Source organism: Dreissena polymorpha, chromosome 14 (assembly GCF_020536995.1).
Source record: "Dreissena polymorpha isolate Duluth1 chromosome 14, UMN_Dpol_1.0, whole genome shotgun sequence".
NCBI classification, from domain to species: Eukaryota; Metazoa; Mollusca; class Bivalvia; order Myida; family Dreissenidae; genus Dreissena; species Dreissena polymorpha.
The window spans coordinates 58,892,876-58,964,964 of NC_068368.1; the positions used below are offsets into that span (position 1 = coordinate 58,892,876).

The 72,089-nt window shown below is 35.3% G+C and overlaps 3 protein-coding genes and 1 long non-coding RNA gene across 9 annotated transcripts; all 4 read right to left on the reverse strand.

The window, feature by feature from the left end:
- Nucleotides 1-3,994: 3,994 nt before the first annotated feature.
- On the reverse strand, nucleotides 3,995-14,494 carry LOC127859023 (uncharacterized). Of its 3 annotated transcripts, none has more exons than XM_052396407.1 (4): nucleotides 14,380-14,494; nucleotides 7,863-8,332; nucleotides 5,727-7,754; nucleotides 3,995-5,246 (listed from the first exon to the last, which is right to left on the reverse strand). In XM_052396407.1, the coding sequence occupies exons 2-4, from the start codon at nucleotides 8,314-8,316 to the stop codon at nucleotides 4,330-4,332; spliced, it is 3,399 nt and encodes a 1,132-aa protein (XP_052252367.1). In that variant the 5' UTR covers nucleotides 8,317-8,332; nucleotides 14,380-14,494; the 3' UTR covers nucleotides 3,995-4,329. The 3 variants fall into 3 exon arrangements, with proteins under 3 accessions (XP_052252367.1, XP_052252366.1, XP_052252368.1); XM_052396406.1 differs by having other exon boundaries at nucleotides 14,315-14,418; XM_052396408.1 differs by lacking the exon at nucleotides 14,380-14,494 and adding an exon at nucleotides 11,335-11,434.
- Nucleotides 14,495-16,951: 2,457 nt separating this feature from the next.
- On the reverse strand, nucleotides 16,952-27,464 carry LOC127859026 (zinc finger protein 761-like). Its single transcript, XM_052396412.1, has 3 exons — nucleotides 27,346-27,464; nucleotides 18,572-19,974; nucleotides 16,952-18,068 (listed from the first exon to the last, which is right to left on the reverse strand). Exons 2-3 carry the CDS (start codon nucleotides 19,941-19,943, stop codon nucleotides 17,761-17,763), a joined length of 1,680 nt encoding a protein of 559 aa, XP_052252372.1. The 5' UTR covers nucleotides 19,944-19,974; nucleotides 27,346-27,464; the 3' UTR covers nucleotides 16,952-17,760.
- A 6,232-nt stretch (nucleotides 27,465-33,696) lies between these two features.
- LOC127859031 (uncharacterized) lies at nucleotides 33,697-40,232 on the reverse strand. Of its 4 annotated transcripts, none has more exons than XR_008039240.1 (4): nucleotides 40,035-40,232; nucleotides 38,428-38,545; nucleotides 37,891-38,007; nucleotides 33,697-33,851 (listed from the first exon to the last, which is right to left on the reverse strand). It is a non-coding gene; the product is annotated as an uncharacterized LOC127859031 (long non-coding RNA). The 4 variants fall into 4 exon arrangements; XR_008039241.1 differs by having other exon boundaries at nucleotides 33,720-33,851; nucleotides 37,832-38,007; XR_008039239.1 differs by lacking the exon at nucleotides 33,697-33,851 and adding an exon at nucleotides 37,297-37,314 and having other exon boundaries at nucleotides 37,448-38,007.
- Nucleotides 40,233-46,824: 6,592 nt separating this feature from the next.
- LOC127857404 (carbohydrate sulfotransferase 15-like) lies at nucleotides 46,825-54,679 on the reverse strand. The gene is made up of 7 exons (XM_052393798.1): nucleotides 54,080-54,679; nucleotides 53,448-53,658; nucleotides 52,507-52,635; nucleotides 51,201-51,360; nucleotides 48,869-49,022; nucleotides 48,179-48,326; nucleotides 46,825-47,054 (listed from the first exon to the last, which is right to left on the reverse strand). The coding sequence occupies exons 1-7, from the start codon at nucleotides 54,677-54,679 to the stop codon at nucleotides 46,825-46,827; spliced, it is 1,632 nt and encodes a 543-aa protein (XP_052249758.1).
- Between the last annotated feature and the right edge of the window lie 17,410 nt (nucleotides 54,680-72,089).

Below are 72,089 nucleotides of genomic sequence, written 5' to 3' on the forward strand. Positions count from 1 at the left end.
TCAGCGAATAACGCTTTAAACGAATAAAACTGTAGTTTTAAATCCAAGCGACTACGTCTAATGAAGATAAATTATAGCGTAAATTCCTTATATATGACAAGAACGTCATGCACTCCGACAATATGTATCTATCTTTCTTTTTCGAAAAGTTCATCGTTCAATAATTTTCACATCGGGACTTGATTAGACGTGTGCATGTTAATATATTTTACAAATTGCATGGAACAGATTTAAATTCATGATTATTTTCCGACATGCGATTGAATACAAATGTCTGAATATTTCGGATAATCATTCATGTGTCCTATGAAGCAAGTCTGACCGAGTATTTCTCTGTTGTATCAGTAAATCAGTGTCTGGAGTATTTTGGTTGTTTTGACCATGCTGCAAATGGCATTAGGGTATGCATACAAAGTGTAGGTTCACATAATTGAGATTGCGTTTTTTTAATTCATTAGTCATTTAATAAATGCTTTAAGCGCTTCGGTATTTAAAGAGAAAGAAAGAAAACTAAAGAAAAAACATGACCGGACCTTACCTGGAATCACAGTCTTTGGATAACAAAAAAGCACCCATCTTCGTTGTTGCATTATGGCACATTTTTTAATGTACACTTGGAGACTTTCCAACGCAAAACTTTTCAAACTTGAATATCCCTGTTATGAGTTAAGATTTTGATTAAAATTTGTATATGTGATCATTTGACTTCATTCTGAGCAAGCTTACCATAAAATTATTCATCCGTGACGATTGTACGCTTCAGCACGTGGGGTATGTATGGTTTCGTCTCTTTAAACGTGGAAATGTTGAAACGCAATATTATTATAAATGTATTTCAATTTCATCATTTAAGGTGGGTTCTTACACCTGGAAAACACAAAATTAACTTTAAAAAGTATGGCTCATATGAATATTCGGATGCGCATTTTGGCAAATTGCATGCTACCCACCCCACGTGATAAAACGGTCGATCGTCACGGATTAATTATTTTATCGTTACCTGCACCAAATGTAGTCAAACGATCGCATCTACATTTTTTAATGCAAATCTTAACTTATAAGAGAAATATTAAAGTTTGAAAAGTGTTGCGTTAGAAAAGTCTCCAGGTGTATGTAAGTTATTTATGTTTTGTTAAAAATAAAACGAGAACAAAAGAAACACTTTACATTAATCAACATTTTCACGTTGGTAATGCTTTAGAAATTTACATATTTCTAAGGATGATTATCCATATACGAACATTTATTTAATTTTCAGTGAGTCCAGGTCATTTGAGTCATTTTGCTCCCTGATGCACAGTTTTCTTTCTATTTATTTCATAAATGTGTTGTAAACAAGTTTGAAATTCGTCATTTCAGCAATCTGTAAACGATTCCCTTTAAAACATTATTGTCCTTTTATTTTGCAAGCAAGTGCTTTAACAGTTGACTATAGACGGCAAATAAATGGCGTTACTTTCCTGCATTCAGCTTTACTCCAGCATGATATCAGTTAACAATGGCGTATATCTCATTGATATATTTTTGATTGTCTGGACTTAAAGCTATATGTTTAAATTGTGTTTGGTAAGTTTAAATGTTGTTAGTGCAAACAACTTAATGAGTACATACGTAAATCTAACAGCTTTTCCTGGTAAATGAAAAACCCATGTAAAAAACATATGTCCCACGGATGTCTATAAAATCGAGTTCAATCAACATATTACATTGCAACAAACACAATACATTTTTAAACACGACATTATTTTGTGTCTTTTGTGGAAAATACTCAAAACGAATACAAAACTAGTTGCAATAATCCAACTCCCAGCTATTGACCCCCCGGGTCGCAACTGGTTACGGCATATTTCATGTAAAGTCTAACACCCGGAATCCAGGCGGCACTTTAATCGGTTAATACTAGCAACACGTCAACACGTCAACGGTTCATGAAAATGTGTAAGTTTTTGCAATAAAAAAAGCCGAGTATTCAGCATTCGAAACGTCGCTACCGATTATCTCCGGAATCCCCCGCGAAAAAGATCTCGTGTCTAATTAACCAATCGTAATACACCGACTTTCTCCGGAACTTCCGTAAGATAAATCAAATCAAATCGTCATTTCAAAACTTCGGTTTGATAACGGCTTTTTATCAACTTGTTGTTTTGAGTATATATCCATAAACAACACGCAAATTGATATCGAAGATAACATATATTGTATTTCTTTCACTGTTTTAGGTTGATTGAATTCGATTATATAGACAACCTGGAGACTTATTCTTTTTATATTGAATTTGGTTTAATCAGGAAGAACTCTAAGCTGTACGTATGTACCCATAAAAGCACTCAAGGAGAACTATTGATCAAACCAAAAGCAGGAAGTTTTAATTGATGATAATAGAAAAGGAGAGGCAAATGGTTACGCTGCACTTATTTTTTTCATCAGTGTCTGCTGATCGGGTCTTATGTGGACAGAATAAAGCATGTAGTGTATAAGTGTTATTTGAATTAGAACACATTCTTTTGACTTTTTTGTTTTGTTTAGGTTTACTGGAACACGGTGTAAGCACACTACACGCAATAAAATGTTGCGCTTTTACCTTTGGGTTAAATAAATTGACATTTTCTTTTTCGAAAAATATCTGGGCGTTTTCAATTGCATTCATGTTAACATTTTGAGGAACAGTTGATTGTGTTTGAAACATGGATATTAATCATCTCATCTTTCAATATATTACACTATATCAAGTTGTTTTATTTGTGCAAAGGATAAATATTTATGTTTGTATTTGTTTATGCCAGTTATGCCTTAAAACATTTCATTCGGCATTTATAGCCAATAAAAGTGCACCTGGCCTCCAGTGGCTAAATTCAGATCGTTTACATGAACAAAAGCCTTTACGTGTTGCAACTCCCAGCAACCAGTAGCACTTGGGAGTTGGATTATTGCAACGTAGGCATTAGATAAACAGCATCAAACAGCATTTATTTCTCAATCATTTTTTTAAGTACATAAGTCGCAAAATCATGCTTAAAGGCTGGTCAAAGTTAAAAGTCTTGGTCACTGACTGTTTTAATGACACTGATTACATCTGAAAAGTCTTATTTCAATAGCCGTTGTAGACATACATCTATGAAGTTGTTGCACACTCATCTTAACATGAATACTATAGCTATACGAAGAGGAATAATTTTGCTAAATTTCATAAAGGCATTGGTAAGTTACCTTGCGTGACAATGCAAAAGACATGTGTTAAGTTTAAATTGAATATTTGTATTAGTTACATAAAAGTTAGCTTTTTGCTAGCAAACTTCAACAATAATTTCAACTTGCTAGCGCAAACCTTAACAGGACTTTCATAGGTACAAATGGGGGCATAACCCTGCTAAAAGCTGGTAAAAGTGATAGATGTTGGTCGGTGAATGTTAATAAAGACCTTGAACCCATATGTAACGTGTTATTTCAATGTCTATAGTGATTCGGAATCTGTTTATTTGTGATATAGGCCTCCGGCCCCTGAAACATATACATGTATCGTTCAATCCATGCAAGACAATAATAAATATGGACAAATGGAGTAACTGCTAGGAGGAATTAACCAGACTTTAATATACACAAAAAATGACATAATTATGCTAAATTTAAGGCCAGAGTTATGTTACTTGGTCAGTGACCCCAAAATATTACTTCAAACAAATGTGAGAAGTTTCTACGAGTTATTAAACATCGTCCTTGACCTAACACAGTGAGTCTAAACGCATGTGCATAGTTTCAATTTAGCACCTGTAGTAGAAACAGCTGTTTCGAGAAATTGCACTTTTACAGTTACCAGCGCATTACAGTTGCGGCGATTTTGATAAATATGGTAGTATTATAGCTAAAACTTTTGTGTGAATAGTAGTGTTGAAAAATGACAAATACAACTTGACATGAAAACAAGTTCAAATAATTGCAATAAGGCATATACATCATAATAATTATAATGGAAAACAATTAAATGAAACAATTCTCACAAAACGAGCAGCTTTATTTTTAATGACACTGACTATGCATGTTACGGCCAGGTGGCAAACAAGCATCTCCCCAGGATATCATGTAAAAATGAAATTTGAAATGAGCGGGTACTGAAATGATTCGTTACTTATTTATTTATGATACAATCAAAAAACATAATAGTATGCCAAAGCAATAGAATAAAGGCTGTAAATAATTGCGTTTATGCAAGTTTATCCTATATAAATTAAATATTTATTTCCTGCATCATTTAGTTTATGTGCTAAAATTACTGTAAAAAATAACAATAATTATGTGAATATTTTAAAACTATGAGCCTCTATTCATAACATTCTAATTTTGATCATGCATAAAGCGCATGTGCCGTTGTAAATTCCCCTCAGACCGAAACACCCGATCACACTTTGAGCATGTGAGCTTTACACATTGCTGAACATTTTTTATTGCCTTGTCATCATCCTCTGAATCTAACTCCACATTATCATCATCACTTTCGCTATTATAATCCTCTTTCCCTATGTCACCAACGTCGTCATCATCAACATCACCACCATTGTCATTATCACTTCCGTCGCATTTATCCCTAACGCCAAGGCGCGCCTGTTGAAATTCGGGCGTTTCCACTCCTGGGTGCAGCATTTCCATGTGGGTAATAAAATATTTCCTCCAAAGGAATTTCTGACCGCACAACAGACAACTCCACGGTTGTCGCCGACATTTCCGCTTGACAACTTTTGCCCTGGCGTCTAATGAATGAATTCTCTTCATATGCTGCTGCAGATTATCTCGACGCGAGAACGTTAGGTCGCAGTGTTGACACTCGATGGTTCGCTGGGGAGCGTGGGAAGCCTCGTGACGCTCTCGATGGTAATTTTCCTTAAAGCCCCGATTGCAGTAACGACATTTGAATTTCTTCACCACATCATCGGGTTTGTGGATTTTTTTGTGCTTGCTAAGATTGTTTGGGTACTTGAAAGTCGCGTCGCACACTTCACACTTGTAAGGTCGATGGTCACCATGGAATCCCATATGGTTCTTTAAGTTATGTTTATATGTAAATGCCTGTCCACATATAGTACATATAAAGTCCTTTTCCTGCGAATGTACCTTCATGTGGCGACTGAGGAACCATCTTTCATGGAATTCTTTCCCGCACATTCCGCAAGCGTACATAGTCTTGTTGCCAGAAGGGTCACCTACGCAGTATGGTAGGTTGTTGTTTGCAATGTTCAGAAACTCTGTTGGAATGTCTGAAATAAACGAAACGATGTAAAAAGTTAAGAATTATCTGATTATTTTTTAAATCATTTAATGTTTACTTAACTTTACAGAATAACCAGGGTTTGTAACATGGGTTACCCATTTATTTCTTTTATGCAAGTTTACAAGTGCTCGGCCATTACTCAATTTTACAAATGAACCGGACTCAAACACCCTACTACGGTCAGACATTTTAATAAAATACACAGATTCGTTTCCAGCATAAATTTAGTCAGTTTGATTCTGAATGCCCGAATGTGTTTAATTTTCCAACTCCCAAATAAAACCGCTTCTTTTCTACAATTTCACGCATTTAATGGTATTGTCCATGTATATATTTCCGAATCAAAATATTTGACAAATCTGTAAGAATTATCTCACGGCAGAAATACTCTTGTCCCCGTTTCATGATAGCTTGCATAATAGTATATATATTTATATTCCATACAAGCAGTTTTTACTGCACTTACCAGCCATTCTGCTGGTGTTATATACCGCTTCAGAGCAGATCTCTAAGTGTTCATCAAATGTGGCTTCATCGGAGAACCTCTCAGAGCACACAGAACATTGGAAACCTTCAACTTCAAACTTCACCTCAACACATTTGTCCCCCTTACAGGACGTGCGGTGAGCCTCTAGCTCCCATTCGGAATCCATGACCATCGAGCAGGTTGTACACACATAGGGCTTGACATCAATGCCAGTTTCCCTATTACCACGATCATAAGAAGCATCAACAGCAGTATGAATATCCTCAATATCAGTATTGCGAAGTATCCGCGGCACAGACTCTAAACGACTGGATACATTATCAATTAATCGACTGTCAGCCTTCTCGGTTTCAAATCTAGCTTCATATCGTGATACAGGCTGTTCATTTAACACAGCATGTCGTTTTTTAACCCTGTTATTTCGATAAATAGGCTGATTCATAATTTTCGCCACAACCTGTTTTTTATGTAACTGAACAACTTTCGCTTTTGACTTCTGCACATGATTAGAAGGTGCAGCTGATGTCGGTTCATATCTTGTTACTGATTGGTTATTTGAAACAGCATTTCGTTCTTGCACGATGTCATTTTGAGAAATAGACTGGTTAATATTTTCGGACACAGGCTGTCTTTTAAATAATCGCACACTTTTAGCTTTTGACTTCTGCAAACGATTAGCAATTGCACCTGATGTCTGAATGCTTATACAAATCGGCTTCTGGTCAGTTTTACCTTTCTGAATCGTTTTGACATGTTCAGTTATGTACCTTTTTATTGACGGGTCCTTTAAAAGGTGTACTACACCACTGTTATTACCAACACTTTTAACGATTATCTGTATTACATTCTTCACTGGCTTATTAGTAACAGTTTGTTTTTCCAATATAGGTACTTCAATTTCTTTGCTTATTATTTCTTGTTTAAGAATTGCAGATTCAGAATTTGTACAAGTAAGGCGCTTTGAAAGGGGAACCAAGTTTTCTCTGGATATGGACATGTCAGTTTTCTGATTTGGATCTTCTTCGGTTGCCATGTGTTTAGGGGATAATATGCCTTTCATGTTATTATTAACACGCCTTTCCTTACTGTTAGACTCTTGATGTGTTTGATTCGGATCGTAGGAAAAAGACACTTCAGGATTACTTTCTGAAACCGGGTATTCGTCAATTATAAGCTGTTTAAGAAAGTCGTCATCTTGCATTTTAGTTTCAGACTTATTCAATTTTGTATTGGCGACATGTTTAACATGATGAGAAATATCTGTCTCCTTTGATGTCAACTTTTCATTTACCTGTTCACCATTGCTGGCTTCGGTATTTTCAGGAAATCTTGATTGAACATCACTTGACATTTGGGGAACCACAACTGATTCATTCAAAGCAGAGGAATTGTTTCGTTGAAAAGATATTAAGCGGTTCACTGACTTTAACATACCCTTTGGTACAATCTTCACGATTGGTACAATCTTCGCGATACGTCCATTGTTTATTCTACAAGTATGTGACGTGAGCTGAGGTTGCCCATTTAAAAAATTATGCGTTACATTATTGATTGTATTACAAGCTGGCCTAGTCAAATCAAACTTCACAATCCTTGTGGGTAATTTCGACGAATTATTTTGACTTACTGTGCCGCTTACAGGATTGACAGGTCTCTGATTATTAAGTCTTAAGACCTGTGGCATGGGTCCCACAGACCTATTTGAAGTTAACGATTGAATGTTATGTACAGGTACGTTTGGTCTAAGAGGAAATATAAACACCTTTGGGAAGCCAGTTATTGGCTTAATACAAGTCAACATTTTCTGAGAGCTTACTGGATTGTTTTCCAAGTCTGAAGAGTTCAGCACAATGTGTTTCTGTATACATCTTTTCGATATTTCAGCGATACAGTTTGCTTGACCTGGGTTTGATAAATGCATTTTACCGACATCAGCTTTTTGAAATTTCTGTTCCAGTGACTTTAATTCTGATCCTGACGGAGCAACATCTAGGCTACTTCCACTAGGTCCTGATGGAGCCACATCTAGGCTACTTTCACTAGGTTCTGATAAAGCCACATCTAGACTACTTCCACTAGGTTCGGATGGAGCAACCTCCAGGCTACTTCCACTAGGTCCTGATGGAGCCACATCTAGGCTACTTCCACTAGGTTCTGATAAAGCCACATCTAGGCTACTTCCACTAGGTCCGGATGGAGCAACCACTAGGCTACTTCCACTAGGTCCGAATGGAGCCACATCTAGGCTACTTCCACTAGGTTCTGATAAAGCCACATCTAGGCTACTTCCACTAGGTCCGGATGGAGCAACATCTAGGCTACTTCCACTAGGTTCACTTTCATTAATAACTAGTCTATCAGACATATCATCGTCACTATCATTATCGAAATATCCAGATTCATAATGAACTCTTTTTTCAAAAGATGATTCACGGCTTTTTTCGGATGAACTTGTGACAATTCTTTTTATACATGCGTGCAACTTGAAACCCTCCTCACTCAAGAAAGCAGCTGAGCACTGTTCACACACTAGAACCTGTACCTCGCTGTCCATTGAACATTCATCCATGATTGATAGTCATCAACTGAAAAAAAAAAAACAACATTAACATTATGACTCTCCTATCCTTCTTATTTGGATCAATTTATTTCCAAATTACAGATGTCTATTATATTTATTTCTTTATTTAGAATATTTCTTACAGAAATTCTTTTAAGCAAACAGCGCAGACCCTAATGAGAAGCAGCATCATGCGGCGTCTCATCTGGGACTAGGCTGTTTGTCAAGGCCTTTTTTCTAGACGCTAGACATAAATGGGTTAAAAGCTGATAATTATTCAAGGATTATTTCATGCAGGGCCTAATAGCTGGATAAGAGATTGCCATACACACATTGAAAGTTTGAAGTCATTCCAAGCTATCGATATGGATTAATTTCCATTCATGCTTATTTATCATCATGTGATTGTTTAAATCATACAAACAACTCCCGCTCAATTATGTATCAAATAATTTAACTGCTAAAGACATGATCTCAGCATGCAATGATTGGTTAAAGCTTATTCAATGTTGTTTTTCTCTATTCCATTACCCATAGGATCCCTTTATGAAACTACCAACTTTCAATGTATTTTTCTTGAATATCCTATATATCAAATGTTACAAGACAAGTATCATTTTAAAGGTAAATACGTCCTCTTTCAATGAATGCAGTAAAAAATATATGGTCTCCTTACTTCAAAGAAAATAACATTTGCAAAAGGCAAGCACCCTCGGAAAACAAAGTTTCGGAAGTTAAATTTCAATAAAAGCCCCGTGAGATGCAGGGAATTATCACAAAAGGCATGGGTGTGATTGCATAAGCGCTTTTAGACCTAAAGAGAAAAGGAACTCTTTAGAAATAGCCATAGGCATTATTTTTAATTTAGTGTAATATAACCTCAAATCAAATGTTGGAAGGGTCAATTTCTTATAAATAACTGTTTAAGTGGCAAAATTAATTTTGTACTTTTGTGTAATTATATAAATTTAATTATGATTGAACAGAAAACATTGTCATGTTAAAGCAAAGATTTTTTTTAAATTCATAAACACATATTTCTGTCTTCCTTAACTTATAATAAAGCTTTATATATTAAAGTAATTGAAAAAAAACCTAGCAGAGGCTATAAAACTTTGACAGTTGATAGTGGCCTAAAAGAAAACTCCATCACAGTGTTTTAAATGCAACACTGTCAAAAATAGGCAGCATTATTTGATAAGAATAAAGATTAATAATTTTTACCCAAATAAACATACTTTTGATGAAAAATTGTCTTAGACACATGTAAATGTAACTGTTTCATTAAAAAAAAGTAATTCCATTGAATTTTAATTTCAGTGATTACTTTTTTGCTTTATATTTTACAGCCTGTGCCTTTTGGATTAGGGAAAAGAGGGGTAAACCATGAATTTGAAACAAATTAAACTTTGTTACTTTTATTATGAATAACAGTATTCCAAATAGCATGTTGAACTGCATTTAATAGTATTTGACAGGCATATTAATCTTGCATTTAATCTAAAGATTATTGTAAAGACAATGAAAATGTAAACTTATTCAATGTTATCAATTTAATACAGTACATTACTTCTTTATTATACATGATTGGGTGAAACATAAACAAACAAGGGCTGTTTGTAAAACATGCATGCCCCCCATATGGGCTGTCCGTTGTAGTGGCAGCCATTGTGTGAATACATTTTTTGTCACTGTGACCTTGACCTTTGACCTAGTGACCTGAAAATCAATAGGGGTCATCTGCGAGTCACGATCAATGTACCTATGAAGTGTCATGATCCTAGGCAAAAGCGTTCTTGAGTTATCATCCGAAAATCATTTTACTATTTCATGTCACCGTGACCTTGACCTTTGACCTGGTGACCACAAAATCAATAGGGGTCATCTGCGAGTCATGATCAATCTACCTTTGAAGTTTCATGATCCTAGGCATATGTGTTCTTGAGTTATCATCCAAAAACCATTTTACTATTTCGGGTCACCGTGACCTTGACCTTTGACTTAGTGACCTCAAAATCAATAGGGGTCATCTGCAATCATGATCAATCTACCCATGAAGTTTCATGATCCTAGGCGTATGCATTCTTGAGTTATCATTCAAAAACCATTTTACTATTTCGGGTCACCATGACCTTGACCTTTGACCTAGTGACCTCAAAATCAATAGAGGTCATCTGCGAGTCATGATCAATGTACCTATGAAGTTTCATGATCCTAGGCCCAAGCGTTCTTGAGTTATCGTCTGACAACCACCTGGTGGACGGACCGAAGACCGACCGACATGAGCAAAGCAATATACCCCCTCTTCTTCGAAGGGGGGCATATTAATAATAAACACACTTAACAGTTCTTGTTATTGATGTATTAAACTAATTTTAAGATTAAGTCATATATTTAATTTGTTGACTTTTGTCCTGCAATACCACATTTTCAAATCTATCATATTTCAGTTATTTTTACATCGCGACAAGCATAATCAAACAAAATATGCATATGAATCTGATACAATTATCCACTAACATTTAAATAATATCAGTTTTGTCTTTTTCCATTTTTGAACTATAATCTTGAAAATTGTTTCCGCTTTGCCTGAGACTGAACTCAAATTTAACAACACTGGTTTCCTTGACATATCTTCACTGTGTAACTTTTTAAATAAATAGTTATTGTTGGTATCTAAAAGATATTCCCTCTCGTTAATTTACACATTTATTTCATAAATCCCTACTGACTATATGATATATGTTGTTAATTAAATTGTCATTTGTTATTTTTACAGGAAATTTTGTTTTCTCCATTGTCTGTCATCTTGAATAATGATAGGTGAGCATTTCAAAATAGCAATGGTACCGTATATATCCCGCTACATTTGTTAACCAATAACTAAGTATGTTGTCGTTGGGCAACAACTTGACACATTCTGTTTGCACCCATGTTACAAATCACACACAAATTGGTGTTGATGGTTACAGGTATTGTGTTTGTTACGATGAATTAGGTTGATTGAACTTGATTTTATAGACATACCAGTGAAAATAATTGTATCCCCTGCCAAAGGCGCAGAGATATAGAATTGGTGTTGTCCGTCTGTCCATCAGACATCTGTCCATCATTCTGTCAGTCACAAAATTTGTCATGGCTATATCTCAGAACCTATATAAGATATCTACATGAAAGCTCATGGGTGTTTAGATATCATTGCGGAGAAGTGGCATGCACATGAGCCATAACCCTACACTTTTTTAAATAAGAGTTATTCTACTTTTTAGGGCTATATCTCATAGTGCTCCAGCTAGGCCTAAATCAAAGGGCGCCGCGCCCTGCCCGCCCGTACCTCCGCCCTGCACCCCCCCCTCAAAAAAAAATATGATAATTTATAAATCTCTTATTACATTGTAATTAGTTTAATCCTCATTGTAGACATTATATTTGAATTGATTAATAATAATGGGAATAATACAATTATTTATAACATATTTTATAATTTATATGATATAAATTAACATGCAATAGGAAGCATTCCAGAAACACCCACGCGCTCGAAAGTCCCCTTTTCACATAATACTGCGCGTCAAAAGTGCCCTTTTGACAAAAAAGCCTACCTGCCCTTTTCAAATCCTAGCTGGAGCACTGTAGACTCAGATACAATACAAAACTCCAAGATTAAACTTCATGGGTATATTGATATCAATTACGAGAAGTGCTGTGCACAAGAACCATAACCCTACACTTTCTTAAATTAAAGTATTTGTCATTTGTTGTCTTTGTAGTGTGTAACTTTTATGGACAATATCTCAGATACGCTAAAAGATTTCAATTATCAATATGAAACTGCATTGGTGTATTATAGATATATACATGTATGAGAACAATTGCAATGCATAAAAAACAATTAAATATTTTTTTAGGATATAACCATATATCGAGGGGTTTGCACCAATCCATAATCAAACTTTATTTGGCGGGGGATATCAATTCAACGAATTTGCTTGTTTTGACATGAAAAAAGCCCTTATCAGGAACAACTTTGAGCTGCAGGTTTGTATCATGCGTATCGGTAATATCATCCCTCTTAACCCTTTACTACTTAGATACATATTTTGGCGCATTTGTAGTCACTTAGAAAGTTAAATTTAATTAAAGACTTGTCTTACTACCTGTAAGTTTTAAAGGCTTAATTTCCAACTCATAAATACTGAGCAGCAAACAGCATAAAACCTGCAAAGACTGCGAGTAACTTACAGGCTGTTCTGGTTTTATGCTGGTTGCAAAAGTCATTTTAATTTTGCTTCTGATTGGGAAAGGTTTAATGAATACATACAAATATTTTAAGTGAAAATATAAAAATAAACTTATTTTGTATATGTCAAACTTTAGCTAAATGAATATTGTTGGACAAAAAATCAATTTTAATCAGTCATATTTTGACAAAATGCTGGCTAGACTTTGTTCACTGTAGTAATCTGTATCATGTACATCTCTTAATATCGGCCATTCTAATTGGTTGCTAAGGTTTGTGACTATGCAAATGTGTTCTATAAAGAGATTCTCAACGGAAAATGAAACTCTTCAATCTGCATGATACATGTATAACTACAGGTATTGCATGCCTACAAGTGCTGTCATTCATAAAGCGTGCGCTCTCATTGGTCAATATTGATTGTCCAATAGAATGACGCTTCGTCTTAAGGAGGGCTTAAGTTGGGTAAAGCAATACATTTTATTCACAGATAATTGTAAATCAGCTTTTTTTTCAAAAGTTTTGGCTAATTCATTTTCACTTTGATCTTAAGAACTGCTTTTTGCAAACACTGCAAAAATACACTGATCAGAAAAAATCATGCGTCCCGCGGACTCCGATTTCGTACATGTAATTCAAGTGCCCAAGAAAAAAATATTTTTACATGATTTTCACAAATAAGCAGCCTATTAAACATTTGATAAACCTACTTATAAATCATAAACAAAGTAATACAATTATGTGTTACCTAATTTAAAAATCATAGCATCACCCTGAAGTACTGTAAACATGACCTACTTTCCAATTATAAGAGGAAATCATGAACATTTTGTACTTTTGATTAATAAACAGTTAATACATTGCCAATTCTTAAATAAAATTAAAAAAACTCCAGCACTTCTTAAGGGTTTTTTCGTTTAAGTCACGATACAATGAGGAGGGCCTATACTATAAAATAAGAGATACTCATAAAAGCTCGAAGCATTCAAGAACAACTAAAATAGTTAATGTGCTTGAAACATTCATTGAAATCATTAGTTTGTGAGAACACCATATCATAAAATGTGTTTTGAATTGAGAATTCAGTATACAGGTTTTTTTTGGCCCAATTTTATAGCCGAAATTCGGCTATGTTCCCAATCCCAAAAAGTATACTTTTTCCCAAAATGTGGCAAAAATTTCCCATTTTCCAAAAAAAAAAAAAAAAAAAATATTTTTTTTTTTTTTTAGAAAGAAGTATAATGTGTATTTTATCTCAATTTCAATTCAATTACATCTAACAAAGTATTATATGATTGTTCTTTTAATTTGAATGATTTGAATGAAAGAATTCAGTGGACTTTTCATGTGGAAAAAAAGGCTAATGAATTTATTTTCCCAATTTCATGAAAATGCCTATAAAATTCCCAATTCCAAAGCCATGGGCTATCTTTCACAAAAAGTGGAAAAACCTGGCATATATTTATTATCTTTTTGAGGTTATGTATGCCAGAAAATAGTTGGTGGCTCATATTTCCGGTTAAAATCCAGGCCGTGAGTTATCATGTAAAAAATTAGGAATTGCAACTCACAGCTACCTAGAGGGTCAGTAGCAGGGAGTTGGATTATAGCAACAAGGGCATGAACATTGGTGTATCTATTTGTTTATAAAGTTCGGATAACATCTTGACATAAGATGGCAATCATGTCAGACCCCCCCCCCACCCCCCCCCCCCCCCCCAAAAAAAAAAATCATATCAAATGAATAAAAAACGGTCAAAAAAATACCGCTAAACAATTAATTTACTACGCTATTGAGGGATTTCCGCTTTTGATGACTTGAATGTACTTACGTTACGTTACAAATAAAAAAGTAATTAAATATATTTCTTGCACTTTTATGACAATATTGTAAACAAGGGAGATAGTCAATACTGTTTTCTTTCTGCTCGTCAAGACGGACTAAGTCATATCGGGCTGTTTAAGAGTGTGTCGACTCTGGTATGGTTCCCGTCCTACTTTAAGCTGGAAAGTAACGTTGTGTCTGGGACTTGCAACTCCGGCCTGCTCAAGCTCAAAGATCTAGCTTCCGGCTACTTAAATTGAATCAAACCATCAAACTCTTATGTAACCCTGTGTCTGACACTTGCCACTCCAGCCCAAACAAGCTCAAATATCTTTTGTTCGCCTACATAAATTGAACCAATCCATCAACATTTTATGTATCGTATCCCTGTGTACCGGAACCCTGATGTAGCGTTCTTTATCGGCGGTGATCTAATATGTTTGGATGCAATTGTGAACAATTCTCAAAATATTCAAATCTAGATGCTTATATAAAATGACTTAATTGATATTGCATTTTTGTGAGCCCCTGCATCATTTCAGCTACCTTTGTAATAGTGTATGTCTAAGATCATATCGATTAACATACTTAGTGGATAATCTCTACGTACTTAGTAATCACCCACATAAGATCGTTCACTGAGCTTTATTGCGGAACACTTTTTCGGATAAGGGATTGGTCACTTGTGGAAAAGGAACATATTAATTAATGGTTTAGATAATACTTCCAGAGCGTTGTCTGTGATGATTGTGAACTATAGTATTCGGTTAAGTCATGTATGAAACTATGTTTTTTCTTAATTCTTAGAAAAGCAATGTGTATATCACTTTTAAAAGAATATCGAGTGCAAATTCGATACGGTCCGTAAGCCGTCATATCTTAAGAACAATGTCACCCTCGATCATGCATTTTGACGCGATGGTTTATAAGTTGAAAATGAAGATAATTTGGTTGCTTAAGGCAACGAGTTAACGGACAATGCCACAAGGGCTTGTAACATGACATTATATAGATGCTTACATAATTTAAAGTTTCGTAATTACCCACATAATCAATAAAAAAATACTTTGATCACAAAAAATCCTATAAACATGATATTGACAAACAAACAAACCAGAAATCATTAAAAATGTGTGTAAATGGAAGAGAATACCAGGAACGGTTCTCATGGCATCAGCAACAATTTCTGATTAAATTTATTTTGTTTTCAATATAATATCAGCACCAATATTACTTTTATCTAAAATTAGCATGTGTAATACAGTTTTTAAGCGTTGTTATTTGCCACCTTTTTGTTTGTCTTACCAATCGATGATGATCCCAAACACAAGTGCGAAATTTAAATTGAACATCTTAAGATCGAAGAGCCTTTTACCTGTTTACTTATGGATATCTTGTTTAAGCAGTACTAATGTGAAGCTGTCGAGGCTACAGCGATAGACTAGAATTTTTTTGGATCTTCCCGCGCAGGTTCGAATCATGCCGACAACGCATACTTTTTGCGACGCGTTTTATTTCTTATGCATGTTGCATTTGTATTTCAAAAAGTAAACGGTAAATATGTCTATTTCTTGGAATTTCTTGCGGCATATAGTGTATCTATAAAAACTAAGTTCAAAATATTACTTAAATGATACTATTTTGAATTTTATGACACTTTGTTTGGAACCAACCAAATTTCTACTAACCACTTACATTTCATGGCGCTCTTCCGTAGATAACAAGTTATAAAAAAATAAATGTCTGTCAAAGAATACTTATTTCATCTTGTTTAAACTTCAAACACCTTTACTGCACCTGTACACACCAACTGCATGCCCATATTTGGAAATCTGTATGAATTATGGAACTTTCATATACCCCGTGGGTGCAAATGAACTGGACAAAAGCCGAGCGTGGGGGTGGTTTTGAAAAAAAATCTGTATATTTTTTTAAAGCATGAAAGCTTTCCTAAAAATGTGCATGTAGTTCAGTGAAATGATGCTGATTAAGAAAATGATACATTATATTTGGAAAGGTGCCCATTACAGTGGCGCTAAGTACCGGCAATCACAAAGATAAGTAATTGTTGTATGCATGCTTTAGCCTGAATTCAACTTGAAGCAAACCATTACTGTTATGCCCCAAAAGGGTCAACATCATACTAAGAAGCTGGCCACATGTACAGGTGTTGTTCACAGACTGTTAGTAATGACCTTGATTACATTATGAGTCTTATTTCAATATTCGTTGTAGAATACAGATAAGGAATACTTGCACATATTCGTTAACATGAATTCACTCTACAAAAAGAGCATAATTCTGATAAATTGCAAGTCAGAGTTATAGGCCTTTTTTCCATTATTTTGCGTGACGATCCCAAAGACATGTGTGACGTTTCAATTGAATACCTGTTTAGGCTGTATTAGTTGCATAATTATAAGCTTGTGGAAAGCTAACTTCAATCCTCGATTTCAACTCGTCACCAGAAACCTTAACAAGACTAAGTAAATGTGTGTGTGGAGGGGAGGGGGGCATATTCCAGCTAAATCAAAGTAACAGCGATAAATATTTAAGTGAATGGTAATAAAGACCCTGAACACATATCTAACGTTTTATTACAATGTCTATAGACATTAATTATGGAGAAATGGAATAATTGCTCGGGAACATTAATATCATTGCTTTAATGCAAGTTGATCCTATAAAAAATACATATTTTTATTTCCTGCATCATTTAGTTTAAGTTCTTAAATTACTGTAAAATAAAAGTAATGAAGTGCATTTTATTTTAAACTTCGTGCTTTCATTCATAACATTCTAATCTTGATCATGCATAAGGCGCATGTGCCGTTGTAAATTCCCCTCAGACCGATACACCCGATCACACTTTGAGCATGGGAGCTTTACATATTGCTGAACATTTTTGATTGCTTTGTCATCATCCTCTGTATCTAACTCCACATCATCATAGTCACTTTCGCTATTGTAATCCTTTTTCCCTATGTCACCAACGTCGTCATAATCAACCACCATTGCCATTATCACTTTCGTCGCATTTATCCCTCACGCCAAGGCGCGCCTGTTGAAATTCGGGCGTTTCCACTCCTGGTGCAGCATTTCCATGTGTAATAAAATATTTCTTCCAAAGGAATTTCTGACAGCACAACAGACAACTCCACGGTTGTCGCCGACATTTCCGCTTGACACCTTTTGCCCTGGCGTAACCCGAATGAATTCTCTTCATATTTAGATGCAGATTATCTCGACGCGAGAACGTAAGGTCGCAGTTTTGACACTCGACGGTTCGCTGAAGAGCGTGGGAAGCCTCGTGACGCTCTCGATGGTAATTTTCCTTAAAGCCCCGATTGCAGTAACGACATTTGAAATTTTTCACCACATCATCGGATTAATGAGTTTTTTTGTGCTTGCTAAGATCGTTTGGGTACATGAAAGTCGCGTCGCACACTTCACACGTGTAACCATGGCTTCTCATATGGTTCTTCAAGTGAGATTTATATATAAATCCCTGTCCACATATTGTACATGCTAAGTCATTTTCCTTCGAATGTACCTTCATATGACGACCTAGGAACCATCTTTGATTGAATTCTTTCCCGCACATTCCGCAAACGTGCATAGTCTTGTTGCAAGGAGGGACACCAACGCAGTAAGGTAGGTTGTTGTTTGCAATGTTCAGAAACTCTGTGGGAATGTCTGAAATAAACGAAACGATGTAAAATGTAAATAATTATCTGATTATACATGTTTCAATCATTTAGTGCTTACTTGACTTAACATTGCAGAATAACCCAGCGTTTATTTTTTCGGGTTTGTTAAATGTTTACACATTCATTTCTGCTTTGTAAGTTTTCAAACGTCCATTCTTTACTCAATTTTACAAATAAATCGGACACAACAAACATACTACGGCCAGACATTTTTAATAAAACACACAGTTACGCTACCAGCATTTATTTAGTCAGTTTATGTTCGACTCTGAATGCCCGAATGTGATTAATTTTCCAACACGCAATACAAACCACTCCTTTCTACAATTTTAAGCATTAAATGGAAATTGTCAATGTATATATTTCCGAATCAAAGTATTTGAAAAATCTGTTAGAATTATCTCACGACAGAAATACTCTTGTCCCCGTTGCATGATAGCTTGCATAAAATTTTATATATTCCAAGCAAGCAGTGTGAACTGTACGCACCAGCCATCCTGCTGGTGTTATACACCTCAGCAGAGCAGATCTCTAAGTGTTCATCAAATGTGGCTTCATCCAAGAACCTCTCAGAGCACGAGGGACACCGGAAACCTTCAACTTTCACCTCAACACAGTTGTCTCCCTTACAGGATGTGCGGTGAGCCTCTATCTCCCCCTCCGAGTCTATGACCATCGAGCAGGTTTTACACAAGTAGGGCTTTACATCAATGCCAGTTTCCCTATTACCAAGATCATTAGAAGCATCAACAGCATTATGAATATCCTCAATATCAGTTTTGCGAAGTATCCGAGGCGCAGACTCTGAACGATTGGAAACGTTATCAAGTAATATACTGTCACTCTTTTCAGTTTCATATCTAGGTTCATATCGTGATACAGACTGGTCATTTGAAACACCATGTCGTTTTTTAACGATGTTATGTCGAGAAATAGGCTGAGTCATCATTTTCGCCAAAGCCTGTTTTTTATTTAACTGAAAATCTTTAGCTTTTGACTTCTGCACATGATAAGAAGGTGCAGCTGATGTCGGTTCATATCTTGTTACATACTGGTTATTTGAAACAGCATTTCGTTCTTGCACGATGCAATTTCGAGAAATAGACTGGTTAATATTTTCGGTCACAGCCTGTCTTTTATATAATCGTACAATTTTAGCTTTTGTCTTCTGCAAGTGATTAGCAATTGCACTTGATGTCTGAATGCTTATACAAATCGGCCTCTGGTCAGTGTTACCTTTCTGAATCGTTTTTGCATGTTCAGTAATGTACCTTTTTACCGACGGGTTCATTAAAATGTTTGCTACACCAAGCTTATTACCAGCACTTTTAACATTTATCTTTATTACCGTCTTCACTGGCTTATTAGTAACAGCTGTTTTTTCCAATATAGGTAGTTCAAGTTCTTCACTAATTATTTCTTGTTTAATAATTGCAGATTCAGAACTTGTAGAAGAAAGGCGCTTTGAAAGGGGAACCAATTTTTCTCTGGATATGGAAATTTCAGTTTTCCGTTTCGGATCTTCGTCGGTTGTAATATAATACTGTTCTGGTGACTGTAACTCTGATCCTAACGAAGCCACATCTAGGCTACTTCCACTTCGTACTGATAGAGCCACATCTAGGCTACTTCTACTAAGTCCACTTTCATTAATATATAGTTTATCAGGCATATCATCGTCACTATCATTATCAAAATATCCCGATTCATAATGCACTCTTTTCTCAAAAGATGATTCACAGCTGTTTTCAGATGAACTTGTGACAACTCTCTTCATACATGCGTGCAATTTGAAAGCGTCCTCACTCAAGAACGCAGCTGAGCACTGTTCACACACAAGAACCTGTGTCTCGCTGTCCATTGAAAATTCGTCAATGATAGATAACCATCAACTGAAAAAAAGAAACAACATTAACAGCTGATAATAATTCAAGGATTATTTCATGCAAAGCCTATTCGTTGTATAAGACATCGCCATACACACGTCGAAAGTTTCAAGTCATTCCAAGCTATTGATAATCTCCATTCATCCTAAACCACAATATAATTGTTAAAATCTTACACACGACTCCTGCACAATTATGTATGTATTTAATAATTTAACTGCTTAAGACGTGACCAGAGCATGCAATGATTGGTTCAAGTTAATTCAAGGTTGTATTACACTATTCAATTACTCATAGGATCCAATAAAACTACCAACTTTCAAAGCATTTTTTCTTGTATTTCCTTTGTATCAAATTTGGCAAGACCAGTATCATTTTAAAGATCAATCTGTCCTCTTTCAATATAAAGAAGTGAAACTCCAGTTGCTCCAGCAGTATTGCATTCCTATTATACACACGTTCGTGGTCCTTTATTTATGGCAAATAACCAAGTGCCAAAAACAGTATGGCACTATACGTAACAACAAAGTCCTCTTTCAATATAAAGAAGTGAAACTCCAGTTGCTCCAGCAGTATTGTAGTCCTATTTTACACACATTCGTGGTCCTTTATTTATGGCAAGTAACCAATTGCCAAAACAGTACGAAACAATACGATACAACATACACACACAGTAGAATAAAGCTGGGGGTCAAGCTAAGCACTTGGAGGTTTACACCGGTTTTAGAGCGCTCAACCAAACACTTAGTCCAGCAATATTCATGATACATATAAGTGTAAATAAATTTTAACCTCATAGCATTGTAACTCAAATTAAACAGTTATAAAAGGGAATTAAAACGTATTCAATTTTATTACCATTCAACTAGAGCTTTGTCACAGACGTGACAAATACCCCCACATGCCGCATTGACACATAATATTTTGCATGTCCTCTTAACAAAAAACAGCGGACACCAAGCTCAATCTTTAAAACGCACTGAGTGACCCCTTGACCTAGTTTTTGACCCAGAAAGGCCCATGTTCTAACTTGGCCTTAAGATCATCTCCATAAAACTTCTGACCAAGTTTGGTGAAGATCGGATGTAAACTACTTGAATTAGAGAGCGGACACCATGCTGAATGTTAAAAAACGCACTAAGTGACCCCGTGACCTAGTTTAAGGCCCGGAATGGCCCATGTTCAAACTTGTCCTAGAGATCATTTAGATAAAACTTGTGACCAAGTTCGGTGAGGATTGGATGAAAACTACTTGAATTAGAGAACGTACAACATGGTGAGGTTTAAAATGCACTAAGATACCCCGTGACCTAGTTTTTGACCCAGCATGACCCATATTCAAACATGACCTAGACATCATCTAGATACAACTTCTGACCAAGTTTGGTGAAGATTGGATGAAAACTACTTGAATTAGAGAGCGGACAACATGGTGAGGTTTAAAACACACTAAGTGACTCCGTGACCTATTTTTTGACCCGGCATGGCCCATGTTCGAACTTGACCTACACATCATCTAGTTACAACTTCTGACCAAGTGTGGTGAAGATCGAATTTAAACTACTTGAAATAGAGAGCGGACACCATGCTTAATGTGTAAAACGTACTAAGTGACCCCGTGACCTAGTTTTTAACCCAGAAAGGCCCATGTTCGAACTTTGCCTTAAGATCATCTAGATACAACTTCTGACCAAGTTTGGTGAAGATCGGATGAAAACTACTTGAATTAGAGAGCGGGCAACATGCTGAATGTTTAAAACGCACTAAGTGACCCCGTGACCTAGTTTTTGACCCGACAAGGCCCATGTTCCAACTTGGCCTTAAGATCATCTAGATACAACTTCTGATCAAGTTTGGTGAAGATCAGAAGAAAACTACTTGAATTAGAGAGAGAACAACATGCTGAATGTTTAAAACGCACTAAGTGACCCCGTGACCTAGTTTTTGACCCGACAAGGCCCATGTTCCAACTTGGCCTAGACATCATGTAGATACAACTTCTGACCAAGTTTGGTGAAGATCAGATGAAAACTACTTGAAATAGAGAGCGGACACTTAATACGGACCGACCCACTGAACGACAAGCTCACTCCTATAAACCCCCCTAAACTTCGTTTGTGGGGGTATAATTACTCAATGGTAGGAAGGAGACCAGAGCAACAGAGTAACAACTTTTCGAGGAACGATGAAATTAAATTATGAACAAGTGTTATGTACATCCCTTCTTTTTACACAATAAGATTTAATATTATAGCATCATATAGTTAATATTTCAGAACATAAGCGTGCCAATACAACAATTAGCAGTAATATTGGGTGTAAACAAAAAAGATCCATATTACATAGCTTGGCTGTTTGTGTGACTAAAATATACTTGTGACTAAAATATACTATGAAAATTAATTTAAATTAAAATGAATGTAATACATAAAAGAATAACTGTATAAAATGAAGCGATAATTCATCAAAACAAAAACAAGAGATGTGTTTGTCAGAAACACAATGCCCCCTATTGCGCCACTTTGAAATAAAATTTCAATATATCATTTGGCAGGTTTAGAAACTATCTCCCTTTTAAAGCTTATTACTTCCCTTGGATTGTATTTTCTTACTTTTGACCTTGAAGGATGACCTTGACCTTTCATCCTTCAAAATGTGCAGCTTCATGTGATACACATGCATGCCAAATATCAAGTTGCTATCTTCAATATTCAAAAACGTTATGACCAAACTTTAACGAAGGTGCAAGATTTGGTTAAAGTTTTGGGACACACACATACAATGACAGACAGACAGGCCAAAAACAGTATCTTTCGATCCGGGGGCATAATGGTATACTAGAAATGATAAAAAGCTGCTTGATCTATACACGCGTATATTATTCAAAATAAATCACATGAAGCTTAAAACTAAAAATCGATCGAGAAACGCCTGTCATTAATGCGGTCATAGTTCTGGATACCATAACTTTAAATGTCGCTTTTGATGATTTTTGACTGGGGTGACAGGTCTGTCAATACTATATAAACTTTATGCTTAAGTTTCTTTAGCTAATGTGGTCAAAAATATTTGGAATCGTATCTTCAAAGAAAGTAAAATTCCATAAAGACAAGCACCCTTGGAATTCAGAGTTCTGAAGTTACATTTTAGCAAAAGTCCCATACTTCAATAAAACTTAAACTTCAACACACAGGAACTATTTTTGAACTGATCCAAGATAGCATGAAAACAAATGTTCTGACCAAGTTTCATGTAGAGTGAACTATAAATGTAACTTTTAGAGTGTTCACAAGTTTTTACTATAGCCATATAAGGAAAAATGCCCCGACCCCCAGGCAGCCATGTTTTTCAACCAACCAAAACCATGTTCGAACTCATCTAAGATATTATTGAGACAAATCCTCTGACCAAGTTTCATGAAGATGGGACAATAAATGTGGCCTCTAGAGTGATAACATGGTTTTACTATAGCCATATATGGAAAAATACCCGCCCAATGGCGGCCATGTTTTTCAACCAACTGGAACCATTATCGAACTTATCCAATATTTCATTGGAACAAATCTTGAAACCAAGTTTCATGAAGATCGGACAATAAATGTGGCTTTAAGAGTGTTAAAAAGATTTTACTTTTACTATAGCAATATATAGCCATATAAGGAACAAGGGCGCCATACTGTCACAAGATATGCCCGTTTGGACAACTTGATAACTTTACCATTTCACTTGAGTAGCAAAATATATTTTTGAAAATTAAGCAACACATAACTTTACCATTTGAGTGACACCATGCTTAATCCTTCAAATGCACTAAGTGACCTAGTTTTTGACCCTGCATGACCCATATAACAACTTGACCTAGATATCATTCAGACACAACTTCTGACCCAATTTGGGGAAGATCGGATGAAAACTACTTCAATTAGAGAGCGGACACCATGCTAAATGATTGAAATGCACTAAGTGACCTCTTGACCTAGTTTTTTTGCCCGGCATGACCCATATTTGAACTTGCCTAGATATCATCTAGACACAACTTCTGACCAAATTTGGTGAAGATCGGATGAAAACTACTACAATTAGAGAGCGGACACCATGCCAAATGCTACAATGCACTAAGTGATCTCGTGACCTAGTTTTTGACCTGGCATGACCCAAATTTGAACTTTACCTAGAAATCATTTAGACACAACTTCTGACCAAATTTGGTGACGATCGGATAAAAACCTCTTCAATTAGAGAGCGGACACCATGCTAAATGCTTGAAATGCACAAAGTGACCTGGTGACCTAGTTTTTGACCCAGCATGACCCATATTTTGCAGATATCATCTAGACACTACTTCTGACCAAATTTGGTGAAGATCGGATGAAAACTACTTCAATAAGAGAGAGGACACCATGCTTAATGCTTGAAATGCACTTAGTGACCTATTTTTTTAGGCATGACCCATAATTGGACTACTTCTGACCAAATTTGAATATCGGATGAAAACATCTTCAATTAGAGAGCGGTCTTATTATACTTATTATACTCCCTACTTATTATATCATATCTTTCTTTAATTCAATTGATATTCGTTGCTTTCACAGAGAATCTTGTTTTATCCATTTTCTGTCGTCTTGGATAATGATTGGTTAGCATATCAAAATTACAATTGTATATATCTTGCTACATTTGTGAACCAATAACTAAGTATGTTGTCACTGGGCATGCTACAGAATAACTGCTGTAAAACACTTCTAATGTTATTGAGTTTATTGGAAAGGTTTGACATTTGTTTGAAAAAAAATGGTAAGATTTTTGAAAAAAAAAATTGCCATTGGGAAACAGCTTTTAACAGGCTGTAATTTAAGGCCATAAAATAAATGAATTGTCCTTATTGAATTAATAACTTGAAAGAAAAGTTTGTGGTTATAAATGGTCATGTAACAGAGCCCTCAATCTGTCAAATCCCCCCTCCCACCTGAAAAGTATACTTTTTCCCCCTTTTTGGGAGAAAAATTCCCCTTAAAAAAAAAAAAATTATCTTTTCAAACATACTTAATTATGAAATAAGCAATGAATATAGTGCAAACATGTACAAATGTAATAATTAGAGAGTAACTAAAAAATCCCCCAAAAAGGGACACCGCGAAAATTTCCCCTGCTATGGGTAGCGACCCGCTTCCCCTAAAATGGATTGAGGGCCCTGTGTAACATTGATTAATCTTTTAGTACCAGAACATGTGTTGTGTAAGTTTTCAGATTAAAAGGAATTCTATACTTTAACCTTTATGGTCGTATTAACTCTTTTTTTTTTAATACGAAGAAAAGTAAATACAGATTTCATAAACGTATTAAACAATGTGAATGCTGGCAAGAAGACCGCTGGCAAGATACGCGATATTCATATTTAAGAGTAGTTTCCCTTGGAGGCCCGTCTCAAATTTGAATTGTGCTCTCTATACTTTGCATTACAATACGATTAAAGTATGCTGTGTATGCGGGAAATTTTACCCCCAAATGATGACACGAGACCATACGTTAAGATCGTGTCCGGCCAATTGCGATAAAGGTTCTTACTGCGTCAATTTGGGATTTTGTCACAAAACAACTGTCATTGGAAGGGGTGACAGCCTTTTATGCCCCCATTGTGAATAGAATTTTATTTAGCTATTTTCCGTTAGTAAATACACTTTATCTAGACCTCTGAATACAGTTATCACAGTTCATATTTCGTTTTTATGAAGACCAGTTTTGTTTAAACCATTATTTTCAATACAGTTTATTCACGAAATTCATCTAAAACAACACATATTTAATACAAATAAACACATATTCACAAAAACATATATCGGCTATTATAAACACATCCCAGGGCCTCGCTATGACGTCATCAAAATCGGTGCACGATCTTATAGGGTAATTCTGTGTGACGCAGACTACCATATACATGAATGTTTAAAGGTACAGTCCAACCTGTCAATAAAGACCACTCAAGGGATTTGGCCGTTGTGGTCTTTGTTCACAGGTGGTCTTTATTCGCAGGGTCGATCGAATCTTTGCAAAATATGATAGTAGTTTTTTAACAGGTACCTTATCTATGTATGTGCTCTATTGTTTAAATGTTTGAATACTTATGCATGTATAATGAAATAAGGGATTGAAAACACAGTTTTGTTATACATTTGTATATTTATTACATGTTGTATTTCTATTCCCTTATGTTTTTATTATTTATTTAATTTATAGGTCCAGACACAGGCAAGAGCCTTGCACTTGCGTCAACAAACCACTTATGCACTAAGTCATTCACTGACGCGAATTCCGACTCACGCTTAGGGCGTTTACTTTCACAGTTTACGTTCTCCTTAAATTCGTCCATAATCTCATGTTTACGCTTGAAAATGCTCTGAATTTGAGTTTTTCCTACACCAAGATCACTAGCCACTCGTCCACAACTGTGTCCTTTACCTAACAAACTAATGACCTTAACGCGTTCTTCCAACGTCAAGAACTTACGCTCGGAAGCCATGATGGTTAACTTGAACTGACAATTTACTTTTCTATTATCTATGAACGTCTTATTACGGAGAAATTTAAGAAGAGAATGACTATCAAAATGTTTGTCTTTAATAGGCATCGTAAATGATATGAAACCGTTAATTTCCTTAATGAGTTTATGAAAGCCCCAAATTTGTCTTTGATATTTTCGGCAATTAGTACATTAATCGCGAGTCACTTAAATACAAAGGCAAATTTTTACACTTTTGACAAACTGTCAAATGCATAAAAGAAGCAGGCGACTACCAATTAGCAATGCATGTTAAATAAACAAACAACTGCTATCGAGTGCAATAAACTGTCACTTGCCAATATCTCCATAGCGACCGACGAGTCCACTGGTAAGATGTGTATCACGTGACTACGCAGCGTCCTGGCCGCCATTTTGTTTTTTGAAAGTTGCGAAATCGTTGATTTTTATGATTGCAGTGGTCGTTGTAAGCTATCAAAATGGAGATTTCGGAATGTAAAAGGGTGGTCGTTGGTCTTTGTTCACAGGTGGGCTTTATTCGCAGGTTCAATATATAGTGAAATCGTTCGGGAGGAAATCGGTGTGGTCGTTATTGACTGTTGGTCGCTATTAACAGGCGGTCGCTCGGGCAGGTTGGACTGTACGTAACTCCATTATTATTATCTGTCAACCAACATATTTCACTCGTTATTTGTTAAACAAAAGATAAATCATAAAGTATAAATCAAGTTTAGTTATTGTCTAATGAATTTTCATGAAAGATATGCCATTGAAATTTAAGGTGCACGAACTTATAGGTTTAGAGGCTACTACAAGAGTTGTGCGTACAAATTGAATTTGCGCTCAATGTCCATACTTACACAATCATATAATGCACAAATAAAAGCGTTCATAAAATATTTATCATGAACGATTATCTTGTTTCGCTATAAGAAAATTTCCACTTAGGTAAAGAATTATTAAATGGCCGTCACTAAAACGCTTACGGATTATGCATACAATATAGATAACGTTGAAAACTGCATACGATATGAACAAAGAAGGAAATTGCATACGGTATGGACAAAGAAGGAAAATGCAGACGGGCTTTAATAAAATGGATTTAAATCATTATTTACACGTCACTAAGATGCGCAACACTTGTAAATGTGATATTTTATTAAATATAGTAGCATTATTATCCATTATTATCCATAGTACCGATAGTTTAATCAAAAAGAAAATATTTAAAACCGGTTGAAGTCCGTCGGTAATATGTTACGGGTGTAATTTTTCGTTATTTTTTCTTTGCAATTTCGCATATGTATACTATATACGATTCCGTTTAAAATAAAATAAAATATAGAAACGTTATCGCACACCTATGTGACTAAATTTGATTTTATTTGTGAATTGAAACCTCGAAATACATAAATGAGATTAAGGGCGACCCGAGTTTAAGCAACGTAAATTACTGCGCTATAATATTTAACAAAAAAAGTCGCGGGAATGTGTACATTACAAAGAGTTCACCGGTCCAGTTTTATTAAATATACATTAACGAATATGTTATGAGATTGTAAATGGTATTAAGAACCGAGCACGTTTTGCTATTGAGTGTTTTTCCCGATATATTGTTGAACTATATTAACTTAAATATAAGCCAATCGGCCTACTACAAACATTCAAGATATAATAATTAGTAGTAGTAGTATTCGAGTTAAGAGACCCCATGCTAAATAATATCCATCAATTTCCGCAACAATTATCAGTTTGATGTGACGATAATCTAGAATGTGTTACAAATGCTGTCGTTATTTAACAACTCGATTTGTATCTAAGAACAGAGTTTAAATGTATAAATAACTGTAAATCATTGTATTTATTATTTAAATAAGAACATAAATTAATTTTGTATATTACTCGCCGACGGGAATAAGTTAGATGTACATTGCTTATACATCTTCTCATTATTTATACACACACAATAACATTTATCTGTCAACAAAATAATTGGTTAGATTTACAGCCACTAAAATTTTAACACAAAAAGAGAAGTGCCGTCTGTTCGGAAGTGTGTAATGACCGTACAATATGATTTATTTGTTTAATAAAAAAAATATGGAGTAAGAATCCGAGCACCTAGGACTATAAAACAACAGAACAGCTACGAGAATTTAAATTCCAGTTAGAGCATAATTTGCTTTATGTTATAAGATATATGTATAATATAATATAACATTTTTAGCAGTATAGTTCTTACCCCGCACGTTTAAAACGACAGTCAATTTATATTTATTTAATGAAACAATATTAGAACGTTGGAATGATGATACACCGGTTAATAAAATACTAGAGACTCGATCTGTGAAAAGGGGTTTAATGTACATGTGCGTAAAGTGTCGTCCTAGAATAGCTTGTGCTGTCCGCACAGGCTACCCCGGTAATTAGGGACGACACTTTCCACATAAACTCGATTTTTGCTTAGAAGAGACTTTCGTTAAACGAAAAATGTCATAAAAGCGGAAAGTGTCGTCCCTGATTAGACTGTGCGGACTCCACAGACTAATCTGGGACGAATCTGTACGCACATGCATTTAAACTCATTTTCACAGAGCGGGGCTCATTATGTATTTGCTAATATTTATTTCAAATGTTTTGAATGTGCATTTTCCTGTTGCTCATATGGAATAATAAATATAATTCAAAGTTTTCAAAGTATATCGGCAAGCAAAACATGGTAACTAATGGAATAAGGGCATACTCGAAATGGTAAAAAAATATCTTCATGTATCTACTTTAAAACGTTAAGCATTTGGTGTAAACTTTTATGTAAAAATGAGATAATTAAATAATAACTTGATAGAACAGTATCTTATTAGTGTTCACAGTTTACAAAACAATAACAATTTGTAATAACTTGTGAGCTTACTTATAAGAGAATGTCACAAATATCAAACAAACAGTAGTCTATACGATAAATCATCGTATATTGTGAAAAAGAGTTGTTGAAAAATCTCCAGTATAGGGTCAGTAACATAAAGGTGGGATTATGATAGTGCTAATGATAATACTAATAATGATGATTATATCAATCACGGTGATAATGATAGTGATGATTATACAGCTAGGAAGGGCAAATAGTACGATAACACTGAACATGAGGCGTGGTGCCTAAGTCATAAGTCTACAAATACAGTTCATTTTACACGCTATGGCATTTCCTATGTATAATACATACATGCACACGCACTTGTGTAGTGATTAAAAACTATTGCAATATCCGTTTCAAAATTGTAGTATGATTGAACGTACGTAGGTCCCCATACTATAAATAGGGTACTCGCCCATCGAACGTTTGGGAAGGTAACCGTAGAGAAACGTTTAAGCGATTAAATAGTACGATTATACGTTTTATCGAATTCAGTTCATAAAATTGCTAAACGCTAATGTGTACAACTCTTTATGATAGAAAAAGTTTTATAAAATTAAACAAACATCTATATTATAGAACTATTCCGACAATTCGTAGAAATTCTGATGGGTATTTAGGCCAAACAATGTTATTAATTTCCACTTACATATACAAAAAGTAGGAGAGATAGGTCGTTAACTTGTTTTTACTATTCAATTGAATAAGAATTATTTATTAATATACAAATGACATGAATTCAACTTTCAAATCTCTGTATAATCTCTTTCGTCACTTGTTGGCAAATTACAATTATTAAATTTAGATAATATGATCGCAAAATATACAGCTGGTTAATTAAGTGTAATAAGCAAAAATGATGAAAACTTAACATGGAATACCAAAATAAACTTTGGGGTTCGTTAGGGAACCAGTAACTTGTTAACCTCTTATACTCCTCGTAAAATTAGTGATAATTGATGTTTTTTAGGGTTCACTAGAAATAATGTTTTATCTGTCTAATTTGCAAATGTAATACTTTATGTGTATTAAACTTATTATAAACGTAAATGTTACCATTTGATATATGTATATAAAGTTGTAGTGTGTAATAGTAAAAGTAATTACCAATAATTGTGGCAAAAGTAATTTTCATGTACCTTATTTTGATCCAACCTTAAACGATATGTATCTAGTGTCTTGTATTATTTTAATACTATTTTAATACCCGATATGTATCAAAAATAGACACAGCGTTTTTAAAGAAGACAGATAAATAAGCATGAGATCTATCAAATTCAACAACAACATTTATTTCAGCAATGAAGCTTACAATAAAGCTTCTAGCATACAATAGTAAATGTCTGTTTTTAGATATATTCCGTAATGGAAAAAAATACTGATTGATAATGCTACAAAAATCAAAAAGTAAACTCACTGATCGCCTTCCCTAAATAATTCTGTAATTGTTGTTACTTCGAACTTCTGTTTTGAGAAATAAAATTTTGTGAACTAAATGCTGTTACAATTTATGTACTGTTTTATGTGGCCTGTGAAACAAATTAAAATATATTCTGTTCTGTTCTATAAATATACCTCTGGATCAGTTGATTGTATTTATTATTTGATAAAGGAGTCAGCAAACTATTAAAATAAAATTGGTAGATTTTTGCATAAGCGTTTACACGCCAAATTCGATTTTTTAAATACACGGAATAAAATTCTCATTATATTATTCATTTGAAAATGAGCAAATAAAGAAATATAGAAATGTAATTATAATTGTATATTTGGTAAAGATATTTCATTCTCCATTTATGTAATACCACTTATGATGTTGTGGTTGTTGTTGTTATAAAGCCACTTGTTTACAATGTATTTAATATAAGAGAGACGGACATACTTTATTAACTTATTGTGTTAATCAGTTTTCAAAAATACAATTTGAAGATCAGACGCAATGGAAATATCGATTCTTTAAGCATTCTTACGTGATTTACATATCATCAAATATTTTATGAAAATATTAAAGTAATGTAAAGCTGTGTGATTTAAATCAGAATGAAGATGTATAACATATTCCTGTCAGTTGATATACTTTACAAATGCTTTTATTTGCCTTTATATATATATCAGCAAAAAGAGTTAATTAATAAAGTATCAATCCTGTGTATTATCTCCGTTCATTGAAAAATACAGCGTCAATAAATGACAGACCCCAGCATATCCACATTATGTGTATAATCCTCATAAGCTCTCAACGGACCTACCAATGGGTTAATGCATTTTTTTTCCTGTGCACCTGTTAGTTTTGATCACCGCTGATAATGATCGCTGCTCTGTGACCACAGCATGATATCAATGAACGGGGATAATACACAGGATTGGGGCCAATATTGAACCCAATAAAGTACATTATTGTTGTAACTATGTACTGCATAGCTATTGAAGATTGCAAAATGGGTCTTTCGAACTGGGATTCATGTGTATTTTACTGTAAGGTAACTTCTAAATGATTTTGGGGTTTCAGATATAGTTTTATATTATAACAAAATAAGTAGTTCTTTGTCGTTTAAGAACATGTATACTACATATACAATATTATCACATTCTATATACACTTATACAATTACTATTGCCAATTCATGATTTTGCGATATGTTGTTTGAGGAAGGACATTTGTTGCACGCTTTAGGATTTTTGCATCCTCTTTAAGTATGAATATTTAGATTTTTGCATCCTCTTTGAGTTTCACAGTGAGTGATTGACTAACTATGCGATTTACTTTTCGACGGTGTGATCGACTGACTGCGCGACTGTTTATGTAAGCGAGTGACTGACTGAAAGAATGTTTGAGGGACGGACTCACTCCGCGAATGAACATGCGATTTAATGACAGTGCGAGTTTACAAGTGCGCGATTGAATTACAGTTACACTGATTGAATAATTTGGCTATAACTTTTTTTCATCAAACGCCATAAAACTGATAGAATGTAAAGAATGTATGTGATCTGCCGTAAATTCGGATAATGAAAATATTGAGCCGGAGGGAACTCACTAATTGACTAACTGTAAGAATGGGATTGGACTGAATATGCGAAAGAAGCTGTGAGTGAGTGACAAGTGGGGTTACTAGATTAACCGAAAGCGCGCGCTTTCGGTATCGGTACCGAAAGCGCAAAAGAATTACCGAAAGCGCATTGAATATATGCGTCCGTCCGTCCCTTCTTCGTTAATCCGTCCGTCTGTTCATTCGTCAGTTCGCTAATCCGTCCGTTCGTTCGTTCCTTCGTACGTCCGTCCCTTCGTTCCTTCGTCCGTCGGTCCGTACGTTCGTGCGGCCTTTCGTTCGTACATAACATAACATGAACTTTGTTCAGTCTGTGCGTCAATGTCACCTATCAGCCTTATCGTTACTGTCTCTCATAACGCCTCACTATGGTGTGGTCTTATGTCAAATATATCTATCTTGGTCTGATGTGCAGATGTAGTATCTTTAAATGCGGCACATGCAATACAATAATTAATTCAAGCACGTACACTTAACAAAAAACACGATATTTCTTTATTTCCGTTATCAGTTTAAAAATGATGGTATTACTAAACAGTAAAACAGATTAATGCACTTGGCCGCTAGATGAATAATGTTATACAATTATTCTGGGAAAATTTATTATTTCAAAACATGTTTAGTTGGTGATGTTATTCACGTCCAATAAATATATCAGTTCTTCTTATCAACCAGATGCCTGTTGTCTACTACTGTTTCTTATCATAATTGTATATATATAATACACCATCAGCGGCCGAGCGCAGAATACTGCGCTTGGCCGCTAATTTTTGTTGTGTGGATTGCATCAAATTAAAGGTCAAATTCCGATATTGTATTACAAAAAACTGCTTTTTTTTATAAACATATCAAGCACGTAACAAAAACATACGATATTTCCTTATTTAATGTAGCATTTTGCAAAAGTAAAGCGCTTTATATATAACCAGGTTTTATTATTTCTTTCTGGTTGAGTAAAAAAAAATTATAACATATAATATGTGTGCATAATTTATAAAAAGAAATAAAATGAAACACTTGATGTTTTATAATTTTGTTAAGTGCGCGTGCCATTGAACGTTAAGTTAAGCGAGAGATGGGAATTAAATTACCGTACACATAATTAAGAACTGAAACTATTCTGTCAGCTTGATTTATAAATCATGTTTCATCGCGCCAATATATTCATTATTTCAAAAATTGTGTATAAAAGCAAAACGATTGAAATTATGTCCGAAACCCAGCTTTTCACATAAAATGACCTTGAACATAACGCCAGCAGACCCGATTGAATACACTCCATTTATTCCAATCAGGTAAATAACAAATACAATAATAAAACAGGGGAAGTCTACACTGTGTATTAGCAACCTGCTGTGATGATCCCTATCTTGTCAGCTCAATACACAGGCACCTGGCTACCGTACTGGAAAAAAAAGGATTAACTGTCAAAATAACTGATTTCATTTATTGCTAAACTGTTGTGTACATTTAAAATTAACAACGAGAATGGATCAATATCACCGTTGCACATTTTTATTAATTTCACAGTAATCTGTTCTTTAAATAGTGATAGCCTAATGAAAGACGGCGCTAATAAAGAATAAAGTGTGAAGGTGGATATTGAGAAATAAGATCCATTTTCGCATGACACTGGCAGTATAGAATGTAGTCTTATATAAATAAAACACATTTAAGACATGGATAAAAGATAAATAAGACACATTTGAATCTCGCATTTCTTAAAAAAAAATAAGCACGTAGTCACAAATAAATAAGATACGTTTAAGAAACAGAAAAAAATATATATAACATACATTTGCATATTTCATTTCTTAAAAAAAAGCTCGTGAATCTGAAGCAATACATTTATTTCTGACACATTATTCTAAAAGTCGACAGACAACATAAGTTCAATGAGGGAACCACAATTAAATAAGATCCATTTTCGCATGATACTGGTCTAACGAATTTTTCAAACATTCAATAAATAGAGAGCAATATCTGGCTGTCATCATCGAACCTAAATTTGGTTGCAATGGAAGTCAAAATTGATGTGTAATGTTTTGTTTTTCAACTTCTTGCTCCAGAAAATGTTTTTTATTTACTTTCTCCATGTACATTAGTTAGTCCGTTTTAGCGTTATGATTAACTCAAAAATAATGGTGAATTGAGTGTTAAAGATTTTTATCAAAGTTGTAACATTATGCAGTTCATAAGGAAGACGTTATACGAAATCTAGCAAAATAACGGCGCACAGACATTTCACTTAACAAACGTAGTAGGTGTACGTTTCGGCGGCTACTGCGTCTGACTGCACTAAAATAATAACAATGCTATCAAGCAATGATCGTAAAATTATATTTGTTAAAACACACACGGCAACATAAAAAAAACGTCTTTTCATAATATGTAAGCTTTCCGAAACGTCACATTTCAACGTTGAAACTTCTAAAACGCAGTCAAATTTGACCTTGCCCCGGGGCTCACAAAAATGAAAAATTTCTTATATAAGGCCTATTTTGTTAAAACTTTCAAAATCTTCTCGTCCATAATCATTGGGCCTAGGGCTATCAAATTTGGTATGTAGAGACATCTTATAGTCCTCTACCAAATTTCTTCAAATTTTGCCCCTGGGGTCAAATTGGATCCTGCCCCGGGGGTCACAAAATTGAACATATGCTAATAAAAGGTCTTTTTTATTATAGTGTCACCCCTATTGAAAGGGCCAGCCAATTCGGCTTATGAGACACCCTTGCGTGTATACCATGTACCTCCCAACTCCTATCACTATGCCAGGCGCCAGGCGGATAGAAGTCGGTAACCATTCATGTTTAACGCTAACGGCTCACGAGCCGGCCATATCGTGAGTGCTAGTATAAGTGCTAATATAAGGCCTATTTTGTGAAAACTTTCAAAATCTTCTCGTCCCTAACCATTGGGCCTAGGTCTATCAAATTTGGTATGTAGAGACATGTAATAGTCCTCTACCAAATTTCTTCAAATTATGCCCCTGGGGTCAAATTTGACCCTGCCCCGGGGGTCACAAAATTTAACATATGCTTATATAAGGCCTATTTTGTGAAAATTTTCAAAATCTTCTCGTCCTATAGGCCTATATTTAAGTATTTGCACATGCAGAGAATATTTGAATAGCCTTTTTTCAGCAGTGGAGCGATACAGGGCCATCATGGCCCTCTTGTTGTATAGTATCAGGTACTTCGTTACAAATGTGTTTCTTTTGCCGTTGATAACTGAATTTGTCATCCGTCCGCAATAATAATAGCGCCTTCAAGCGTTCCATAAATAAACTGTGAAGAAAATGGAAATCTGGCTGGCTACACTTGGCGACAATATGGTTATAGATCTTTCACGGTGAACGGCAAACGAATTGAAAAGCGATTTTTTAAAATATCCAACAAAGGCGTCGATGATACCAGATTTATAAAACACGTTTTCAGGTTCACAAATACTGACTATAATCAAAAGACGGTAATTATGTATTACGGCCAGAGCGACGCTTATTTGGGACTATCGCACGGAAACCGGAAACGAAATGATCGCGAATAAGACAATTAAATGATTTTCACTTTTTCCATTCACCTATATTTATACTCAAACTGTTATTGTTATTGTTGATGTTTGCTTACAGTTTATACTTAACGATTGTTAGTAGCATATATTACAATATATGTTTGTACTGACCGTATATTTTAATAAGACATAAACTGTTGCTTGTTGTTTTTACAGCTTATTATTAAGTTATCTTTATTGTCGATAATGAGCCTTTGCACACACTTTTTCGAGCCAATGTTTGAAACTTAAACGGAAAAAAACGATCGCTTACATCTAATTTTACTTTGATTGTTCGTGTGTTCTGCTGTTAAATGACAAATGGTCGATAAAGTGAAGTAAGATCAACAAATAATACCCACTGTAAGAACGTGACCGTCGCGTTTAAACGTGAACTCAACGAACGTTTCTATTGTGGTTCGCGAACGTTATCTACATCGTATGCGTTAAAACAATTTATATCAATAACTGCATTAACCAAAATTAAAGTAATATTTTCATAAAATTATAATAGTTGATGACTTATTATGCATTTTTCAAAGAACAGAATTTAAAACAAAGTACATGCATTTTTCAAAGAACAGAATTTAAAACAAAGTACATTAAAAAAAAATCTTCGTTTATATGTTGCTTTGAACCAAAACAAGAATCATTTGTGGCTCGGCACGAGATAAGGACACCACCATCTTGTCAAGAGATGACTTCTTCATTATAAAAGTGCAAAATCTGACAAATTAAAATCAGAAATTTTAGCTCTGACTTCTCAATAGGGACGAATTTGTGACACTTTTTATTTTTACTATTTAACACCGATTTTGATTAAAATCAAAACAAGTATCATGTGTGGCTTGGAACGAGATCAGTACATCACCATCTTGTCGAGAGATGACTTCTTCATTATACAAGTGTAAAATCTGACACATTATAATCTGAAATTTGCGCTCTGAATTCCCAGGTGGGGACGAAGTTGCGACACTTGTCATGTTTAGTCTTGGACACCGTTTTCGCAAATTTTGTCAATAAAAGCCAAACGATTTTATGATATGCAGTGCATGTAATGACCAACCTTATGACTGTAAGCCTCGCCACAAATGCCGTTGTAAATGGTTAAACTGCTTAACACATACATTGGGCCGCAAAATGTAACAGGCAAAAAAAACATAATGATATCATGGATGAAATGAAAAGACAAATCCAGCGTATTTCATAAAAAAATAAGACGATTGAAAGGCCATTACATAACATAACAAGGTATGTGTTTGTAAAACACAATACACAATGTCCCCTTTTGAGCGATTTTGACCCATATATTTGACCTTTGACCTTGAAGGATGAACTTGACCTTTCACCACTCAAAATGTGCAGCTCCATGAGGTACACATGCATGCCAAATATCAAGTTGCTATCTTCAATATTGCAAAAGTTATGATTTTGACCCATATATTTTACCTTTGACCTTAATGTTTTTGTAAAAAAAGTGTGACATGTGCATAATACACCCCATTTAAAATCAATGGATGCAATGTAAAAAAGTACATTATTCACAGGGAGCTAGAGACAGACAGATTTGGAAACTAAAACAAGCAAATTCATTGACAATGTGTAAACAGTGCTGAGTGAGCATAGAATTTCTTGTATTCAAATGCTTGTGCAGAAACAACATAACATGTCTACATTATATTCCCTTAAAATACTTTATCATGCTTAAAATTCATAATTATGGATGAAAGGCTGATTAAAAAACAGACACAAGATATACATTTATGCCATTATAACCACATATTCACCCTTACAAATAAAACTGTATTTTTAAATTCTTTGATGAAAACTGACCTCTTAAGTCTTCAATTAAATACTTGATATGTTAAAAAGGTCCATCACAAGACAATTACTGGGCAATACATGTATATAGTCCGTGTTACCACCCACACACAGCTCAAACTGACGGTTAGATGTAAATATGGTAAGGTAAGGTTGCACCAGGATCTGCCAGGTTCATTTGTGAAGATCTGCAGTGAAAATATATAACAATGACTGATAATTTATGACTGCAACGTTCCACAAACACATCAATAATACATCAATACAGTGGTAACCACATGTTATTTTTCCCTGCATTGTTGTTTTTCTTATTGAACTTAATATTTGTAAAAATAACACAACACATTATTAATCAAATGATACACTGTTATCAACATGAAAATAAGATTTTTGTTTTGTACATAATTTATTTCTGTTCCCTCCAGATATGCATAGTGAAAAGAGCTAAGGCATTTTTGTTTAATAAATTCTGTTAGTTTTTATCTAAACATCCGCATACCATGGATAAGATAATCAATAAATCATATGTTGTTTTTACTAATGGAAAAAATAGAATAAATACTAAACACAAATGAGGTAAACAATACATGGTGTGAGTCATACCATACCTGCTAATTACAGTATAAGCACATCTTTTGGTACTATGTCATTATTCCCAATCAGTATGTTATGATGTGGATCAGCTTTGGACACATGCCCCTACATGTATATCATTGGAGTTCTTCACTGAAACAACAAGATACAGGCCTTAACAAAATTATTGCAAAATATATATGTGTGGTTTTAATTATATTTAAACATAATATATTACAAATAAAAAAATGCCCACACAAGTATTGAATCTGGTAACAATCTTACCAATATTCCAAAACATATGAGCAGACAACCTTTAAATTGTCTAAAACTGGAAACTATAGTCTCTTAAGTGACCAAATTTGTGTTGTTCTACATTTTTTATTTCTATATTTGTTTTAACGAATCATTATCTTTGCGCATCACTGTTTTAATTTCAACTTGATCATAAACACTTAACTGACATTGATAACGCATTCATTAATACTTTCAGTGCGGGAACCGAATTTTGAAGGCCTTTGCAAACAGTCTGGATCCAGATGAGACGCAACATAACGTGGCGTCTCATCTGGATCCAAACTGTTTGCTATTCTGATAGTATTTTTTGAAAAAAAAATTGAAGAAATGCTAATTGTAGAAATTCAGCAGACAACATTTTAGCAGACGACAAATTTCCCAGCATGTAAAGGGTTAATTCTGGTGTTACAAATAGAATTGTGATTGCTTACAGTCCATTACAGGATTGCACACAGATTTTTAACACAAATTTTATAATACATGTACAGTCAAGTTACCATTACCGGATCAGTAGCGTAATAAAGTTGTTCTGGTGAAAAGCAATAAATGTTTTGAGACTTCTTTTACATCAGTTTGATTAAATATTACCTTTGCTCACTGATTCAGCATATAGTCTTATTTTTAAACGCAGGCAAAATGTATTTGTGATACCTTTTTTTCGCTGCAGAATTCATGCATTAACAGATCAGTTGTAGCCATAACGGATCACGTGATCGAAACCACTCAGGGGGCTTCTACCACGCTATTTGAACTGTCGAAACATGACCTGTGTTGTTTACAATGCCCAAATTACATTGCCAGTTGTAAATTATATTCATTTGTTTTTGTTATAATTGTTTTCTATATGTGATTGAAAATGCTGTGTTCAAAATATCATCCAAAACTGACAACTATTTATCGGGAAGCGCATTCTTGAACATGAAAGTGATCCTCTATGGGTAATGATCCGGTAATGGTAACTTGACTGTATCTACTACAACCCAATTCCATATTCATTTGACAGTCTTTCAGCTATCAATTGATCAATCATCTTAAAAATCAATAAAGTGAAAGTTGAAAACTTTGAGAAGCATATAAGCACTAAAATTTATCAAAGATGTGTTACTACAGTTGATGTCATTTTAAAATCGTATAATAAGAAATGATTTGACAGATAAATTGTGAAGCGTTTTAGATTTTGACAACTGTGTAACAGACAGAAATATCCGCTAAAATCGTCATTATGATAGCCAATACGTCTCATAAACACGTTATGATTGATGAAATATATTCTTTTTACATGAAATGTTTTATCCACATACTACTTCTTGAAGCAAACAAACTGAAAATCTATGAACAAATATACCTTGGCAAAATCCAGAAAGTTTATCCGAAAATTAACAATGTTGATCTGCCATTCCATGCCCTACTGTTTTGATTGTTATATTAACTTAGGTTAATCTACACCATAAAATATCAAAATAAAAAAGGTAAACATCAATATTTAAGTATCCATCGTGTATTTTTAACATCAAAAAATAAAATTAAAATAACTAAACCATAATAAACACCATAATAACGGACAGCGATTACCGTCTGCAATTTCCTTCTTTGTTCATATCGTATGCAGTTTTCAACGTTATCTATATTGTATGCAAATTCCGTAAGCGTTTTAGTGAGACCCTTATTAAATCCATGTCACACAAATTCATGACAATTGTGTAAACTAGGGAGATAATCAATACTGTTTCATTTCTGTGTGTCATGACGGACTAAGTCATATCGGGTTTTCATTCCATGCTCTCACATACAGTACAATCTCTGCCATCACAATAAAATCCTTCCACATTTAAGAGGATTATATTTTTTGTTTAAGACTTATATTATAAAAATGAGTGTCATTTTGTTTTAAATTTTGAAAATAATATATATGTTTAGGTTCATAAAAAAAATTACCTAATTAAAAGATAATAATAAAAACGGGAAAATTAGTGTACCACGTGGCTCGGCTATCGTCTCGTAGCCACAGGTATTGTGCGCGTGGCCAAATCACTTTAATACTATCAATATGTCATAAAACAACATTTTTCATCATTTTGACAAAAAAAATCCAGTTTAGGCGGAAAGTGTCGTCCCTGATTAGCCTGTGCGGACTGCACAGGCTAATCTGGGACGACACTTTACGCACATGCATTATGCCCAGTTTTCTCACAACACGAATCATATAGTCTGGTAATTTATGGATGAAACGATGTATTTTACATAAGCTAGTCCTATACACGTATAAGCGTGCAAAACATTACAGATGCCCAACAAACATGCCCATATCGGCCCGATATTGGCTATGATGGCATATAGGCAGAGGTTTGCCGATGTTGGGCCAACATCAGACCGACATTTATGTAAAACAATAATTATTTTGTTAAAAGATAAGACCTTTTTTGTAATGTTCAATTTTAGTGAATCCATCTGGTTTAATAACGTTTGAATGGGTAGCATATAATATAAAATTGATATTTATAGGACAATGTCGGCCCGATGTCGGCCCGTTGTTGTAAACATACTTATAACCCGACAGTTTAAAGTATGATATCGGCCCAACATAGGCCCAATATCATAATTAACACTCAAGAAAAGGGTAACTTTGATTATTTTCTTTTTAATTACTTGTTGCATTAAATTTATTTGTATATGTCTCTTTTAAAAAGCGTGAATGATACTCAATGGTAAACAATAAAAATTTAATGGTGTGTCCAGGAAGAATAACAGTTGTCAAAATTAATTACCCCAGGTAGTTGTTTCCCTTTTCATTTTAAATTTGCAATGAAGATCTGTCCCGGCGTTGGAAGTATCCAAAATAAAGAATGTAAACCATCTAAATTTATATAAGATTATATTATAAAATACCTAACATTTAATAAATATATTTTTCATATTATTTCTTTAAATATGCATTTAATATATTTTCCTTTAAAATATATTCAGTTCTGTATGATCATACAAATATGCGGGAGATATAGCTGCATTGAATTATTTCTAAATTATCAAGGTAAAAACACTCCGACCTGAACATTTTTAGCTATTCAGGTTAGGAATCAATTTTAATTGATTATCCACAAGATTTGACAATGTTTGTTAAAGCTTTTTTTTCTGAAATTGTTATCTGTCATTATTTGTCACATGTTTTCGCGACTGACTAATGTTTGTTTTCTTCATTGCATGTCAAATGAGGTCGCCAAGTAGTATAACAGGCAATGAAATAAACAAAAGGCAGCTTTTGGAACACTTCGATTGTCTGTTGCGGTGCACAGTAAGTTGCCATAGTATGTGTAAAAAGACGAGGTCACAGTTCAAATATTTATATATATATAATTAAATCCGGATTGTTTCCCTTTTTCAGAAATAGTCTTCATTGTAATGTAAAAAGTGTAAAGAAATGCTATTGGTTAAACTGCCCAGTATCGTTAATTCTTGCAACCCTGTTTGAAGATAGAATGAATATCCTAATAATATGAGCCTACGTTGCATAACCATTTTCAGAAGCTGCCATGGGTTACTTGAAATGCTGCATAAGTTGAGATTGAGTCCAGAGAATGGTTTCCAACAGCCTCTGATCGTGACGAGGGCAAAAAAAACAAGTTCGGACAAGAAGCGTGATGACGTGTCACAATTTATTATAACACGTGTGTTTAAACTGTGAATTAAGTCTTCTACTGTAATCATTAATTATTTAAAGGTCTCTTTGAACTTGTAATTACTGATTTTACACAACTTTTCTTTGAATATGCATAATGATGGAAGCAGTGATTTATTATTATTGTTTAGCCTTTATTTCCTAAAAAGCTTTAATTGTGTATGTGTTACTTTTTAATATATTCGTGTTATAATCATTGTAATTTGGATTTTTTTTTCAAGAAAAATCAGTCGGTTTGTCATTTAACAGTTTGTTTAAATATGTTAAGTTTTTACCCTCTTTACCAGTAGAATTATATAGACTGTTTACATAATTTGTTTTACATTTGTTGTTAGTTTTGGAATATAAATATTGTTTACACCATTAGAATAAAAAATTTGGAATGTGTAATACATAAGTATATTATTTTACATTTTCAGTTAAGTCAGTAGCATTATTAACAAATACTTTAATTGTTCCATTTTGGTTAAATATAATGTTTAAATAAAACTTTGTTTGAAGAAAGTTGTCTTTCATTTATTTAAGGAACTGGTTTAATGGTAGGCCCTTAACAATACCAACAACAATAACAAATAATTGAGGCTAGACAGGGACTGGGGAATTGTTAAAAGTATGTCGGCACCATGCTGGCTCAATGACGGTTACGCCGATATCGGGCCAACATTGAGCCGTGTTGCACATCCGATCTCGGGCCGATAAAAAAATACCGATGTCGGGCTGATATTAAAATAAATATCGGGCCGATATCCGACTGATATGAACTGTTTGCTGGGTGCTACTTAAGTCTAATGATCTCAATATATATTTTCCATTCACAGAATTTCAAATCGACACGAGGGTGTATATGGATAAAAAAAAGACACATATGCATCAGCATCAATCCTTTGACAGGTTTGGCCGTTGGGGGGACATGAGGGACGACGATACAGAAATACTCCTTCAGTCAGGTATGTTGTGTGCTTTTGAGAGTAATTCAACAATAGGAAGGGATGCCCACGATTTTACATGGTCCATTTAGCTTTTCTTGTGACGGCCTTCTCATGAATACGTCGTTTGGTATATTACTCTGGATTGTGCTGAATCAGCAAATCAGTAAATATCTTATTCCCTAACGCTTTCGATTACACGTCTCCTTCGGGAGTTTACACAGACATACGTAAATGTTGATCAAAATGGTGTCCACGTTTGCACCATAACTGGCATTTCCCCGGAGGAAAAGCGTGTTTAGTGGTTTGTGTCCCGCGTTCATATCTATAGAAAACAGGTGTTTTGTGTTCTGCAGCAAAATAAATCAGCAATATAACCAACACAATAATGTGCAAGTCTAATATTATTTAAAGTTGTCGCGAATTATTTGAGTTTATTACGTTTTCAAATTATTAAATTTTACAACACCGTCACTATAATACAGATATACATCGTTGTTGCTAACACCGCCGGTATCACATTTTGTATGTTATCATGCGTTTAATGTTTCACGTGCTTGTCTGGCGGGAATCGAGCCTATATATATTGTTGTGATCGTTTCACAAAGGGTTCTTTAAGTATATGTTTGCTTCGATACACTTATACATTTGATAGTCATAAAAACATGTTTCAGTGAAATTCCAATAATGGAAATTAAATTAAGTAAACTTTCTTTGTGTTGTAATTAATCATTTTAATTTTAATATCAAAATGTGGCTTTTTTATAATGTTTAAGACATTCATCAACAAAATGTTCTTAACTTACTTATAGCGTCTGAACAATTATTTCAGGTGTTGAATCAGTTGCACGTGCAAAAGATATCGATTCATAAATGCGAATGCACAATTTGACATGTAATTAATAGCCTGCGACCACAAGAAGCGGCGTTCTCCTGGTCTAAACTGTGTGTGATACACTGGCGCCGGGGATGTTTATCATATCTATATAATGATTAATTAAACAGTATGCGAGTTATTCGTGTTCGTATTCGTGTTTCATTTGACCATTGTTTCTTCGGCTCAAAACAGCATATGGCGATGATACCAAACGTATGGAAGATGCGCTACAATTAATATGCTGCAACGAGGGAGCTGATGGATTTTCGTGTTTTCCGATCTGACATATGCACATTTATGCGTGAGTTCAACGCAATTCGTTTGACTCGCCAGCTTATTGTTTGATGCAAACAGTATACGTCATGTGCTGAACTGCATTTGCTTTATAGCAATTTTTAAATTAAAGAGTAAAGAGAAATTAACTTGTTATTTCACAAAGCTGTGACTTGCGATACACGTTTTTGCTGCACACGTCTACCGTGCACTTTACTCTGTTTCCTAAATCCATTTATGCCTAGTGGACTCTCCCATCCTTCTAAATTGGATGGATGTCTGGTACATTTATTTCTATATTTAGAAATTTTCTTATAGAAATTCCTTTAAGCAAACAGCGCAGACCCTGCATCATGCGCTGTCTCATCTCGGTCTACGTTGTTTGCCAAGGCATTTTTTCTAGACGCTAGGCATAAATGGGTTTACGTTGCCGCAAGTAATGAGTCAGTGTCACATGGGTTATTGAAGCTAGTGGAATGACAAAAACAAGTATACTATTGGTCGACTTTAATAGGGAAGTGTACCGTTTCTCTGCATATACTTTTTTTGATGGAAGGATCTCTTATATGTACAAATGGACTTCGTTGTTTTCCGTTTTGAATAATTATGTGCCTATCATTTTGAGTTTAGATGTTTGGGCGTGGACAGAACCGTGTATGCAATAATAGCCATGCCAACGCAAACACTTATTACAGGTATATTCACTAAGAAAAACGGTATGATATATCGTTTTAGTTTAACCCATTTATGCCTAGCGTCTAGAAAAAAGGCCTTGGCAAACAGCGTAGACCCAGATGAGACGCCGCATGATGCAGGGTCTGCGCTGTTTGCTTCAAGGAATTTCCATAAGAAATATTCTAAATATAGAATTAAATATACCAGACATCCCTAATTTTGGAAATAAATTGGGTGGGAGAGTCCACTAGGCTTAAATTGGTTATGGCTATAATTTTAGCTCAAATACATCTAAACCCTTATGCTTATTGAGACGGCTCTCGAGTCTGTTTCCTTAGTACCATTTTGGGAGATCTTAAACAAGCTTTCACAGCACAGTGGGGAATAAACCCAATATATTCCTTAGTCGCTTGGCGGACACCATTTATAATACGCCACGGCGACCTTGATATACTTTTCGCGGGTACATTTTTGACCCACAAGACATGGTAATCAGTAGCAAAATTCGTATCTGTTACTATAATTTGTGGTGATAAACTTCATCACACCGAACATAAACACATGCTTTCTATTAATTTGTGTTTGTATTTCAATATTGGCAAAGCAATAGGTTATATCATAGAAGAAAGAACAGTACATATATATGACAAACATGGTTTTATGACACGGCATGTCAGTTAAACCTGGCATTAAACCATACGTAATTTAACAACATGAACCATCTAAACTCAACATAAAATCATATTTGTTATGCATCCTGTTTCTTTAGAATAAAAATATAAGAATTCCACAGGATATGGTTATAATCATGTATGATGAATAAAAAGAGCTGTATCATTTCATTCGACCATCACAAAATAATGCATCACCGATGTGTCAGATGGTGAAATCACGTGACAGTCAAGATGTTGAGGTCCGTGCAGAGACAGGTATTATTCGCCGTATTATATTCTGAATTACTTGTGTTAAATTTTTAAATAACGCGCACTGTCCAGCCATATCAGTAAGAAAGTGAAAAGCTTTTTTTCGCGTCTCGAATTTACTCGCAGCGATTTTTTTTTAGTGAAGCTGTAACAAGGTCATCCCGCTAAGAAATTTCGCAGTTAGTAAAGTCGAGATATAGAGCAAATTTTAATACGAAATAAACGCTAATGACTTTCTTTCTGATATGGCTGAAAAATGTGCGCATTTAAAAAAAAACATTATAAAAGTCATGAAGGGTATAAAACGGAGAAAAAAATATGTCTCAGCATAGACGTCGCCATCTTGTTTGGCACATGATTACGCCATCTGTGGTATGATAAACACTCTTGGACGAGATGACGCCATTATGCTACGGGCCCCGTAAAAATCTGTCTCAGCATAGACGTCGCCATCTTGTTTGGCACATGGTTACGCCATCTGTGGTATGATAAACACTCTTGGACGAGATGACGCCATTATGCTACGGGCCCCGTTTAAATGGACCCTGCTCTACACACGTTGTTGCTAAGCTAGATAGAACATACGAGTCTCGTTCTAGGACATCTTGGCTAAAAGCATGAACGTAATGTGTCGTCCCAGATTAGGATGTACAGTCCGCATCACGCTTTATCATCAAAAGCGAGCTGCTCGTTCTGAAACTTTTAACGGAATATCTATCATCTTCCACACTTTACACGTACTTTGAGACCGTGAGTGTTCAAACTTGTCAAGGCATTTATCAGTAATCTCATCCCCATATATTATCTGTGTTATACACGTAAGAACGCGCGTGTACAATATTGTAGTTGAACCTCTGATCGCCCAGTATGGTGGCCAGTTCCTCGTTGTACGGACGGAACAGTTCCTGTAGAACTGCGCGCGTCTCCGGACGTATGCCTCCCGCGGTCCGCCGTGCCTTCGTGTCGTAGTAGTGTGGAATATTGGCTACACGGTACAGTGAGCTAGTAGGTAGCGGATCTGGGGTAAGAGATCATCATACTTAGTAGTGTGACGATATAGCATAGTTATTAATTGAGACACGGCTCTGTGTATTAAGGGCGGTCCCATATTAGCCTGTGCAGTTCACAAAGTATTTTCTAAACAAAACTACAGAACATGCGGAAATTGTCGTCCCTTATTAGCCTTTGCGGACTAAATAGACTAATGTGGGGTGAACCTTTATGCACATACGTTATGTCCCGTTGTTGAAAAGCACGGCTCAATATATTTTTTATTTTGGATAATGGATGGATGGATGGATGGATGGATGGATGGATGGATGGATGGATGGATGGATGGATGGATGGATGGATGGATGGATGGATGGATGGATGGATGGATGGATGGATGGATGGATGGATGGATGAATAGATGGATGGATGGATGGAAGAATGGATTATATTTCAGCCGAGTTCGAAACTATTCCGTTCCATTGAAAAACAAAGGGCGGACAGTTTTCTAAATGGCCATATGGATACTTTGGGGACACTCTAGAAGAAGTTTTGCTAAATAATCACGAAACTTACCGAGAACATTTGTTTTTATAATAACGAGGATGAGTTCTTCGAAAATGAATCCGGTTCGTTAAAAAAGGACGACTGAAGGTTTAGCAGTATTCCTAATATGGTTATAGTGAAACCTTTTGAACACACTAGAAGTTACATACTTCATGAAAGTTGCCAGAACAGTGAATTTACTGCTAAAAACGGTTCAGTTCCTTCGGGATGCAAGTGAGCAAACTAGGTCGTCTTTTTTGCGCATTATGCATAACAAAATTATTATCTTATTATTCTAACTTAACAGCGTTGATAAGTAGTTAAATTATTATTGACGTGACATCTTTTATAATATTTACACATTCATTTTACCAACATAACGTTCAGCGATTGGTCAATCAAAGAATATCTAGCCAATGAAAACGTCCCCAAAATGCCTGCACATAATTTACCATACAATTATAGACGGTCGTAAGACCCGGCATGTAAACTTAAAAGCTTGTAAAAAAAGTTTTTTTTAAGTTGGAAAAATACGTATCAAACTTAAAGAGTTGCAACACATAGCATTCTAACATGTACAAGTGTTCATGATTACGCGCGAGTTACCTAGTTTTAGAAACCGGAAGATGTTCAGCAGGGTGCCCGCAATGTCAGCGGCAAAATCCTCGTTGCGAGTTATGAACATCTGTTGTCGTGGGAACACTCTCAGCCATTCCTTTAGGTGGATCGAGTAGAAACTTCCCGAAATCGGAGTCTAAACCAAAATGGACTAGATGTCAGTAAAAACTAAAGAGCTGGATTACTTCCAATTTTCGTGAGGCTAGCGATTTAAAAATAAAGGAATGCCGGTTCAGGTCTTCTCAAAATATAGTTTCGGACGCAAAACAACCTCATAAACTTGTTTAACTACATACAGACGACAGAGCAAATGAGGGGACAAACACGATATAATACACATTACGAATTAAAACCGAAAACCAGTGGCTGACAGTAAATACCGAATGTACATTCGGCTGTAAATTATCCAGATCTTCACTTTAAATAAAAAAACGAAACTTTTTAAAAATATTCATTAACAATTAGAATGTGACCGATATGGGATAGCTAAACTTATGGGGGTAAAGATTGAATTCGGGTCTATTCCTTATCACTCACTCAACCAAGTTCAGTAATCATTCATTGGATTGGCAATTTAATCGAACCAACTACCGGTATGTGAATTCAGAAACGTAACCTGTTAGCTTTAGGCATCCTTTGCCTCTGTTTTGTTTGTTGCAACAAAATAAGACGACGAACCTTCAGTTGTCGAAACACGCGTTCATCATATAAACACGCCTTCATCGATCGACTGCTGGTGCAATTACGTAACACCTGTAGTGATGACGTCACGTCCAAATGGAAGTCACGTGACGTCTCTCCGAACCGCGCGTGCAGGTAGTTGCTGAATAACCTGAAAGCAGACGATAAGATAAGCTGGTTCGAGTAAACACTAAAAACACAATCACAAAAATGCTGAATCGCATTTCATTCGAAGTGTCAACGGGGAGGTGAGAGGTAAACAGTAGTCAAATTAAGGAAAAACACGATTTCTACTTTCAGTTTCGGATGTCTATGCACGCAAATGAACACCTTGAAATATTTATAATTGAATTTATTTTGTTAATTGTACTTCGAAGTAAAACTGGTAAAATATGTTGAAACATAAATTACTAAAGTACTCGAGTACTATATATTATAAAATAGGGTCTTCTTGCTTAAAACTTTAAATGACGATTTTCAAATTGTTGATTTGTTTTACTTAATTCAAGTTTGCATACTTGATACTGAACTTACATGATACATGTCATCCCTATATACCGAAGTATTCCTTGTATCAATATTGAGTATTAAATATATGTAGTAAAATTATAATCATGACATTAATCCTCAAAATTGATGACAAATAGACAGCACATGTTTCATGCGTCAAAACTACCAATCTCACTGAACATTTTTTAGTAAATGTACGCAAGCGAGCACACGCATATTTTGAGTTCTAATGCTTAACCCATTTATGCCTATTGGACTCTCCCATCCTTCTAAATTGGATCAATTTATTTCCAAAATGAGGGATGTCTAGAATATTTATTTCTATATTTAGAATATTTTTTACAGAAATTTCTGTAAGCAAACAGCGCAGACCGAGATGAGACGGTTTTGAACACCACTCTGGGAAGGTTCTCATAAAGGAAACGGTCTCGTGAGTGTCTAAAGAAGAATGGTCCATTTATATTGTTTTTTAAGCTAGTAAACTTTTGTCAAGCTTGAAATTTTCAGTTCATTCTTAATAATATTCATTTCTTGTTATTGCTGTGAAAACGGTTCAGTTGCGCTGGCCATTTTAACAAGAAACCGTCGGAGACGGGTAATGCTCCCCAAAGGTTGTTTTTTTTTGTCACAATATTGCACTATAGATAAAAGGAAACGTCTTTAGGGGCATAACTTTGGACAAAATAATACGGTGGATTATTTAGCAACTTAAAAATGTCAAAGGGCCATAACTCTCGAAATAAATCACCTTACCAGAACCCACAAATAGCATGCGCATCTCCTCAAGGTAGTTAAGCTTCCCATAAAGCTTCATTGAAGTCCAGTCAGTAGTTGGGGAGAAATAGCCCGGACAAGAATTGCACTATATGTACAGTTTATAGAAAATTTCAAAGGGCCATAACTCTGTGAAAAATCATCGACCATAAACGGCTGATAATATGCACATCTCCTGTTGGTAGTGACGCTTCCCATAAAGTTTTATTGAATTCCGATGATAAGTTGCTGAGAAATAGCTCGGACAAGAATTGCACTATATGTACAATGGAAAATTTCAAAGGACTATAACTCTGTGAAAAATCATCCGACCAAAACCCGCTGATAATATGCACATCTTCTCTTGGTAGTGAAGCTTCCCATATAGTTTAATTGAATTCCGGTCATTAGTTGCTGAGAAATAGCCCGGCCATAACCGGCTGATAATATGCACATTTCCTGTTGGTAATAAAGCTTCCCATAAAGTTTCATTGAATTCCCGAAATTAGTTGCTGAGAAATAGCTCGGACAAGAATTGCACTATATATACAATTGAAAATTTCAAAGGGCCATAACTCTGTGAAAAATCATCCGACCAGAACCGGCTGCTTATATGCATATTTCCTCTTGGTAGTGAAGCTTCCCATAAAGTTTCATTGAATTTCGGTCATTAGTTGCTGAGAAATACCCCGGACAAGAATTGCACTATATGTACAATTAATGGAAAATTTCAAAGGGCCATAACTCTGTGAAAAACCATCCGACCAAAACCCGCTGATAATATGCACATCTTCTCTTGGTAGTGAAGCTTCCCATATAGTTTAATTGAATTCCGGTCATTAGTTGCTGAGAAATAGCCCGGACAAAAATGTGCACGGACAAACGGACGGACAGACGAAGCGGCGACTATATGCTCCCCAAAAAAATGTTGTTGGGGGAGCATAAAAATGCTCAAAGTTATAAAAACTCCCAATAATACGTTACTTAGCCTTTAAGATTGACATAAGATTTGTCGCACCGTTTCCGCAGTTTTGTTTTGAGAGATAAAACACTGTAACCTGCTGACCTTTCTACGGGGTCACGGACGATCAGGATGAGCCTGACCTCGGGGTTCACGTGATGCACGAGACGAGGCGTAGTTACGGCAGGGAGGTCCGCCCGGGGGTCGTTCTGGGCGATGTGGCGCCACGAGGTCAAGTCGTAGAAGTCCATAGGGTCACCATGACCTGAGGGGACGAAAGTAACATGACCATTAGATAAGCATCGTTCTGGGAATACTCTGCGTAATGTCTGCGCACAAGCTAAAATCGGGGCCCGTATTTACCAACCGATTCTTAGACTTAAGAATAAAGAATAGACTTAGAACCAAGAAAAATGTGTTCAGTGTTTGAATATATACAGGCCTCCACTGGTGATTATGTCATTAACACCATGTTCTATATGAAGAATAATATAGATAGAGATGTTTACTGCAGAGTTTAACTCAAAATGAAAGAAATTCTTGAATATTCTAATTTAAAGAATTTTCTTTATTCTTAGACATAAGTCTAAGAATTGTTTGGTGAATACGGGCCCGGGGACGACACTTTCCGGCGAAACTGGAGTTCCGTTTAGAAGGGACTTTCTTTACACGAAAATTCCATAAAAGTGGGATGTTTCATCGCTGATTAGCCTGTGCGTACATGCATTTAAGCCCAGTTTTAATAGAACGAGACTCATATAGAAATACTACCGTCTTTTATGGGCAGTGCAACCCGTTTTTGCTGCAAAATAAATTATTTTCTTTAACTATTCTTCAATTGAATGTTGTCGGCTAAGGTACTACTTAAAAATACGCCGGGCACTCTTTAGTATACTACAATGTACAACGGGTACGGAAAATACTATTAAAGTCATCCGACCATACTCCGGGGTACTTTTTATTATATATGTAGTTTCCATACCCCGGGTACTTTTTAGTATACGTAAAGAGTATCTTTGTTTCTTTTAACCCATTTATGCCCAGTGGACTCTACCAATCCTTCTTAATTGGATCAACATATTTCCAAAATTAAGGGTGCCTAGTATACTTATTTCTATGTTTAGAATATTTCTTACATAAATTCCTGTAAGCAAACAGCGCAGACCCTGATGAGACGCCGCATCATGCGGCGTCTCATCTGGGTCTACGCTGTTTGTCAATGTCTTTTTTCTTGACGCTAGGCATAAATGGGTTAAGTAGCACCTGAGCCGACAATGACAAATCGAGCCTCACTATAAGAAAGGCCGCCTGGTACAACGGGGTGACATACCCCAATAATTGAGTACGCAGCAAAGGCATAAATTGTATGCAAATACGTATGTTTTAAAGAACATTCACGCATCTTACCGACCTGTTACCCCTGGGTGAAATACACTTCCGTTAGCCATCGTTTGTCGTATGCTGGATATCGTCTGGCCATCGAACAAATTGATGAACTCATCAAGACGCATATAGGGTTCGTTACGCCGGTAGAACTGAGCTGTTGAAACAAACGCACGTATGTTTGTTGAAATTGCATTTTTCGTGTAATTTTAGGTGTCTGAGAAAAAAAATTGTGCGAAATTATTCGGCGAATAATGAAAGTTCAACAGAAAAGTTAACTTGAAAAGTTAAACTTAAAAAACCTCACGTTATTTGATGCAATTAATTGTGTATGTTAAATCTATTTTATACGTTTAACTCGTTGTATTTTAAGCAATCTCCACATACACATGTAATTGTACAATTTTACGGAGGTAAGTTGTGAGCTATTTTAGTAGATCAGTATGAAAAAGCATGTTGGTTTAGACGCCGATTTCCGGAAGTTTGTATCCGAGACAATGATTATCTCAACCTCCGCGCAGAGATTGACTGTAATCAGCATAGCTGACTGAAATTCCTGCCTTCATAACCAACCAGGTGACGATAGCCTAGCCACGTGGTACAACAATTGTACCGTTGTTATTTTTACTTTGTTTTTATTAAAAAAGTATACTATAAACCTGAACTTACCGGTAAACACTATTTTCAAAATATAAAAGAAAATGATACTACTTTTCATTATACAATACTTAAACAGAAAAAATCGTACCAAATCTGGTGATTTTCTTGAGATTGCAGAGATTTATGTGAGAGCATCTATGCATGGAGATTGTGATTATCTATGAAATTGCATAATATATGGGACACAGTTAGCAGTCCTTACCCAACCTTAGCGCAGAGATTTACATTCTTCATTCTACATACATTTAAATATATAGTTATAATCTTACGTTAAACTAATAGGGGTGGTAACCGCTGCGAGCTTCTTACCATGGCCGTATCGTTTCCATGACCAGAACCACGTCTCCTTCCCCATAATGCCTCGGTTCTTAATGACTTCCGGATGATGGGAAAGACGTTCAAACAGGTCCGTGGTTCCCGTCTTGCAAACGCCGATGATGTGAAAGTACGGCATGCACCGTAACCTTTCCGCTTCGTACCAACACGGGTTTCGGTAGTCGGGAAGGAAAGTTGGCCGCCGCTTAAAGGTAACACAATTATTTGTAGTTAGTAAATGTAAACCATCTCGAAAAATACCCGACCACAATTGACGCTCTTTTTAGCGTCCATGCTACACAAACAAGCTATACTCATAAATATAAACATTTCGACAGCAACAGAGGCAACAAATTAAATTTCATTCTGGTTTTAATTTCAAAAAGGTCGCGTTCGTTATAAACAAATTCCTTCAGATGAGCATAACTGAACTACTGTGAACTGTGAAAAGCATTAGTGTATGTTGGGCGTAGTCGCATCGTTAAAGCTATAATATGGATATAATGTAAGATTTTCATTACGTGCGTCTTTTCGGAGTTGTTCATAAGTATACGCATACATTAAAAGGAGCACAACATATTATAAGTAAACATATAAAAGTTTGTATCAAGAGATTTAATTGTTACCATACAAAGAATGTCTTCCAAACCAGTATTACGTGACACACAGCTGTCGTTCATGGCGTAGCGACCCGGCGAGTCAGGACCGTTGATTTCTGCAGCGTTGCTCCGTTCCTTGATATTTGCATTCGATGTGACGTCACCTGCGTTTTTACTAGGTGCGCTGGTCGAATCAGATTGTCTTGCAAAGGATGAATCGATCGATGAAACTTTGCTCAACGTGTACAATGGGCTACTCTGCACTATATTAGGATTCGTTAATAGATTGTCATCATTTATCAACGCCATTGTATCGCGATTATAATAAAAACCTTTCTTAAATTTCCCGCTCGCAACGCGTCTGACGTTTTTACTTGTTCCATTCACCATCTGCAGCAAATCGCTTAATCGATTTCGTACCTTCAGATAAATCCCGTCTTCCGGGTCTAAAGCGCTCGTGTTAATGCTGATGTCACCGAGATAAGCGAGCGAGCCGTTCTCAAAAGTCGTGCTTACGAGTACGACACGCTGACCGCTGATGCTGCCGAGATATTGAGCAAAGACTACCAGGAACAGTCCACTGGCCCCCAATAGTAGGTAGAACAATGATTTCTTGTCCATCGCCATTCTGTGAAAAAAATAGTTCAGTTAATGCATCTGTAAATATTCCAGCACCATTCCCAGGTAGGAGTAGTGCTTAGAAACAATTAAATTTTATTTCCGGTAATATGACTGTTTTGGTAAGTTTCCATCATATATTCCTGGAAGAACACAAACATGATCAAGTTTATTGACCTTTTACAGACTGACAATGAAAGAGTGTACGAAATCTATCTATTTTTGTTTTTTAGCTTTTAAATTGAGAGCTGACTTATGTTATCAATAGTTTCTCTCCATGCACTAACATTTACTTATCTATTTAATATTAAGATACAAAAAACTATCAAGTGGTTACCAATTGTTTGTATTAGGAATTTCTCTGTACGTCATTCACCATCTGTGTATATAGTATAATATCTTGTTATAATGTGTGTTTACTCAAGGGCTTAAAGCCTTATGTATATTGAAATAAACTCTAAACTATATCAAAACATTTTTAACATTTCCCGGTAATTATGATTTTTTTTAATTCTTCAGAGCGCTACAAAACGCATGCGTCAGCTTTTTATTACGCTTAACATAGTGTCCCTCAAGCATGGGAACAGGCATAACGATCATCACTTATAAATCAGGCTGCAAGGAAAGTGCATAGGCTCTTGTCTTGGTAAAGCGGAAATTGCATTCATACTAAACAGGTTAACAAGCCGTGAGTAAAGTGAGTGTACGTTTTGAACAAGAAGGCATGTTTAGAATAGGTAATCACGTGACTTACAAGATGGTGACGCCCATACATATTCAGGTATTTTTCGCCGTTTTATACCCTTTATTACTTTAATTAATTGCTTAAATGCCGTTTACTTTTCTGCCAAATCAGCAAGAAAGTGATGAGCGTTTATACCGTATTCATATTTGCTCTTTATCACGTACGAAAGTCCATTAGTATCACTGACAATAAAAAATAATAATTCGAATTCGTATTAACGCGAATAAAGGCCTAACTACGATAATAAACACGTAATAACGCAAACAAACACATTATAACGCTTATAAACGCGTAATAACGCTTAAAAAAATGCGTAATAACTAATAACGCCAAACTGAAAGGCGTAAAAACGCTAAAAAAGGCGTAATAACGCTGGAAAAGGCGTAATTACGCTAAAAAAAGACGTAATAACGCCAAACTAAAAGGCGTACAAGCACTGAAACAGGTGCTATAGTGCAAAACTAAAAGGCGTACAAACGCCATTAAAGTAGTTATAACGCAAACTTAAAGGCGTACAAACGCTAAAAAGTCGCAATAACGCTTAAACATGCGTAATAACGCCAATTTCAAAGGCATACAAACGCTTATACAGGCGTAATAACGCCAATTTCAAAGGCATACAAACTCTCAAACAGGTGTAATAACGCCAATTTCAAAGGCATACAAACTCTCAAACAGGTGTAATAACGCCAATTTCAAAGGCTTTAAAAAGTCGTGTACTATATAAAGTGATGGCTTCTTTGAAGACATTAATTCAAACCAAAACGTTCTGGATACAGTTGAGATTATTGTATTTGTAATGACAATTTCAGTCTTTCTGGAAATCTTTACTAAAAATCTTCACTAAAAGCCAGAATAGGCAAACCGACATTTGTACTGCATCTTGTTAGTACAATCTCCTATAAATGGTTAATTTTATGCCTATTACTCGAAAGTATAACGATGTTGTTAGTGTAACCATCCGCATAGAAAGGCGACAGTACGTCAAATGAGGTCAGATGTTTTACAGTCCTTTCTTGCTAAATATGGCCCATAACTGTGCATATGTAAAATGATCCAAAATATCCAGACGCGCAAGTGCACATGCTAGTTAATACATGTTTATACACTTTCATCGCTCTAGCCGCATATCGAATAACGGGGTCACTTAGTGCGCTTTAAACATAGAGCATGGTGTCTGCTGTTTTTTATGAAGACAAATGCAAAATATTCTGTGTCAATGCGGAATGTGGGGGTATTCTTCATGTCTGTGACAAATAACGAGCGACACAAGTTTAAATGGTATTTTAACTAAATATTGGTCATCTCTGGTTATATTGAACAAGAAATACATTTGAAAAAAGATAGTTTGCGTATATCTTGATTTTAAAAATTTAAGTTTAAACTGTACGTTTCTAAGTACATGTAATGAAATCAATGACAAAATTTTAAATGTTGTTTTTTCCAGTTGTAAGTTGCATTCACCACATACAAAAAAAGTTGTATATTTCATTTCGGTTTATAAATGAAAAAATCTAGCCACGATGCTTAAGACTGAAAATTGAAATCAGGCTGTCTTACTAACTGCAAACGGGCAAATGTACGCAATCCTGATATGGAAATTGCCTATGAACGGGTTGATCTTAAATGCAATACTCGATGTTACTACGATGCAAACGCGCAATCTCGATAATGGTAGCTCGATTACCATAACGAAAACGCGAAATTACGACTGTACGATGACGACAAGGCGATAAAACTTCGTGTTGTCACCATCGTACTGTCGCATTTTCACCATCATAATGTCTTTATACATGTATATCGCGTTTTCATAATCGTAAAGCCGTCTTATGATTATCGCATTGTCGTGATATTGCGTTTTCATAATCGAACTGTCGCGTTATCATCATCATTCTGACGTGTTATCGCTATCGTACTGTCGCCTTCCGGTGTGGATGGTTACAATAACATCATCGTCGTACATTCGAGTAATAGGCATAAAATCAACCATACATTGTACTAACAGGATTCAGTACAAATGTCGGTTGCCTATTCTGGCTTTTAGGGACAATTTCCAGAAAGACTGAAATTGTCTTTACAAAAACAATAAACTCAACTGTATCCATAACGTTTTGGTTTGAATTAATGTCTTCAAAGAAGCCATCACTTTATATAGTACAAAAGGCGTTATTACGACTTTTTAAAGCGTTTGCACGCCTTTGAAATCGGCGTTATTACGCATGTTTAAGCGTTTGTATGCCTTTGAGTTTGCGTTATTACGCCTTTTTTATCGTTTGTACTCCTTTTTTAGCGTTATTGCGCCATTTTTAGCGTTTGTACGCCTTTAAGTTTGGCGCTATTACGTCTTTTTAGCGTTTGTACGCCTGTAAGTTTGCGTTATAACTCCTTTAATGGCGTTTGTACGCCTTTTAGTTTGACTTGTAACGCCTTTTTAAGCGTTTGTACGCCTTGTAGTTTGGCGTTATAGCATCTGTTTTTAGAGTTTGTACACCTTTTAGTTAGGTGTTATTACGCCTTTTTTAGCATAATTACACCTTTTCTAGCGGCATTACGCCTTTTTTAGCGTTTGTACGCCTTTCCCTTTGGCGTTGTAACGCCTTTTTAGCGTTATTACGCGCTTATTAGCGTTATATTGCGTTTGTTTGCGTTATTACGTGTTTACTATCGTAGTAAAATTGTATTCGCGTAAATACGACTTCGAACTATTTTTTTATATATATGTTCAGTGGTACTAGTGGGCTTTCGTTATCACGACTTAACTCGCTTCAAAATTTCTTTACGGGAGATGTAATTTTGTGACCCACTTAGAAATTCAGCAGCGAGTAAAGTCGTATTATAGAGAGAATATTAATACGATATCAACTCTTATCACTTTCTTGAAGATATATGTAGCTGGAAAGTGAGCGGCATTTAAACAATAAATTACAGTACCGGTAATAAAGGGTAAAAAAGGCGAAAAATACCTGTCTCGGCCTGGACGTCGCCATCTTATTTGTCACGTGGTTACCCCATCTGATATCAAATTCTAGAATGAGGATTACTAGCTTAAACTATCAGATTTAAAGGATATATAAAAAAGACGATTTCTTTATTGGAAAAAATGATTGATCAAAATAAATTAAGGTTCTATGTCGAGAATCACGCAATTCTATATCGAGAATCTCGGAGTCCTGAACCGAGAATCTCGCAATCCTATTCCGGGAATCTCGCAGTTCGTTATTATCCATATTTGATTACATGGATTGGGTAGGAACGGGCGGTTTGTTATACTTGAATATGACTGCTTTTATTGTTCAGTTTCTTCAGTACTTCATCACTCTTAATCTAAGCATTTTGTCCAAACCAAAATTCGTAGTTGGAAATACATGATATATGTAGCTGACGAGTTTTGTGCCAGTATTATGTTGATATAAAATCCAAAAAAACGAGATGCATATGTGTACGCGAAAGCAACATGTTGACACCTAATTAATAATTAAATTTTTAAACGTATTATCTTTAAATTGACGATGCAATTGTTAATTTCGATAAATCATCGACATACCCCGTTAAATACCAATACAATTACTCCTTCTAACTAGATGCCTATCCGCAACGTGTCAGGTCATATTGCAATAACCGGTATATACAAATGTGTCCATGACCTTCGATCTCTTGTCACTGGAATAGCGTCCAACGAACAGCATATACATCTGAGGCATATCACTAGTAGTCTTCTCATAAATTATCACACCAAGTATAGGAGCGTCGAACTTAAAGCATGACATCAGGGCACGGTAAACATGTGTATTAAGTTACTTAACTTCATGATGAATTATTAAGTTAAAATTCGGACGCACGCACGCACGGACGGTCGCACTCGCTGGGTTAAATTACATTCAAGTTACATTAAACAGCAATTTTGACAAAAATCACAAAGCTAAAATTAACTGTTTCGGGTCGATTCATTATGATCGGTATGTCACATTAAGTGGTTGTCGGAACCGTTATGAACAAATCTTATTTTGATCCACTATCCGAATGTCTATGTATAAATGTTGTTTTTTTAAACTTCATATTATTACACTGAACGTCTTTTACAACTCTATATCCATCAAAAACACGTAATCTCACAATTTGCATTAGTTCAAAAATAAATAATTTAACATGGTGCAACTTACATTTAGGGATATAATCCGAATTTGAACATAAATATATAAACCACACATAAAAACACCCCTACATTTGACCACCATTTACCGAAATGTTACCGAGATCAATCACATGTTAAAAGCCCCCCTAATCATGCCGAGACATGGCCCGAGTGTAGGCTTTCTCGAAACTGAGTCACCCACATGGTCGCATAATAAGCGAAACGTCCGCAACGCCATGTTAACCCATTTAAGCCTAGTGGACTCTCCCATCCTTCTAAATTGGATCAATTTATTTCCAGAATTAGGGATGTCTTGTATATTTATTTCTATATTTAAAATATTTCTTACAGAAATTCCTTTAAGCAATTTCTTTATTAATTATATTTCTTAAAGAAATTCTTTGAAGCAAACAGCGCAGACCCTGATGAGACGCCGCGTCATGCGGCGTCTCATCTGGGTCTACGCTGTTTGCCAAGGCCTTTTTTTCTAAACGCTAGGCATAGATTGATTAATCGTGTGAAAACTTTGAATGACATATTGGCCTATATACACACTTGCGATCAGCTCATCTTTATTTTAGATATTTAAGCAAGAATATGCCATAGTAAAACAATTATGAAGTTCATTCATTTTCGATGCGACGAAATTTTAAAAAGCTAAAATGAAAAAAAAATATGCGAACACCGTGCAAACGTTGTGCGTATATGAGCTAAAAAGAAAACACTACATGTAATGGGGCGTGCTCTGTAAAAACGGGGGGTTTAATGCATGTGCGTAAAGTGTCGTCCCAGATTAAACTGTCCAAACGTGCTAATCAGGGACAACACTTTCCGCTTGTATGATATTTTTCGTTTCAAGAAAGTCTCTTCTTAGAAAAAATCAAGCTTAGGCAGAAATCCGCACAGGCAAATCAGATACGACATTTTACGCACATGCATTAAACCCCTTTTTCACAGAGCACGGCTCAAATATTTTGACAATTTACCATGTGAATAATGTGTTGGTATTGGTGTTTTATGTTTGTTTGACCCATGTCCAATTAACATGACTTTAAGAAGTATCCGCCATGCGATAAACTAAGCTCTATTGTTGGGTTAAATAAAGTATCAGATATATAGCATTTATTCGAAAGTAATTAGTGTCTGCTCGACAGGGAACCGTTTAAAACGAATATACGTATTGATTGTATCTCACCTTCCACCAGACAACAAAGTGCCTAGGATTGCAATATCTATCCCGTAAACCGCATCCCGAAATTATCACCGGGTTACCGTTTAACTTACAATAAACACACCCACGTGAACGATTTTAACAAATGTCATGGAGTATCATTGTGTATGGTTTTCTTAAATTTACATCTCAGATCAACGTTAGATGTGGTTTCAACTTATTTTTGTCTAACTTCATAATCAAAGTTTTTATTTAAAAAAAAACTGTTTTATGAAAAAAAAATACACGATGTCTAAACAATGTGCTCTCATTTGTTTTTTGCAATTTCTCTATCATTCTAAACAGAATTTCAATAAATAGATATAGTCGATAACTGAAATCATGGTGCAGTTTGGCGCACTTTCATGCCAGATTTCAGGTTAAGCAGAACAATACCTGAGTGAGAAAACTATCGCAAACTCTAACAAGATACAAGATAAATAACACGATACTTAAGTGGTTATCGTGGTAATTACCGCGATACTTATGTGGCTATCGTGTGACAATTCTTTGACCTATATTCCTGATACAATTCTCAATACGGACTGTGAATGACCATATGCGTCGTAGTCTGTGAAAACCGGGCATAATGCATGTGCGCACAGGCTAATCAGGTACGACACTTTCCGACTAAATTGGATTTTTGCTAAGAGGAGACTTCATTTAAACGAAAAATGTCATAAAAGCGGAAAGTGTCGCTCGCTCTCGGCAGGTCACTCTACGAGCGAACACTATAATTATACTAATAGGACAAGCACGCTCAGTGAACAGAATGGTTTTGTTGTTGTTTTGTTTTGTTTGTTCCGTACAACGCGATCGTGGTATCGTGCATTATTGCGATCATGCAGAATACTTACTTTTATTATGTTTTAGCAAATTATCCATAGATGTTCATGTTCATGTTTATTTTTTTTAAATATAATTATTATGTATCTTTTATAAAACATGTACCGGCATATTATGGTATCATAAGCTTTTGAGTGTGTATAATATTCAAATTAAGTCTTTCAGTTATATTGTTTTTGAAAAAAAAAATATATTCTATTTTCTTAGCCGTGTGTGCATTATGATTTAACATACGCCGAAAAGCCTTATTTAAAATATTGAGGCCTGATTAATACATGTATTTCTCTTATACATGTATACAATTTAATAGCACATTATAATTAGATGTTTTATTTAAATAATGTGAAGCAACCATTGATTGAATACTTTTGATGATCAAAACATATTGAAGCCATATATTTTCTTGATCGTGCATACTATATACAATAATGTAGTAAACATTATAGACTCGACATATCATCGACATGTTTTGCAGGTTTGTTTGATTACGTGTTAAGTAATTGACCCATTGATCACTGACGTGCTTTCACTGTCCCCAGGCGCTGGACGCTTTTTATGTCATCCGGCCATTCTCCCCAGGCGCTGGAAGTTATTTATGTCACCTGGCTTCGCGTGCTTCGGATTCCGTCCACTCTGATTCATGGCTTATTAATTGAACATGAGCCGCGCTCTGATATAACGGGGTTTAATTCATGTTTGGAAAATGTTGTCTCAAAATAAGCCTGTGCAGTCCGCACTGACCGAATTACCGGTTGGCCCCTTTTCCCAGTGCGTCCGAAAAGATGGCCATTTTGCCAAAAAAAAAAATTATCGCAAACAGAGGGAAATAACTCGGGTTTAGGTACTACAATCAAAGCAATATGTAGATTTATTAAAAGAATAGCCATTATCCAAATGCTGTGCTGGTTTGGTTGAGATGTAGTGAAAAGTAAAGCTTGCGAATCGCACAATAAGCATTACTAGCATTTTCTTATAAGAAAGGCCAATAACTCCAATGTTCCTGAACCGATTGGATTCCAAGATGTTATGGTGATACACACAAACGATTAGTTGAAGATAACACCTCTAGACTTGCTTGTATTAGTTGAAGATAACACCTCTAGACTTGCTTGTATTATGTACATATGTGGCTGCGATAGCATGTGTGCGTTTTGTTTGTAAAGATGTTTTCAGGTTCCAACAGTATTTTAATAATATCATGAGGGTAAGTCAATCTTCTCACACACCTCCTTGATCAATTGATTTACCACTATCAAGAGCACATACTTATGCCAGTAACTGACAACTGCCTTACTTCAACCAAGGGCAGGGGGGAATGGCGGTAAAAATAATTCATGACAAAACCGCACACAAATGATGAGGCCGAGAACGGAACACGTAGCCGTTGCACCTAAATCGACCTAGCAAGCCTATATATATTAAGGAGAAATAGTAAAATCAGTATGCCAATTATCGCGATAAAACGTTATTGTGGCAGGGGGATGTTTGTTTTTTTATTAACTTTCATTTATTAAAACATGTATGTTATCAGTTTGTAGAAGTAGGTAATAGTTATTACAGATACTTAATTGTAGTGATAATGACTGTGTAGAAGAAGTATACAGAACAGTAGTAACAACAGTACAACTCCGGCCAAAAACACTTATTAGCGCAAAGTTTTGTAATATTTTTACCCACCTTAGTACACCCCGACCTTGTCCATATTCCAGCAATCATGTTTGGCAAAGCCCTTTTTGTAATATTACCGAAGCTTATCATTTACTAAATATTCTTTCTTTGCTGTATTGCCCTTATTGCATATTTTCTATACTTGGGTGAAAATAAACGTTTTGTTCTTTCTGTTCAGTAACAACAGTATTTTTATGGTCAGAATATTGACCGTACTTTTTGATCATAGTCAATAAAACATTAACATACCTTGAGTGTTAAAAGCCGTGACAAACACTTAGTTGTTTATGTCCACAGCCTTAAATAACAATTAAACGATTATTCCTTGCAACACAGACCCCATTATTTGATGCAGTTTTACAATCCATAGTTAATTTCCAAATAATTTGCAGCACATACACTTCGATGCATTCAAACTTGCAAATCACTTGCACACTTGCACCTGCACGCGCGTCAAATTTCCAGGTTAGATTACAACACTGCTCATGAGGGCGGAGTAGCTCACGGTGGTTCTCATCTGTGCGGTTGTTGCAGTTCTTCGAGTCAAATATGCAAACTCCACAAATTGCAACCTTCCGTTTTGTTTAACGGTACTCACTGCATTCACTAGTAAAATCTTGCCTATTCTGAAAGGATGTGCAGTTGATAACGTGTCGTATTATACATAAAATAGCTTATTCAATAAATGGTTTGCTTCAAATATGCAATTAAAAAAGACTTTAAATTATACATAACAAGACTATTGCCAAGAAATGAAGGTCCCCTACCGGTGAAATTCCACAATTTTCAGCAAATTTTCTAGTCTTTTTGTTGCCATAGCAACAAGAATTCTAGACGTAGGAACAAAATGAAATGACGTGCATAATATCCATATTGCAATCTGTCCATGTTTAAAGTTTCATGAAAAAATATGATGAACTTTTAAAGTTATCGCAGGATCCAGAAAAAAGTGTGACAGACTGACAGACTCACGGACACACAGAGCGCAAACAATAAGTCCCCTCCTGTTTCACCGGTAGGGGACTAATAATAATACCCGTTGACACTACTTTTGACTCGACGCACATGTGGCGTGGCGGCAGCGATATGATGCTTGATAATTCAACGTTTACCCACCCACGATAAACATTGTTTATTGTGTACTAAAATATAATGATAAATATATATCGTACGCTCGCAAAAGTGAATCCGTGCGCACGTATTCACTATTGTGTGCGCAAGAGAAAGTATTTCGTGAGCATGTGAACGCGATTCGTGCGCACATAAATGCAATACGTCCGCACGTGTATTGATTTTTTTTCCATGTCTCCTCTATTCCACCGTACATTTAAGTGTGACTCCACAAATCATCAGAACAGAACAGAACAGAACAGAACAGAATAGTTTATTTTTGACTTAAGCATGTGAAGCTCATCGTCATTAACATACATATAAATAACAGCATGCGTTGAAGTACACACAAAAACACACATCATTTTAAAGGATAAATAATCTAAATAAACACGAAATAAACATATTTCGTGAACATATTTCGTGAGAATGGTACATGGATGGGTTTAATACACAGTGGTCACACAATGTTATGCATATAGGTTTACAAATATAGGTATAATTACATATTTCTGACCTTATTTTTTTTTTTTGTAAAAATGTATTTCTAATTAACACTACATATATATGACATTTTCTCTTATTTTAAAGCATGTTAAACAATACATGGCTAGCTTTCTAAATACAGTTTTGTTTGAGCTATTAAGTAGTTTAATAAACTTGAACATATTTGGGCGGATTCTATAATATTTCGGAATTAATGCATTCCTAACATCATTATAATAAGGACATTTAAGAACAAAGTGAAATTCATCCTCGATGTCATTTAGGTTACATAATATACATTTGCGTTGATCTCTGTCAATATTCTGGTGTCTGTCCGTTTCTATGGATAATTTGTGAGAGGACAAACGTAATTTTGCAATAATGTTCCTATGTTTTTTGTTGTCAACAATATCAAGATACGATGATCTTTCAAAAACCGGTTTGAGTTCCTTATATAGGATCATTGAGCTACACGACGTCACACTGACATCCCAGTTGGTAATATACTGGTCTCGTAATCTGTTTTTGAATAACGGGATAAAGTGAACATTGTTAACAGATTCAGGGAATAGCCATACATCGGTGAAACCGGTTTGGTTAAGAATGTCCCGTATTTTCGATGACCAATTGTTAGCATTATTTTTACGTTCAATTTCTAATCTTTGTAAAACTACAACTTGTTTAAGAATACAATTTCCCTGTTTCACAGTATGTAATTTCAAAAAATATTTAACCATCCTGACATATCTGTTGATATGCAAGGGAAATCGGCCAACTTCGGCATATAGCGATAGTGAATTTGTTGACATTTTTACGTTCAATAGTCTTTTACAAAATTTACGGTGAACGCGTTCAATATTTTCCGCTTTGATGGATCCCCAAACTTCGCAGTTATAGTTTAAAATGGATGATACATACGCGTCAAATAAATTAAACATGATATTTATGGGTACGTTCATATCTTTCGTTAGGTTGAACAAAGACTGCATTGCTTTTAATGCTTTGCCATATAGTGTATTTGTTGCGGGCACGAACGATACGCGTCTTGACATCACATTTCCAAGGTAATTAAAATTGTTCACAATTTCTAGTTCTTGACCTTTATAAGTCCATTTTAATGCTTTACTGATTGAACCCCCTTTTCGGAATACCATGACCTTTGTTTTTTCAATGTTAACTGTTAAATTCCATTTATCGCAGTAGGCTTCTAAATTGTATAATGACTCTTGAAGACCCTCTTGTGTTTAGAAAATAAAACCGCGTCGTCTGCGAATAATAAGAGATAGATAGATATTTGTTCTAATGTCATGACGGCGTTTATTCCATTCTGCAGACTTAATTCGATGTCATTGATAAAGAGTGAAAACAATATGGGCAAGGTTATCTCCCCCTGAAATAGACCAACGTTGCTATTGAATATGTCTGACAGTGAACCCATGTGTTTAACCTGTAATTTGACTTCATTGTACATGGATCAAATAAGGGTCAAGAGTTTACCGTCGATGCCCATATTAATCATTTTACTCCATAATTGACCGCGATTGATGACGTCATATGCTTTCCGGTAGTCAATATAGCAACAAAATAGTTTTTCTTTATTTTGCAACTGTCTTTCTATGAGGGCATTAAGAATAAATATTGCATCTACTGTGCTTCAGTTTGGTTTAAAGCCGAAGTGCGCATCCGTTAAAATGTCATTAGTTTCCGCCCATTGTTTAAGACGTTCATTTAGTATACTTGTAAACAGTTTGGCAAAACAACTAATTAACGTAATTCCCCGATAGTTATTTGGGTCTGTAATGTCGCCTCGTTTATGTATTGGTATGATAACTCCGGACGCCCAGCTGCGTGGAAAACACTTTTTATCCATTATCTAATTAAATAATATTTATAGCGGCTTTAAAATCACATGTATTGTTTCAGTAAAATATTCATATATTATATTGTCCTGCGCATGCGCTTTATTGTGTTTCAATCGTTTTGTTGCCTTTATTATTTCTTCTATCGATATGGGGTTATCTAGTTCGGGGTACGACGGGTGCGTGTTTTGCCTATTGTCAAATTCATTTAAGAAAGTTTCGGCGGCAAAAGAATTTAGATTTACATTGCTTTCGTCGGCTTATTTACTGAAATAATCACTAAATTCGCTTAACGGTATCGTGTCTGAGATTTATGATGAAGGTTTTCGCTTGAACAGTTTCCAAAATTTACGAGGTGATTTCCGTCTCATATTATTCATTCGCTTGGTTTGGTCACTGTTATATTTTAATTTCGTTTTCATACATGCATACTTGTAATGCTTCTTCATAGAAATCATTTGCTCTCGCGTACGTTCATTTTTATTTAGATTGTACTCGTATAATGCTCTTGTTAGCTGAGATTGTTTGTTTTTACACTCTTCATTAAACCATTTTTGTTTATTTTTATCAGAATATAAAAATATTTGATTTTCAGGTTTTATAATTCGCTTAAAATATTCCCCCCCCCCCCTTTAAAGTTAAATATTTTGAGAATTCTCCCACTAAAATATCAGGGTCAGCGTTTGAATCAATTTGCGATAATAAAGTTTGTTCCAGATTCTGTACATCGCACGATACATCACGCACAAAATCGCATTTGTTCTCTGGTTTCCATTTAAAATAAACAATCGGATTACTATTACTTGTTAAAACCGCGTCATTCGTGCGGAGATTAAATGTTAGCGGCGCATGATTAGAGAATTCCGTGAAATTGTTAACGGTAGAATCTAAAATATCACTGAAATTTGTACGCGCAGTTAATAAATAATCTACTGCGCTTTCACCATTATGTGTACAGCATGTTATATTCCCTAAATTGTAGTCGTTATGTAACCGTCCATTCAATCATCAATCATCATATCGCATCACTTATTAACAAAGCAAACATAAACATGCGTACGTTTGCTTAAACACCAGTTACGGAATGTGGGATTACTGTGCTCACCAGTTATGAAAATGGGGCTCAATTTTCGTATGTTGGCGCATATATATTGCGATTGCCTGTTGAAATCATCCTGGTGTTCATGCAAGGTAAACTATGATGGTTCTTTAGGCAATCAGTGCACGAAAACTGATGTGATGTGAAAACCTTATATATGACATAAAAATGCACATACAGTGAACCGTGGCAATCGTTAACAGGCACATGCGGTTAAAGCCATCAATACATTTATAATATTGATAATTAATCTGCATGATTTATACCGAGGCTAAATGGATATCAGTAAATCAAACTGCGATTTTGATAATGTCAAATAAGTATGGTAAATGAACAAGTCTTTCACAAGTTTCGGAGGAACACATAGAAAAATCAGTCGTTTGTCGCCATTTTCAACACCATTTATAATATTTTTCCCACTTACGCCACACCAGTTACATTCGTATGACTCTTCCCCCCTGTAAAGCATCTAATGTTCATGCAGTAGATTAAAGTGACAAAATTCTCCGCACGGACAAATTAAATGAACTCGCGGTTTGGTTCGATTAGGGGGCCTAATACATAAACAAATGTAAATCAATCGTGTTAATTTTGGCAAGAAACAACTAAGACGGGCGGATGCATTCACCCGTATCTGTATGTGGCAGTTTGATACTTGTTGTATTTTACATTCACATCTACATAGTACATAGCTGCCTTAAAACTTGAATATTAAGCGACGGTGGTGTCAAAATAATGATAAAGAGTAAAGTATGAAGATTTTGATAGTCAAAAGACAGAAGGATAATTTTATCCCCCGACATGTTTCATCTCTCGTCATCATGTTTCCATTGCTACGATGGTCGCCAAGAGTTTTAAATCTCAACTGGAATCTTTGTGTTGCTAAGGTGCGCTAGATGGGTTCCACGTTAAGGGATTCAGCAACGGAGGCCGTTAAGCAGTTCCAGGTCATAATTATTCTTTGGAAGATGCTGTGGTAAATGAACCGGTATATGAATATCGACAGTGAACGTAATAGAGGGATTTGGTCGGGTTCTGCTTGAGAAAGAGGAAAAGCATTTGATGCTAGAATGTCCATATGTGATCTTAATCCTCATCGTCAGGTGTGCGTTGGCCCTCCTTGATCCCAGCTTTTTTCCACTGTATGTGATGAAGCATGGATTATACACCGTTGGTGTTGTGATACTGGGTCGTTTCATATCTGTCTGACAATCTCTGGACCATCTCCAGATGATGGACCTGGTCCTTCTGGTATTTAAGAGTTCTGATATTTCTGTTAAGGTGTGATATAAAGTTACAAAATGAATTAATACGGGCAAAAGCCCGCGATGCGGGCGTTGACCGTTCATACATATGGAAATTTAGACATAAAATTACATAAGAATACCACATATGGATGCGTCTCAAAAAATTGCCACGCGACATATTTTCGCGATGGTATTTATGACCTTGAACAAATAAAAACACTTTGACATATGCTAAATCACATGTAAATACATAACTCGAGAAAAATTATATCAATAAAAATCATGATTGTGTAGCGAATCGCACTAAATATTCTCGCATTATTTGTTTTTCTTCGCAACCGTTCCAGAATTAAGACCAATCTCCTACGCAGTGGTCTCCCTTATACTAGAAGAGACCTCTGCCTCCACAGGTTGTTCACGTTGGTCCATATTTTGGACCAACGTGATTCCAAAATATTTTACTGGTTGAAAATATATTTTTAGGTACGCACTTTGTAAAAAGTTTGTTTATGTAAAAAAATGAAGGTGGTTATGTAAAACATAAAAAAATAAACAATATTGAAAAAATGAATTTCGTTTTCCCATGACGCGTAACGGTAATCAACATGGCGGACACATTGCAACGGGACTATCGTTACCTATCTCGGTAAGTTTTATTTGTATGTTGTTTATGTATGCGATGCAAAATATTGTAAAAACATATGTCTAGCTAATGTTACATATTTTGCATTAAACCAACTGTTACTAAAATTTGTCTTGGGTTAATAATGATTTGTTTTTATTCAGTTGTTATGTGTCGCGTTGTATCAATTAAACTGTCAATGCTGTGAATAGACTAAAGTAAGGTCAAAGCTCTCCCTGTAGTACAATGTAGTACACTATCCAGCGATGCACTGGTTAGAGATGCGAGTTCAAGTCTTGCCAGGGAATTGGCCTTCTTTAGTTACTTTTGATGCATTGAATAAGCAACGAAGAACATTTAAAAAAAAATTGTGTGATGATTATTTCCCTTAGTTTCATTTTGACATTAAAATTAAAATGTCTTCTGCAACAACATTACAACATATTTTAGATGCCGTTCAAATTTTTGACCCAAATGTTACACCCAAGACAAAACAAATTGAATGTTTGCAGACAATATTGTGTCATAAAGATGTAATTGTCAATTTACCTGTTGGCTATGGTAAAAGCCTTATTTATCAATGTTTGCCAATGCTTTTATCATCTGTATCCAGTTCAACCAATGTAGTTGTTTTAGTTGTTTCTCCACTTACAATTATTCAACAAGATCAAATGCAGATTCTCGCTGAACATAACATTAAAGCTTTCCGTTTGCCTTTTGGTGATGAGTCTGTTGTCAGCAAAGATGATCAGCAAAAACTTTGTAAGGGAGAATATTCCATAGTCATGTGTCATCCTGAATCTTTACTTAATAATACCTGGGGAAAAGCTCTTCTGAGAAATGAAGACTTCACTTGCAAAGTTCATGCTGTCTTGATCGACGAGTGTCACATTGTAGAAGATTGGTATGTAGTTTTTTTCAATTTAAAGTTTGTACAATTATATTTGATCGTGATACATCTGTGAACTGAAGTACCTCTGTTTGTTTTTTGTATACAATTCTTAGTTAAATCAAGATGTTTAGTCACAATTCAATAATGCCTATGGTCTCGGATTCTGTACTACACGCCGGGTATGCGAATACTTCGTTTACGGATGGCACTTTACTAACAGAGAACAACAAACGCCACGCGCTAGAGGTAAGTTCCTCTGTTTTATTTAAAGTTATATCCTAAAGATTAGTTTTTAAGACAAGACACATGGTCGAGTTGATAAATGGTGTATCCTTTTGTATTGGGAATACACAATTTCACGGAAGAATGGTACAGTTTTGCCCAAAAAATAGAAAATTCGATCGGAAAACAGCATAAACTGGATGAACAGTAAACATTTTAACAAAATAAAACTACTTAGAATTATTGCAAGAAATTGTTTGCTATTCCAGCATGTAGAGTAATCACTGTGCTTCAAATACTGAAATTTTGATAGCATTCAATGAAATATAAACAAAGATAGTGCATTTTGTAATAGGTGGCATACATAAAGTTGCAGCCACTTTGTTTACCGATAAAGGGCACTTCAGATTACGGAGACTTTCAACAAAGCGGGCACTCTAATAACTGAGTTTTATCTTCTACCTCAAGTGCATTTATTTATATTATGGCTATTCATACGAAACATTTTTAAAATATATTTTTCAAAAATCACCTTACTATTAATTTATACTATGTTTATTATAATTGCAATTTTCAAATAAGATAATATTTATTATTAAATAAATGTGTACGGATAATGCGGATCAACACAATCGTGTTTAATTTTACTTATAGCAGGGCTCTAGATAACGGTAGTGAAGGGGTCTTTATGACGCAAATACACATTTGTTCTTCATAAAATCCTATGTCGGTTGTGCTTATTTGAATCGCATCATCAAGACGATACTTATGCGTAGCAACAAAATTAAAAAGAGAATGGTAAAACTCCCTGTATTTTGAGCCCTGCTTATAGGGAGCACTTCCCTTTATGCAACGCTAACGTTTGCTCGAAGTGCGATTCACCTGACCCTAAATCACTGTATTGGTTGAGTTTTAAGAATCACGGTTAAAATTAAATCGTAAAAACAACTGATTCTGGAAAAAAAGGAATGCGTACATAAAATGTTTAAATGTCATATTATGGAGTCAGTACTTAGTATACCCACACAAACGAAGTTTAGGGTGCTATATTGGATAGAACTTCATATGCAGCATGTGTTGTGTTTATATTAAAACATAGACGGATATGCATAATTTTTACACCACTATCGTGTGATTAAATCAACCCCGCCCGTTCTTTTATTGCTATTTTCGTTTATTGGCATTGAGCCAAAAAGTTCCAATAGAATTTCGAACCTGCATCGCTGCTGATATTAATCTCTGAGAGGCAGTTTAAGCAGAGTGATTATTCATGACATGTTA

Excerpts from the sequence above, each read along its gene's own strand:
- LOC127857404 (XM_052393798.1), bottom strand. The coding sequence starts at position 54,679 with ATGGCGATGGACAAGAAATCATTGTTCTACCTACTATTGGGGGCCAGT. Across the intron at positions 53,659-54,079 it reads TGGAAGACATTCTTTGTATG|CGGCGGCCAACTTTCCTTCC; the intron begins GTAACAATTAAA and ends GTTACCTTTAAG. Across the intron at positions 51,361-52,506 it reads ATTTCACCCAGGGGTAACAG|GTCATGGTGACCCTATGGAC; the intron begins GTCGGTAAGATG and ends TCGTCCCCTCAG.
- LOC127859023 (XM_052396407.1), bottom strand. The coding sequence starts at position 8,316 with ATGGATGAATGTTCAATGGACAGCGAGGTACAGGTTCTAGTGTGTGAA. Across the intron at positions 7,755-7,862 it reads AGATGTGGCTCCATCAGGAC|CTAGTGGAAGTAGCCTAGAT; the intron begins CTAGTGGAAGTA and ends CTCCATCAGGAC. Across the intron at positions 5,247-5,726 it reads TAACACCAGCAGAATGGCTG|ACATTCCAACAGAGTTTCTG; the intron begins GTAAGTGCAGTA and ends CGTTTATTTCAG.
- LOC127859026 (XM_052396412.1), bottom strand. The coding sequence starts at position 19,943 with ATGGACAGCGAGACACAGGTTCTTGTGTGTGAACAGTGCTCAGCTGCG. Across the intron at positions 18,069-18,571 it reads TAACACCAGCAGGATGGCTG|ACATTCCCACAGAGTTTCTG; the intron begins GTGCGTACAGTT and ends CGTTTATTTCAG.